This window comes from Salvia miltiorrhiza, unplaced genomic scaffold (genome assembly GCF_028751815.1).
Source record: "Salvia miltiorrhiza cultivar Shanhuang (shh) unplaced genomic scaffold, IMPLAD_Smil_shh original_scaffold_386, whole genome shotgun sequence".
NCBI classification, from domain to species: Eukaryota; Viridiplantae; Streptophyta; class Magnoliopsida; order Lamiales; family Lamiaceae; genus Salvia; species Salvia miltiorrhiza.
Window position 1 is genome coordinate 622,276 of NW_026651539.1, and position 71,030 is coordinate 693,305.

General features: G+C 37.7%; 7 protein-coding genes across 13 annotated transcripts in view; 4 read left to right on the plus strand and 3 right to left on the minus strand.

Moving 5' to 3' along the window:
* Positions 1-9,886: 9,886 nt before the first annotated feature.
* On the plus strand, positions 9,887-14,242 carry LOC131004355 (uncharacterized). Of its 2 annotated transcripts, XM_057931026.1 has the most exons (7): positions 9,887-10,277; positions 10,551-10,721; positions 11,628-11,792; positions 11,864-12,028; positions 13,242-13,376; positions 13,466-13,563; positions 13,641-14,242. In XM_057931026.1, the coding sequence occupies exons 1-7, from the start codon at positions 10,098-10,100 to the stop codon at positions 13,828-13,830; spliced, it is 1,104 nt and encodes a 367-aa protein (XP_057787009.1). In that variant the 5' UTR covers positions 9,887-10,097; the 3' UTR covers positions 13,831-14,242. The 2 variants fall into 2 exon arrangements, with proteins under 2 accessions (XP_057787009.1, XP_057787010.1); XM_057931027.1 differs by lacking the exon at positions 10,551-10,721 and having other exon boundaries at positions 9,898-10,277.
* A 4,051-nt stretch (positions 14,243-18,293) lies between these two features.
* Positions 18,294-34,717, plus strand: LOC131004372 (DNA mismatch repair protein MSH4). 6 transcript variants are annotated; one of them, XM_057931052.1, is made up of 25 exons: positions 18,389-18,524; positions 19,440-19,489; positions 19,600-19,803; positions 19,869-19,904; positions 19,988-20,100; positions 20,678-20,723; positions 21,959-22,005; positions 22,254-22,361; positions 22,991-23,066; positions 23,593-23,665; positions 23,773-23,918; positions 23,988-24,073; positions 24,814-24,953; positions 25,025-25,164; positions 25,252-25,302; positions 27,288-27,351; positions 29,037-29,180; positions 29,264-29,331; positions 29,443-29,501; positions 29,776-29,932; positions 30,236-30,288; positions 30,374-30,472; positions 33,243-33,357; positions 33,431-33,553; positions 34,245-34,717. In XM_057931052.1, exons 3-25 carry the CDS (start codon positions 19,711-19,713, stop codon positions 34,422-34,424), a joined length of 2,217 nt encoding a protein of 738 aa, XP_057787035.1. In that variant the 5' UTR covers positions 18,389-18,524; positions 19,440-19,489; positions 19,600-19,710; the 3' UTR covers positions 34,425-34,717. The 6 variants fall into 6 exon arrangements, with proteins under 6 accessions (XP_057787030.1, XP_057787029.1, XP_057787032.1 ...); XM_057931047.1 differs by lacking the exon at positions 19,440-19,489 and having other exon boundaries at positions 18,294-18,453; positions 22,997-23,066; XM_057931046.1 differs by lacking the exon at positions 19,440-19,489 and having other exon boundaries at positions 18,295-18,453.
* Positions 34,718-42,079: 7,362 nt separating this feature from the next.
* On the minus strand, positions 42,080-50,934 carry LOC131004360 (uncharacterized). The gene is made up of 4 exons (XM_057931034.1): positions 50,652-50,934; positions 47,163-47,527; positions 46,891-47,087; positions 42,080-46,811 (listed from the first exon to the last, which is right to left on the minus strand). The coding sequence occupies exons 1-4, from the start codon at positions 50,932-50,934 to the stop codon at positions 42,095-42,097; spliced, it is 5,562 nt and encodes a 1,853-aa protein (XP_057787017.1). The 3' UTR covers positions 42,080-42,094.
* Positions 50,935-53,240: 2,306 nt separating this feature from the next.
* Positions 53,241-62,154, plus strand: LOC131004356 (E3 ubiquitin ligase PQT3-like). The gene is made up of 15 exons (XM_057931029.1): positions 53,241-54,305; positions 55,290-55,401; positions 55,736-55,817; positions 55,951-56,117; positions 56,265-56,338; positions 56,516-56,581; positions 56,691-56,847; positions 56,924-57,072; positions 57,245-57,409; positions 57,588-57,887; positions 58,874-58,915; positions 59,566-59,815; positions 59,946-60,062; positions 60,567-60,639; positions 61,423-62,154. Exons 1-15 carry the CDS (start codon positions 54,143-54,145, stop codon positions 62,029-62,031), a joined length of 2,526 nt encoding a protein of 841 aa, XP_057787012.1. The 5' UTR covers positions 53,241-54,142; the 3' UTR covers positions 62,032-62,154.
* Positions 62,155-68,989: 6,835 nt separating this feature from the next.
* Positions 68,990-69,382, minus strand: LOC131004361 (uncharacterized). Its single transcript, XM_057931035.1, has one exon. It carries the CDS (start codon positions 69,380-69,382, stop codon positions 68,990-68,992), a length of 393 nt encoding a protein of 130 aa, XP_057787018.1.
* LOC131004354 (uncharacterized) lies at positions 69,140-70,180 on the minus strand. The gene has a single exon (XM_057931025.1). The coding sequence runs from the start codon at positions 70,152-70,154 to the stop codon at positions 69,402-69,404; it is 753 nt and encodes a 250-aa protein (XP_057787008.1). The 5' UTR covers positions 70,155-70,180; the 3' UTR covers positions 69,140-69,401.
* Positions 70,181-70,547: 367 nt separating this feature from the next.
* LOC131004362 (uncharacterized) overlaps positions 70,548-71,030 on the plus strand; it is a 2,856-nt gene continuing 2,373 nt past the window's right edge. Inside the window, exon 1 of the mRNA XM_057931036.1 lies at positions 70,548-71,030. This exon is cut by the window's right edge and continues 1,428 nt beyond it. Coding sequence (XP_057787019.1) covers positions 70,548-71,030 — 483 coding nt within the window.

The following is a 71,030-nucleotide window of genomic DNA, read 5'->3' on the forward strand; positions in this document are numbered from 1 at the left end:
TCTAATGCATCCTATGTACCCATTTTTTCAATTCTTTTGCTCTCTCTTTTCTTTTCTTTTTTCTTTTCTCCACCATTCTTTTTTTTTTTTTCAACAACTTGTAGGGTACTAGGATTTTCAATTTGAAACCACAAAACATAACTCATGATCATTCATCTCCACAAACCAACTATTCCATATTAACAATTTCCAAGCTCTCACCCATAGCTAAATCAAAGAATATGGAAAAATAAGGCTCAAAGGGGTTGAACTAGGATCATATAAAGATATAGGACAAATATGGGATAAATAGGCTAGCAAAGATGGCCTTCTATCATCTCAAAGTTATTAAGCACACTATGTGACCTCGAGGGAGAAACCAAGACAAGTTCTAGTGAGACACAAGCATACTCAAACAATCACTCAAGAATAAGAAATAAGACTGTAAAAATAATTACAGTCAAGGCTCAAAACTCACAGCTTATTTCATTGATTGCAACCACATAGAGACCATGCTTATCATTCATCATTCATGCTCAATCACAACAATATAAACACAAACGCATGCAATTTCACAAGTTTTAAACAGAAATCATCATGAACCAGTTATCCACAAAACTCTACACTACTCACATCATCATCAAGGTAACATCACGAAGAAACCACCAAAGCAAGACTAAGAAAACTCAACGACGACACAAACAAAGACAACCAAAAAAAAAAGTGCACCCACAAACACATCCCCCCAAACTTATTCACCACCAAGGAGAATAAGTTTGAAAAGGATTTGTGGGGCACGAAAACAAACAAACAAACAAACGAAAATGAACAAACTAACCAGAAATTGGGTTGCCTCCCAATAAGCGCTATTTTTAACGTCGTTAGCTCGACCGAACAGCAAACTCATCAAGGAGGCTGGTACAAGCAGTGCTGCGAACAACTTCTCCCTGCTTCATGCTTCTCAACCAACACTCCTCCTTTAAACTTCCGATCACCTGGGTCCTGCCAATAAAAAGGATCCGCATCAAATGTATTAAAAACATCAACACTTACCTTGCCCGGATCTTTTGCTTTCTTTGGCGCTTCATCTTTGTGGATGTGGCATGGTTCATAGACATGGAAAGTTCGGCTCTCATCATGAACTCGCAGTGTGAGCTCTCATTTCTCCACATCAATCAAAGCTCTTCCCGTTGCCAGGAACGGGCGCCCCAAAATCAGCGGAATTTTGTTCTCATCCTCAATGTCTAGAACCACAAAATCTGCAGGGAAAATAAAATCCCCCACCTTCACGAGTACGTTCTCCACAATTCTACGAGGGTAGGTGACCGACCTGTCCGCCATCTGCAGCCTCATTGATGTCTGCTTCAACTCTCCAATTTCCAGCTGCTGAAAAACAGATAGAGGCATAAGATTTATGCTCGCCCCCAGGTCGCAGAGTGACCTTCCGAAATGCTGGCCTCCAATAATGCAGGAAAGTGTGAAGCTGCCCGGATCTTTGACCTTTGCCGGCAGCTTCCTCTGCAAGATTGCGCTGCATTCTTCATTGAGATTCACCGTCTCAAACTCTTCCAGCCTCCTCTTCCTCGAGATAATCTCCTTCAGGAATCTAACATACTGCGGCATCTCCTGCAGTGCTTCCACCAATGGAATATTAATGTGCACTTTCCTGAAGATCTCTAAGAACTTGGAGAACTGCTCCTTCACCCTCTCTTTCTTATGGCGCTTAGGGAGAGGAATGGCCACAGTTGCTGGCGAAGTAGCTTTTTGCTTTTCATCCTTCTTTCTGCCAGAAACCTCAACAGTGACCTCCTCAGCTTTTTTCCTCAATCAGCCGTGCGCTCTCCTCTTTTGCCGTCATGGCCCCTTCCTGTGTAGTCCCGCTCGGCAGATCAACCATCTTAAAGTGACGCTGGGGAAACGGCAACCACCCAGGAGGACGCAGATGAGGTGGAAGTCGTCGGCCTTCCTCCCAGACTTTCCACGAGAGCTCTTCTTTCTCCATCTCATGAGATCCATGGTTGCCTTCTGAGGGGGCTTCATTCTTCAATCCAATGGCCATGCATTGCTCCTTTGGGTTCACCTTGGCATTGTTTAAGAGGTTACCCGACTGTTGGAGTTTGTTGACGGCGGTGGCTACTTGACCCAATTGGGTCTCGAACATCTTCATTTGAGTCCCCACAGCAACGACATTGGACTCTAGCTTTTCCATCCTCTCATCTGCCTTGGAGATGAACTTCATCATCAGCTCCTCTATATTTGGCTTCTTCTCTTCATTAATGATTCCATTCGTAACAGAGAAGCCTGGTGGAGGTTGGATTGCATTGTTGGGATTCCCATAAGCCAAATTGGGATGTGGACGCCCTCCATGATGAAACTGCTGTCCACTATTGTATCCACCCTGTTGCCTATGCTGAAAGTTCCCATAGCTTTTGCCATTGATGTAGTTGACGTCTTCTACGCCTGTCGGGATCTCTACAGCTGGCTTAGAATTGCCAACAGTCATAGCATTGATTTTTGAGTTCATCTCTGCCAGCTGAGTCAAAATCAATGCCACGGGATCTGAAATGGAGGTAGCAACAACTTTCTTCAAGTGAACTCTCTCGGATGGCCATTGATAGCTCGTGGTGGCCATGCTTTCAATGATCTCCATGGCTTCAGAACTCCCCTTCTTGAGCAATGAGCCCCCTGCAGCTGTATCCATGAACATCCTGGTGCGCTCTCCACAAGCGTTATAGAACATGACCACCAGAGTCCCCTCATCGAAGCCATGGGACGGGCACTTCCTCAACTTCTCCTGGTATCTCTCCCATGTCTCTGCTAGTGTCTCTCCATCGAACTGTTGGAATTGGAGAATCTCCATCTTTAACTTCAATGTGAGCCCGGGAGGATGGAACTTCCGCAGGAAAAGATCAGCCAAATCCCCCCATACAGGATTAGCTCCCAGCTGCAAAGTATGATACCATGACTTTGCCTTATCCCGGAGTGAGAATGGGAAAAGGCGGAGTCGTATGATGTCATCTGGGACTCCGTTCATCTTGACAGTGCTGCACAACTCCAAGAATTGCGCCAGATGCGCATTTGGGTCCTCCACGGCTTTACCTCCATATTGGTTTTGCTGCACCATGGTAATCAGCCCAGTCCTTAGCTCGAAGTTATTCGCGTTGACTCTGGGCGGCTCTTGGTAATGGTACAGTGGAGTAAATGCCTCATCAATAGGCGGCTGTTTCTGCTCAGCAGCATTTTTCTAAGCATCCAACACCGCCTGCAACTGCTCTCTCAACGCACGGACTTCTTCCGCAGTGGCCATAGAATCCAAATTATCTTGCTTTGCTTGGTTGTTCTTGCGGCGGAGCGTAGCTTCAATCTCAGGATCAAAATCTTCAAGAGGAAGCTTCTGAGATCGCGTGTTCATGCACTACCTAGAAAACTCCAACGCAAGAATCAGAACCGCAGGAAAAATAAAGAACAGAAAAATAAATAACAGAAATAAAAAAAATCCAGAGTAGTATCAAACAATTAACAGAATAGTACTGATAAAAATCAGTCCCCGGCAACGGCGCCAAAAACTTGTTCGCTATTTTATTTACACGCCGCAAGTGTACGGGTGCAATTGTGTATAGCAGTGACAAGGTCGAATCCACAGGGACTAATTGTTATCAATGCCTATTCTTAATTACTTTACTCTATCTGGAAAACCGAATTGTAAAGGTTTGATTTTTGGAAAACAATTTCAAAATTAAAATAAAGAAACACTGAAAAGAAATCAAGCTGTGAAAATGCGAAATAACAGAAGAAAGAGAATTTCCCAAGGCAAAGGTTTCAACAGATTCTCCTAACTAACATGATTGATTCAATTAATGAGATAATTCCTAAGGCAATCTCAAAGTTAATTCATACCCACTCTCGTGGCATACAAATCGTTGATTACATGCAAGGTTACCATCCCTGGATCACACTTCTAACATGTAACTCCCAAAAGTTCCTAGGATTAAAGCCTTCACAATTATTAATTCCCTTTAGAATTAAAATAAATGTGTTCTATGTTCTTAGTTCAGGTATTAATTATCATCTCCCGATCTCAAATTAAAACCTATGATAATGCTAAATTGGTGATCAATGATCAAGCAATAAAGCAAGCAGTTATAACAAGAACAAAGAAAGGAATATAAATCTCAATAAATTAAATCAACAGTCAGAAATTTGAATCATGTTTACTCCCTAAACCATGGGAAAAAGGGATTTAGCCACACATAGATATATGACTAACAATCACAATCTCAATAAAACTAATGAACATTAAACAATGAAAAATCGTAGAGAAGTCGAGATTCTTCAGTCTTACTCTTGCTCCGTGTCTCACAGCTCTCAGGAAAAGTCAGAATATGATATAAAGTGATAAAAGGTGCGGAGAATAAGTTCTTGGGGAGTATTTATATGCCCTAGGTCTTGTAGCTCTCAAAAATACCCAAAATCGCTAAAAAAACGAATTTTGGGCGGAAATACGGCGACTCGCGCGGCCGCATGGCTAGCCCGCGTGACGAAACAGAACTTCTGACAGCTTTGCACAGCGATTTTGTTTTGGCTCGTTCTCTCTCATCCGAACTCCGATTTATGATCCGTTTGCGCTCACGAACTCCTCTTGAGACGAACTACAACTTGTATTTCAGCCAATTCTTCCAAATTATGCTTCATTATTTCTGAAAATTCGTTCAAACACAAGCAAGTAACAAGTTCTTGACCATAAACGAATATAAGCTCAAATAGACCATCAAACACACAAAATCCTCATAACTAAACATAAAAAATGACACACCAAGAGGTAAAAATGCATGTTTATCATTTTGCCGCGTCCAACACATCATCATCGCCTTGTCCGCTCGCTCGATTGCTCCAAAAATTGTTATAGATACATGCCTACTTATTAAGATCTAAATTTAGTCTATAATAATGATTTTTCATTTACGAGTAACATCGCGCAACAGTGCCCTCTGGCTTTCACTCGTTATAGTAGGCAACAATTTTCTCCCAAAAATCCTTTCTCTTTTGTTGATTGCCAATAATGGAGTCGGTGCTGGTGTTGTACCAAGCTTTTATAAGAATGATGTCTTCATCAGGACTCCAAATCGCCTTTGTCTCCTTTACCTTTGCAGTGGATTTTCCAACTTCCTCGACATCATTGTCATCAACAACAACTGGAATTTGTGAAGAATGCTGAGGAAACTGGTAGTTATTTTATTGAAAATGGTTTGGTGGAGGCATGTAATAGGTAGAAGGAAAATTGTATGAAAATTTATGGATGAAAACTTGATCTAGTAAGACTGTAGGAGAGTTAAATGGAAATTGTTGAGGAATATTCGCTATGCCAGGAGAGTTGAATGAAAATTGTTGAGGAAAATTCGAACACATTTGGTAGTTGTATGAAAATTGTTATTGAGGGTAGGACATGTGATGGTATTGTGAACTTAGAAAATAGGAACATTGAATATTTTGGGAGCTTGAATGACTAGAATCGAAATTTTAGGAGCTTGAATCCACTATTTTACTTATGAGTAAGAAAAGAATAAAATGGAAGTATTGGAGAGTTGTATGAAAATGAAAGAATGGAGTGAGTATTTATAGAAATTTGTTAAAAATTAGCCGTTATGTACAAAAATTTATCCGTTAAAATTTATCAGAAATAGTCGTTCATATTTATCTGTATCTGAAATGATGATTGCAAAAGATAGAAATTAAACTATCCCAAATCAATATTTCTTTAGATTAAAACATGAAATAGAAATAGGAAAAAAAAAGAAAATGAGTAAAGAAAAATGGAAAGAAAAAAAGGCAAAAGAAATGAATTGGCAAAGAAAACTCGGCTGCCTAGAAAAAAAGTGAATTAAACAAATGGGCCCCAATATGTCAGTCGAAAACTAGTTTCTAGTTCCAACTAGTTTCTCAAATTTTCTTTTAAAACCAGTTTCTCTTTTCTCCAATACTAGTTTCTAAATTTGGAATCTAGGTTTTTCACTTGTTGGAGGCACCCTAAGAGCACCCACACCGGTCGACTCACCAGGGGAGCTCAAGTCGTTTTCCCGATGTAGGTCGACGGCGACTCCGGCTCAGCTCATCCGCGAAAATGTGGACGTGCGTACCACACACGCCAGAATTTTTTTTAAAGAAAACTTTTGAATGCAACGGTCGAAAAACGACTATTTAAAAAAAAAAATTATTCCTTTTTTTCTTCTATTTAAACACTTCTTCATTCTTTTATCCAATTCATTCATCCAAATTCACTCTTTCCCTTCATTTATTCTTTATTTTCTTTTTCTCTATCACAAAATGGCTTCGTGGTTCGATGATACTTCTTCTTTTTCGTCCAATGGGGAGACGAAAAAAAATCATGGGTATCATCCTCCAATCTCGAGAAGAAATGTTGGCTCAATGTGTCACTCCCCAAACCCAACGACGAGTTATCTCGTCTAGAGCCTTCGTTTATCGTGATCGTGAGGCTGCCCATCAACGACTTCTTCAAGATGACTTCAACGACAACTCCATGTACGGCCCAACATTTTTCCGACGTTGTTTTCGGATGTAGAAGGAACTGTTCTTGCGCATCGTCGATGGTGTGCAAGGTGTAGATGGTTACTTCCAGGTGAGCCATGATGCTGCGGGCCGGGACTCCCTCACGACGCTGTAGAAATGCACGGTGGCTATTTGACAACTAGCCACATGTGTTTTTGCGGATACTTTTGATAAGTATTTGAAGATTGCTGACACGACGGAGCGGCTATGCCCAAAGAAGTTTTGCAAAGAGATTATTTAGGCATACGGTGTCGAGTATCTTCGGCATCCTACACCGACGGATGTCCAACAGCTGCTTCAGATACACGAGGCGTGGCATGAATTTTTCGGAATGCTCGGGAGTCTTGACTGTATGCATTGAGCATGGAAGAATTTCCCAAAGGCGTGGCATGACGCATTTACACGCGGTGATCAAGGATAGCCCACCTTGTGGATTTGGAGGCTGTTGCATCCCATGATTTGTGGATTTGGCATGCCTTCTTCGGTATCATCAGCTCGAACAATGACATCAACGTTATGAGCCGATTGCCTCTGTTCGTCGACGTCTTGGGAGGAACGTCATCGTTGGTGACGTTTGTAGTCAACCGGCACTACTATCAATTTAATTTTACCCACGAGCTTTGTCCAAAAATTCATTTTTCCCACGAGCTTTAAAAAATCTATTTTTTATCACAAACTTTGACATTTGTTCAAAATTTCCACAGTTTTTATTTTCGGTGACCGTAAAATTGACATGGCAGTGATGTGAATTTAATTTTACACATAACACTGATGTGTAATATATATGAATTTAGAATTAAACATATAATATTAAATAATCATAAAAAATCCTTAAATAATCATCTAAAATCTCCAAATTTACACTGACGTCGTTGATCTAATTCGTTTTCTTCCTTCTGTCTCTAGGTGATTTCAACTTCGTTCAGCCCTAATTTGTTGAATCTCAATCAATAAATCTCATTCCCCAATCTCGACGCCGCCAATTGCTGGCACTGGTGGCAGCGCTCTGATGATTGATTTCAACTTCTCAGCCCTAGGTGGGCAACGCTTTGCTGGTGCCGGTGGGCAGCTCCATCGCTACTGCAACGAGAGGCGGGTGGATTGCTGGCGATGTAACATAAGGACAGATTTAGGTAGGTTAATTAAAATCTAAGGTTAGTTTCTGATACAATCGGGATTTGAACCAAAAAGAGAAGGAAGAATAAGACATCCATAGGCTGAGGAATGAGAAGAAAGAAGGAGAAAATGGTGTAGAACACGAGGAGGGAAGAAATGAGGAAGAATGAGAAATGAAGAAAGGCTGATTCAAACCAAGCTAAGTTTAACTCATGAAGGAGGGGTACGGAAATTTAGGGTTTTAATGTAAAATTCTACATATTTAATCGCAATAATGAAACGTTGCGTTTAACTCACCGGAAGGCAACAAGTATGACGTATGCCGACGAGCCACAGCAGTGCCACGTCGATTCCGATTTGAGGAAAAATAAAACCGTGAGAAAATTGAACAAATATCAAACTTTGCGATAAAAAAATAAAGGGATAAAGTGCAGATTAGCCCCTGAACTAGACCCCTCTAGAGCGTTTACCCCCCCAGATTCGGTCAAGGCGCGTTGACCTTCCTGAACTCCCGAAACAAGGGTGCAAATAAACCCCTCCGTTTTCTTTAAAAAAAATTATTTTTTATTTTTATTTCTAGTGGGCCCCACTCCTCTCTCATCCCAACAGCCGGCTTCTGCATCTGCGCTGCACAGAGCGGCCGCGCCACCTCCTGTTGCTGCGCCTCCGCCGCCACCGCTCTCAACCACCTCACGCGCCTACCTCCAGTCCGCCGTCGACCTCTCCACAAATCTAGACCGCGCCGTTCACGGCCGGCTGATTGGCGTCGGAAAAGAAATCTGGTGGCTGCTGCTCGGCGTTCGGAAGAAGGTGGCTGCCTGAATCGAGCAGGGACCGGCGGTGATAGGTGTTGTGTGTGGGCGGAACCAAAATTTCTGTGGTGCAGAGACGAAGGCCGCGCTGCACTCGGTTGGCTGGAGAAGAAGGTCGCGCCTTGTACGACCAGCTGATGCACTCAGAGGCTGGATCTGTGGAGAGGTCGACGGGTTTGGATCCAGTGTGAGCACTGGTCGCGACTGTTGAGTCGCGCAGGGGTCGACGACGGACTAGAGGTAGGCGATGTGAGGTGGTTGAGAGCGGTGGAGGCGGAGGCGCAGCAGCAGGAGGTGGCGCGACCGCTCTGTGCAGTGCAGATGCAGGGAACCGGCGACTTTTGGTGGTGAGGAGGAATGACGGCGAGTGGCAGCCGGCGGCTGGAGAACGACGGTGAGGGTGTGGGTGGCTGGGATGAGAGAGGAGTGGGGCCCACTAGAAAAAAAAATAATAATAAAGTAAACGGCGTTTGGACTCCGTTTAACGGAGGGGTTTATTTGCACCCTTGTTTCGGGAGTTCAGGGAGGTCAACGCGCCTTGACCGAGTCTGGGGGGTAAACGCTCTAGGGGGTCTAGTTCAACGGCTAATCTGCACCTTAACCCAAAAATAAAATTTTTAAAGCTCATGAGCAAAATGAATTTCGGGCAAAATTCGTGATATTACATGCATTTAACCCTTTAATATTAGTAGATTTTCTAGTTTGGTAACGACATGCCATGAAAATTAATTAAACTGTTGGATTTAGCAATAAGTAACTTTTCAATTTCAACAAAAGATAGATTTTTTAATTGGTTATCTATCAACTGTAAATCTATTGAAACAGAAATCTTTACATCAATATATGCTTATAAGTTAGGGCTGTCGATCGGTTCGGGTTCGGTTACCCGAACCCGAAATTCCATATTTTACTAACCGTTCCCGAACCGTTTTAGGTGTTCGGTTATCCAATAACCGCTTCGGTTACCCGATTCGGTTATTTGGGTATCCAAAATACCCATTTAAAAAATTAAAATTCAAAATAATTTGCTAGATAGAGGATTTGAACCTTAGTCTCTAAAAAATACACAAAGCAACTTATCCACTAGACTAAAGCTTATTCTTAAACTTTAAACATATCATAATTTTATTTTAGCTAAGACTCGATTTTTAAATAAAAAATAAATAAATTAATGAATTAATAATTAAAATATATATATTAAATAATTTTCGGTTATTTCGGTTAACCCGTTTCGGTTATTGGGTTAACCGATATCCGAAATTTTTTTAAAAATGATACCCGAAACCGAACCGATACCCAAAAAATTCGGTTATTGGATACACAAACCCGAAAATTTCGATTCGGTTAACGGATTATCTAAAACCCGATAATCAATTAGACAGCCCCACTTATAACTAACAAATAGATAACAAATTTGTTATAGAACGAGGTAGATAAGATTGCATTCTAGCCATATATTTCATAAATCAATTGTAAATGGAAATTTCTGAGTGATAATCAGAAACAATTGGTCCTACCAGAATCAGTCTATGTAGAAGACACAAATCATTTCAGCTTCCGTTTCTGAAAGGAGCTGCCCCTCGAATTCCTCATACTTAGTACTGAGAAAATCGGAAATCAACGTTAATGGCTTTTGAAACAGTAAAATATGGGATAATTGGAGTTGGAATGATGGGAAGAGAACACCTTATCAATCTCTACCACCTCAAGAATGAAAATGTTGCTGTAGTTGCTGTTGCTGATCCTCACTTGCCTTCCCAGCAGCAAGCCCTCAAACTTGCACACTCTTTCAACTGGCCAATTCAGGTACTAACTCATCTCTAATAACTAGTATAGCAGGGATTAATCGCATATGAACTTGAATGTCCATTTTTCTTTTCACTCTACAAATTTGACTGTTTGGTGGCAATTTCTTGTTCGATTTGATTGAGTGATGAAATGTGAGTAATTTACTTTTTGAGGTTCATTTTTGATAAAACAAAGAGGATTCTGTATATTTGTTGCTAGATTGTTTTGATCGAGTGATTTTAATGTGTAACTGGTCGTTGCCTGTGTGTTTGGGGATGTGAAATTTTGAAGGTATTTTGTAATCACAAGGAGCTGTTGGATAGTGGAGTGTGTGATGTAGTGGTTGTATCTACTCCAAACATGACTCACTATGAAATCTTGATGGATATTCTCAGCCACCCCAAACCCCATCATGTTTTGGTGGAGAAGCCTCTCTGCACAACTGTAGCACATTGCAGACAGGTAGCTTATACATCTTACTATCTACCTCTTGCTACAGTACTATTTTGTCATAGTCGTGTTGGTGCCTTGAGTTAACGGGATAACTGAAAATCGAAGGATATTTGAGTGAGAGGAGTTATGTTCAATCTATGAAGTTCTATTTATACAGCTTGCTTTAGATAAGTATCAGTGGTTTTCTGTGAATAGGGTGTAGATTCTGTAGAATCAGGAGCCTGATAATGCTATAACCTGTTGATTATGAATTGATCCACTCATTCCCTTGGCGTTGAGAGGCCACGAAGATTTTTTACATTGTTGTCTAATGTCTATTGAATAAAATAAGATACCTACTTTGATGTCACTCAAGAATTGGTTTGATGCAGCCAGTATTGTTTACATCAAATGTTACCTTTAATTCATGTCAAATGAGATGAATAGATTGATTTATATCGTCACCATTTTTTCTATGAGCTGATAACTAGACTGGTATTACTGAATTCACTCACTTCTCCATATACATATGTTTTAAAATTTTGTAACTGTTTTCAAGTGACTGATTGTGATTTTCTGAGAGTTTGATCCTGATTGATGGCAGCAACACACATCTATTGTCCAATATCTTTTGTGCTCTATTATGCTAACAGCTATAAGTAAATGAATATGAGAACATTATGTGGCGAGACAAGTTTTTGATTATTTGGCGGATCTCCTCTGTTCTTAATGGATACGCGTATTTATTAAATAACTGTATAAATAACATGCCTCAGAAAAAAGTATGGAAGTAGCAGGTGTCCATATGAAACTTATAGTGCATGATGTATCATCTTTTACTTTATGCTGAACTCTTGTTGTTATCTATATGGCTTCGTCTGCACAAGTTGTCGCATTATGTGATCAACTATCTGGAAGTTCAGCATAATTTTTCAGGTCATAGAAGCTGCTAAACGCAGAGCAGATTTGCTAGTACAGGTTGGATTAGAATATAGATACATGCCACCTGTTGCCAAACTGATTGATGTGGTTAAGGGTGGAGCTCTGGGACAAATCAAAATGGTTGCTATCCGTGAACACCGCTTCCCGTTTCTAATCAAGGTATTTGGTGCTCTGTAGCCTGTACATGTCTGGCTTTCACCAGGCAAGAATCTTGACCCATTGTGTCGTAGGTTAACAATTGGAACCGATTCAACTGTAACTCCGGAGGTACTCTGGTAGAGAAATGCTGCCACTTCTTTGATCTCATGACGCTGTTTGCTGGTGCTAATCCTGTCCGTGTCATGGCTTCTGGAGCTATTGATGTCAATCATAAAGATGAAATCTATGATGGGAAGGTAATTTTCACATTTGTAGCATGTAAAGTTTTATATATATGATTGATTGCACTGTTAAAAGGTTTCTACCTATGGTATTTAGCATGGTTTGAATTCATTTTCCCTCTCCTCGGAACAAATGCATTACTCTTTAGTAGTTTTTTAGTATAAGGGAACCTCGTGTACTTGGATAAAGGGAAAAAGTGATCTTACTTGGGCACGTAACTTGTTAATACATAATTTTGGGGGTTTACTCTCTGTATATTGCCCTGCACCCGTCCGGTTTTGATTTTGAGTTTGCCATGCACAAGCCCAAATATCCAAACTAAGCATCAAAGCTCATGTATTTCATTGTGTTGGCAAATGTTGGAGATAAATAAACTTGTTGAGAAAGTGATCAGAAAAGGGCTTATAAGCTCCAACAACTTATAAGATGTGATGTTTCAACAGCTTATAAGTTGTCAAAGTATTTGGGTAATTGAGCTTATAAGCTAGAGAGAGAATTGTGAGTTAGAGAGAGAAAATTGAAGAGAGATGAAATTGGAAGGATATATGATGGAAATAACAAACCACATGAGGGTTATTTTTGTAAAATGATAGTTGCTTATAAGATTATGAAACAATAAGTTGAGGCAGAGGAACTTATATTCCCGGAGCTTATAAGTTGTTTAATAGCTTATTTTGTCATACACTTCTCAAGAGCTTATAAACTTTTAAACAACTTATAAACTATTTTAAAGAGCTTGTAAGCTCAGCCAAACACCCTCTTAATCACATGTTTATTGCACAGAAGTCTCGATTCATGACTGACTCTAAAATGTAGGTCATAGTGTATTTTGAGAACCTTTTCTCTTACATTCTCATACTGTGCTAAAACTAAATTATACATGTAAAAGGTCTTACATTAGAAAAATATATTACTCTTTAGTTTTGTTTACTATGCTCAAAACTAAGCAATAATTGAAAAGTGAAGACATTAGATAGTTATGATTCACGTAGCTTACGTATGGTTGTGATCTCCTGAAAGTTAAAACTAAAAAGCTCGGTACATCCATCGAGATTTGAGGTTGGAGTAAAGAAGGCAGCGGATAGAGGTTAGCAGACACACTCGTTTGAGTGGAAGTCGAGAACAGAAAAGAGCATAAATCACAAAAACAGAACCCTTTTCTATTAGCATTTTATCATCTTGTGTGCCTAATGGTAACATGACACAGTCAGTTTCTTGATACTGCAGGTGCCAGATATAATCGATAATGCATATGTGATTGTTGAATTCGAAAACGGTTCACGCGGCATGCTTGATCTCTGTATGTTTGCCGAAGGCAGTAAAAATGAGCAAGAGATATCTGTTGTTGGTCACATCGGAAAGGTAGATCCTTCATTCATCTCCACGTACAGTATATATGCACATTTGGAGCCTTTGATGCTCAGTTTTAGAACATATGGGAAATACTATAGGGTGAGGCATTTGTGCCAGAAAACATAGTCTGTTGGGGCACTCGTGCAGAGGGAAGAAGCGGCGTGAAGACGTTAAAAGCTGAGGATGATCGTATCAAGTAAGTTGCTCTTCAATACAACTAGTCAAAGTTGAAGCATCACAAATTTATATCATTATGTATTCACTGCGTGCTAGGTATGATGGGCTACATCATGGTTCTAGCTATCTGGAACATCTTCACTTTTTGTCGGCAGTACGAGCGAAAGGTACGCAAGCTCCCGCTGTAGGCCTGCACGACGGATTGCTCTCTGTGGCCATAGGAGTTGCAGCTCAACTCTCCATTGAGAAAGGCCGCTTCATAACTATCGAGGAGGTCATGGAATAACCATTCTACATTCTCCGGTTGAGGTTCGTTCTCAGCTTCCAGACATACAACTTGTCGAGGGAAATGTTTACGTTGGGTGATAGCTTATATATATGTCAAAGAAATATGCTAATTTGCCACAAATCTTGATGGATTGGAACAATTTTGAGCTTCTTTCATGTAATCCTTGAAAGATTCAATTCTATGTATAGTCAATCCAATCTACTGATCACCCAAAGTAGACGCTCCCTAATCTTATAGCGTCTCCATGAAGTTTAGCTGAATAACTGATTTGAAAAGAGAAAGGCAACTCTGTGAGGGATGATATATCGATGTAATGAGGTAGTAGCTAACTATCATAAAATATCAAATTAAGGTATCAATTATGTATTTTATCAATTATAAAAAGTAAAGGCCCTCAGATTTGATTAAAGTTTCTGCTTAGATCCGATTCTATATTTGTTAGTATTAGCAGCAAAAATGTTGGACTATATTACTGTGATTGAAATGCTTTGACTCGGGCATCTAATCCGTATAATTCTGAGGTGATTGTTTTGTATACCATAATCTCAAAATTGCACTTAAATATTATGACGAATGCAGGAAAAACAAGGAATGTGATTTTGATACATTCCATTATATTATTATTGTTGCTATTATTATTATTTCCTTAGCTTTTGGTTCGTTAAATATATCTCGCTGCTGCGTCCATAATATGGTTTTTTCGCAACTCTTGATGGCCTCTATTTGAATTCTACAATCGTTAAATGAACTTGAGATTTATTTTATTGGCTATATATGAAACACAAAAAATTGGGTACAATCGAATGTACCGTACAACCGGGTTGACCCGCATTCAGATCCTGACCCGCATTCTGATCCGAACTCGCATCCTGACCACCCAAATCGTGTAAATGTATTATTCGGTTATACAAATGACACAATCTATAATTGACAATATTCGGTTATATAAATGACATTGTAACATTTTAAAATGTTATAGTGTCATAAAAAATATTATAGTGTTATTTATACGCAGTGTCAATTATATTTCTGAATAATGTCAATTATACATAGTGTCATTTACAATGTTATAATGTCATTTATACACAGTGTCATTTGTATAACCGAAAAGTATCATTTACACGATTTCGGTATAGAGTTAATTACAAGCAGTGTCATTTGTATAACCGAATAATGTCATTTACACGATTTAGATCAGGATGTGGGACAAGGTCTGAGTGCGGATCAATCTATTGTGCCCAAGATATTTAAGTTCCTAACTTCGAATGATTTTTTATTTAAAAAGCATATACTCCATATATCAGCGTAGAGACTATTGACCAATAAAAGATGGGGGTACATACAAAAAAGGGGTTATTGCCATAAAATACATATACTTTGTCAATTTTATGCTTTATATCGTGACCTTATAATTTGGCCAGAAAATACATCAATTTTCAATTTAATTGCAATTACAACATGACTTTATAGTTTGGCCAGAAAATACACCAAGTTTCAATTTATTCTCAATTATAACATGACCTTGTAATTAATTTAGTATAATAATACCAAGTTTAATACATTAAATATTTTTAATTTTCTTTTCATCTCACAATATACTATATATAAATACATATATATTTGATAAATATACATCTATATGTAAATAATATATAATATTATTTACTTTTTAACATAGTTTCTATTATATACGTACGTAATTTTTTATTGGTCCTAATATTTTATAATTTCATAATTTAAATAAATAAATACTTATTATATATATAATATATTAATAGAATATTAAAATCAAATATATATATATATATATATATATATATTTGTGTGTTGAAAATGTATATATATATATATATATATATATATATATATATATATATATAACAAGATATTATATTGATGGCTTAAAAATACATACATATATATATATATTATGAAATAATTATTATGAAATAATTAATCATCTAACTTAATTTTTATAAAAATTAATCAATCAATTAAAAATATTTTATACATAACAATTTAATATAAATACAATAAATATTAATACATCTATGATGAAAATAAATCTAAATAAGGTCATGTTATAATTGAGAATAAATTGAAACTTGGTGTATTTTCTGGCCATACTATAAAGTCATGTTATAATTGCAATTAAATTGAAAATTGATGTATTTTCTGGCCAAATTATAAGGTCATGATATAAACCAGAAAATTGACAAAGTATATGTATTTTCTGGCAATAACCCCTACAAAAAAATGCATTCTATAATTACATAGAGAAACACTAATTCACCAAACACAACCGTTGAATGATTTTTATTTAACAAGCATATATGTATCAATGGGTGGGGGAACAAATACAGTATACTACTATTAAACACAATCACACATAAATGACAATAATATATCATGCACAAAATCATGTGAATAATGAAACGAAGTGAAAAAGCAACATTGAAATGCTAAAGCCGGATCTAATATTGTTCGAGCCTATTGAAACTGAATATGCTTAAATCCAAATCTAAAATGTGGCATACCTTTTTGCTCAATCCCTATCAGAGAGGAAGCAAGGAAAATTGTTGTGAGCTGGATGAAAACAACAAAACAAGATAATTAGATCTGACGAATTAAAATGATACAAAATGCGAGAATTTTAAGCAAAAACATGCACACTGACACACGAATATCTTTATTTGTTTCAATATAATAAATTAAAAGTCATTAAGATAATTTCTTAAACGAATGTATTGAACACTAAATTAATCTGTACATATTGAAGCTAGGCCCTGTCCGTATGGTAATGAAAATTCCTAGTATTTGATTACAACTTATTTCGAGAAAACAGAAATTGATCATTGTTCCTATTCACATCATGTGATCACTGAACGAAATAAATCTTCGAAAAATATCAAACGAAGTCTGGAAATTCCAAAATAATTCCGACACTCATAATAGGTAAACATGCTCTTCAACCAAATAAATTCTGAAAAATTACTAAACACGCTCCAAAAAATCTCAAAAAAATTCCTGGATGTTCTAGACACATAATATTATGGTTATTCTTCGACTTGAAAATTAAAATCATAACTATATTCACACTAATATCAAGAGACAAATATACCTTCAACTTGAAAATTAAAATCGAAGAAACACAAGATGTCCCTAGGGGTGGTAAACCGGTCGGTTTTACCGGTTAACTGAATAACCGGTCCGGTTAATTTGGTAATTTTGATTTTTGCCCAGAATTAATCGGTTAATTCGGTTAACCGGTTCCCAAAAAATTCGAAATTAATGAATTTGTAGGAAGTGAGATTCGAACCTTGGCCTTTCAAAGAAAGAATGAAGTCCTATCCACTCCACCAACTAATGTTTTATGTTTATTTAGAACAAAAAACTATTTTATAAATACTTGTAAAGTTATATTTTAAAAAAAAAAGAACAATTCTAATTCTAATAAATAAAAATGTTGAAATTTGTTGATAACAACAACTATTCTCATTGAATGTAAAACTGTAGTTACATCTCATTATCATGATATCTAACTACCATTCACAGTCTTGGCAATTCAAAGAGAATCGTGCTCTTCATTATCATCACTCATCAATCATCATTATCATCATCTCAATTTATATAATCAAACAGACCATAGCAATACGATTTAAAGACCATAATCAAAATGGTGGTTATCACTCATCATTATCATCAAAAAACACCATAGCAGTACGATGCCAAATTCAAAAAACATCAAAATGGTGGTCATCACTCTCAATAATCCAAACATACAGTAAATGTAAATAACACCAAGTCACCACCAATCACCATCTCCAAAATCCAAATAAAACAATGCCTGAAAAAGGAATAAAATAAAAGATTAACACTACCTGAATCTGAATGGGAGAAAAGAAAGGTGCCGTGCTGCTGCTGCCTGCGCCTGAACAGGAAAGCAGAAATCGCCGCAGCCCGCAGACGACAAGAAACAAAGGAAGGGGAAAATCGCCTGCTGGTTCGTTAGGATTTCAGGGTCCAGTGGCAGCGCCGGTGACCGGTAGGAAGAGGCGCCGGTCGCCGGAGGGAGGCAAGGCCGACGGGAAGAGGTGTGGAGGCGCAATGGATGGTGTAGAGGAGGCTGGAGGCGTGGAATTTTGGCTGAAAAATGCCCTAGCTGGCAGCTGCTAATGTAATACAAATTGAAAAATACAACTTTATTAATTAATCTAATATTTAAACCAGTTAATCGGTTTAACCGGATAACTGACCGGTTAAACCGATTAACCGATTAACTGCCAAACTACTAACCGAAAACCGAATCGAACCGAAAAAAACCGGTTATCGGTTAACCGATAACCGATTTTTTCGGTTCGGTTACGATTTTAACCGAAACCGGTTTACCAGCCCTAGATGTCCCTAGCTAGTGGCATTTATCTCTCTAGTAGTTTTCCCCCACAAATATTATGGCGCGGTAGCACTACTGCGTTAACACTTAACAGTATAAATACGACGGTGCCGCGCGCATTTCGTATCAAATTAGTGCGGGTTTTTGAACTATCCAGAAAGATGGAAGGCGACACGGGAGAGAAATCCAGCTTCATCGTCGGCCTTATCGAGAACCGTGCTAAAGAGGTCTCTCTCTGTTCGTATACACACAAAAACACATACTGTTGCGTGTCTATGGGGATTCTGATCGATTCATTGTATGTGCAAGAGCTTCTGACATTACATGTTACAGCCACAATTTTGGTTTTCTTACTGAGCCTTTTATTTTGCTGATGCTTAATTTCCGTGATTGTGATCAGTGATCTACAATTTAATGTTCGGTTTGGCATGCTTGATTACTAATTATGCGCTTGAGTTGTTATTTATATGAATCGTTATATAAAGGAACTTATGATTTTCGAACTCAATGAAGCATTGTTTTTTTATTTTTATGTGGAAATTCATGGAAAAATTGTTTGATTGGCTTTATCGATCTTACGACTATGTCTCCATGGTCACATGCAGTTCCATTGAGTCGATTTCATTTATTTTAGTGCTATTCATTTGTTTCAAGTTGGTTCTGCGAATGCTGTTCAGCTGCATAAATTCATTCTGTTAGATGCATGTGTTTATTGTAAAGCTACACGAATGAGATTAGGGAGTGGTAAACAAAAGATAATTCAAACGTGTTTGCTAAATTCCACCTTATTTTTTATTATTAAATATAATTCGAGACATCAGACACTTGCCAAAATCCACTGATAAGAAAGCTTCCATGGATTCAAAGTATGGCATAAGACCCTAAGTAAGAGGATCTAAGTTCCTGGATAATTAAATCTTGCAATTATGGAGCTGTTCTTACAATTGGATGTTTCGATTTTTGCTAATGCATGGACATTAATTTTTGAACAGTTTCTATTTGATTGTAAGTGGCATGTGTTAGTTATGTCGAAGGCGCTCTGGCTAAATTTCCTCAAATATATTAACATCTCCTTACTTTTGATCATAAAATCTAGTGACTTCAAATGGTTTTTACCGTTTTACGAATATGTCTTCTAAAGATGTTGAACTTGTTCATATGTTTAAACCACATATTTGGTTCCATAATGATTATCATACTATAAACTTTTCAGGTAAGGGTTGCTGCATTGGACTTGAGATCAGCTTCATTTGATCTTTCTCTGTACATTGAGACCAGCAGCTCATATGTGTCTTCTAAAGATGTTGAACTTGTTCATATGTTCAAACCACATATTTGGTTCCATAATGATTATCATACTATAAACTTTTCAGGTAGGGGTTGCTGCATTTGACTTGAGATCAGCTTCATTTGATCTTTCTCAGTACATTGAGACCAGCAGCTCATACCAGAACACAAAAACTCTACTGAATTTTTATGATCCCATGGTAACTATTGTTACACCTACTAAGCTAGCTCCAGACGGCATGGTTGGAGTCTCAGAACTGGTCGATAGATTTTGCTCTTCAACCACAAAGGTATTCTGCTTTGTATCCTTTGATTCTTAGTGCTTCATAAAGTAATCTTCTCACTACATCTGCAGGTTATAATGGCTCGTGGTTGCTTTGATGACACAAGGGTAGCCATATCTCAATGAGTTTATTCCTTCCTATCTGTATTTTAAGTTCATACATAACATCCATTATAACATTTTTCCTAAAGGGGGCTGCGCTAATGAAAAACTTGGCAGCTAAGGAACCATCTGCTCTTGGTCTGGATACTTATTCCAAACAATATTATCTCTGCTTGGCTGCAGCTGCTGCTACTGTCAAGTGGTATTTCTTTACTATAGATTTAGTTTGAAGTATGTTTTCTTCACATAATCTAGAGAAAAGAATGTTGTAAGCGAAGAAAATTAGTAAGCTTTCTCTACGGTGTAAACTATCACGTGATATTGTGATGCAGAATAAACTATTATTTTCTTTGGTTCTTTTCCCCATTCCCTATCTGGACGGTCTTTTTTTTTTCCCCCTAACCTGGTTGTGCCTCAAATACACAGTTTCTGGTTTGTTTTAAACTTTTCAGACTTACTATGTAGGCATCTTGTGAGTTTTCATGTGAAAACATTCTGAGTAGATTGTATAATTGAATATAGCATTTTAACAAGTGGTTTGTGGAGCACAGTTGTGTGTTATATTTTCTAGACTACCCTCCATAAAGCCTTTTTCCTCATTATCAGTTGATCTGGTTGAAGCTAAGAATAGTATTCTTTCTATCACTCTGTTAGTGGCTTTTTAAAAAAATAAAAAATTAAATTATTATTATTATTATTATTATATAGTAGAAATTTTCAGGGTTCTCATAACTGTCTAGCGAGATTATTGAAATAAATTTCTACTGCATTGTGCACAGGATAGAGGCGGAGAAAGGGTTGATCATCACGAACCACTCACTGTCTGTAAGTTTTTGTCCTCCAGATTTATTGCTTTGGCAACTCTTGACAAATAGAAGTAATTGAAGTTCTTCTTCAAGTTACAATTCCAGAATATGCACAGACTGTTAAAGTCATTTATATATGGAATTCAATGAAAGCCAAACTATTTGTTATCTTTTTTGATCGAATAGAACATTATAAGAAAATGAACACAGGCATAAAGTGATTCGGCGTTTGAGCTATATCCATGAATAAAATTTTCAAAGTGCTACTAACATATTTATATAAGTGTTGTACACATGATAAATAAGAAACATGAATCAATCCAATTTTTTATGAATTATTTTATACTCCTTCTGTCCCTGAAAAATAGCCAATTTTTGCCATTTTGGTATGTCCACTAAAAAAAGTCCCTTTCCATTTATAGACATACCCCACAATATATTACCCTCAATATATCAACTTATTTACCTTTCTACCACATGGCGTGCCCCTTTCTCCACTCACAAAACATTACCTTTTAGGTGGGACCCTTTCCCCACTCACAATACACTCAACCATTTTTATTAAAACCAGAGCCGCCCCCTTCTAGGACTATTTTCTACGGACAGAGGAAGTAATATTTAATTAAAGATATACAATCTTGAAATTATTTCAAAAACTAAAGTGTTGATTTGTAACATTCTGTATCAGATTGAACATGCAAAGATCATGATTGCAGTAATGAACTTGGATACAAATTAAAGTTTCAAGGAAATCTTAAAGCACCATAATTCTTGGAGTTATGATGCAAAATCATATCATACTCATCTTTTCATAAAGACATGCCAATCTCTAAGTATGGAGATCCCCAAAAACATTAACCATGCATATGAGGTTGAAACTATGAAGCTTCATTTATTCACATTGAGTAGCAAAAATTCAGTCCCTTCTGGAGAACTAAAATTTCACAACAATGGACTTTGAGAAAGTGAAAAACCATTTTAGGAAGTGATATATTTCTAGATGGCTTAAAGGGGAATAGGGGTATGCCATTGTTCATGCATACAGTAGTTATTGTCGAAGATGGTTAGGCAACCCTCTCTTTTAATATCCTCTTAATTCTCAGTAGAACGGTTGCTCTTTGTAGTATCATAAAATTGGTCTTGTGTGATACTGTAAATTGCTTACTTGAATTTGTTTCATGCTGGACTTCACTGAATTGGTGACTTACCTCAAGTTCTGCTCATTCCAAACAAAATTGTCTTTTGTCATGACAGGTTACATTTAATGGATCATTCGACCACATGAATATAGACGCTACTAGGTATCTTCTATTTTAAAAAAAAAATCCTCCCTGCATTAACTTTTTACTGCTTGTTGTTAGCGGCGTGAAATTCTAGCTTTATGGAAAAGAGATACTCTCTAACCTCTAGAACAACGTGCTTATCCTCATCTTTCTATTTTATCATGTTTCTAGGCATTTTATTCTCTTGAAAAGAAGGGCATTGCATATATTCTGTTGCGCTCATCTCACTATGTTTCCAGTAAAGTTGTAATGTAGTCTTATGGCAGTGTCCAAAACTTGGAAATTATTGAGCCGATGCACTCTAGTCTTTGGGGCTCTAACAACAAGAAGAGAAGTTTATTTCACATGCTCAAAACAACAAGGACAGTGGGAGGGTATGCATTTAGCTTTCATGAATCGTTTTACATTTCGTCATTTCGTCATTTTTTAATTGACACATCAATATGTTTCACTGCAAGTAGCAGCTATGACTCTGACCAACTATTGGTTGAAAAAGACTGACATGATTGCACTTATATTCTAGGAAAGGCATCTTAGTGCTAGATACTTTCTATTTACTGTAAGGATTTAATTTGGGATGAATTTGCTCGGCTGAAATTTCTTTTAAGCTGTGAGGTTCAGCTTATTTTTCAAATATTTGTTTAAAATGCTATAGTGAAAGAAATAAAAACATGTATTCTGAGGAAACATGTCATTTATTTCAAGCACAGGTTCTAGGATACTGCTACTGGAATAGCATTTGATGTCTAGAAAAATATGTAGATCAATGCAATTTGAGAACATGAAGGTAGTAAAACGTAAGTCCCACATATACAGCTAATGATGTAAGACAGTAAAACTACACTCTCAACATGCTGAAAGGATTGCTCGAGCACTGGCTTTAGAAAGGCATCTTCTCCTTGAAGGAAATATTAATCTCTGCAGTCCTAAAATATGATAGATCTGCAGAATTTTATGCCATGTTTCCCATACATAGAAATCTTATATTTCTATCTTTATGCAGCACCAGACTTTTGCGAGCCAATCTTTTGCAGCCTCTGAAAGACATCGAGACTATCAATGCCCGCCTTGATTGTCTTGTAAGTATTAGTATGATTCCCTCAAAAACATAAAAAAAGAACTGTAGATATCTTGTTTCATTCATATTTACAAGATTGAACTAATTGACTATCCATTATTTTGGCGTTTACTTTGACTGATAGGATAGATTGATTAAACATAGGATTGAGTATGTGAAGGATAAGATGGTCAAACAAGTTCAACATTAATCAATCCATCAAAGTATGTAAATAGTAGATTAGCCTGTATTATTTCTATCCATCCTATCACTCAAAGTAAATGCCCCCTAAGTAAACCACTAAAAGGAATAGACTACTCTTTAAAGAGTTAAGTGCCTATCTATTCTCATTTACAACCCTATCTCATAAAAGATAAATTGCATCCCTTGTCTGGAAACCAAATTATTTTGGAAGCCTGCGGATAGGATTTGTTTATTAGTTGGTGGCTGCAAGGCGAGACTCAATACTAGTCCTTTTTGTTTTTATCTTGTAAAACAAAAAATATGAGTGGCTCTAAATATGCTATAAAACTGATTCATTCTTTCAGGATGAGCTAATGAGCAATGAACAACTATTTTTTGGCCTCTCTCAGGCTCTCCGCAAGTTTCCAAAAGAAACTGGTAAGTATTGAAAAAAGATGACTGGACAGGATTATTTCATATTTTGCTGCTATGAGTCTATGACATAGTATTTTGGCACAAGTATGATGATTTTGTGCTGCATCCAGATAAGGTCCTCTGTCATTTCTGCTTTAAGCAAAAGAAAGTTACCAATGAAGTCTTGACCAGTGACAATTCCAGAAAGAGCCAAATCTTGATATCAAGCATTGTTCTTCTTAAAACAGCTCTTGATTCCTTACCACTACTCTCCAAGGTACATTAACCTCTGTGTGTATGCTTTTTACTTTTGGAGAAATAAATTTATAATCTGCGATCATTATAGGTTCTTAAGGATGCCAGTTGTTACCTACTCAAAAATATATACAAGTCCATATGCGAGAATGAAAAGTTTGCTACTATGAGAAGAAGGTATAACTGATAGCTATGATTTATAATAGTAGGAGTTCATTTGTTTCTTCATGCTCAACATCAGTCAATTCTGCTCCTCTGGTGGAAGAACATAGAACATACTTTCTTAAAAATTACAATTTCTAAACCCTCACGTCTTACTTTGCCCCCAAAAATCCACAAACCTACCCAGCTTCTCTGTTAAAACCAGATGAAGAGAAGCTTTGCAGTTTGCTGGGGATGAAAAGCTTTCTTTATTACTAGAAATTCCGTGACATGCAATCAAAGTTAACAGTGCATTTTCTTTCTTGTTCATGCTCTACTTTTGCTTCCTTGAAAAATGTCAAATTTCCATTGATGCTACTTGTGAACCCATTTTTCTTTTTCTAATAGATCTCTGGTTCTCTGCTTTTGTTTTTGTTTCTACATGAAGTTTTTTGTTAACTACTATGATCACTACCAGCAAAGTGTTTTACCATTAAAATTTATGTTAAATCTATGTTTTCATCCTAATGCTATTTGTGTACTTGTGTAATGTTTATGTGGAAATTAATTTGGATATAAAGTACATTGAGTCAAGCAAATTTTCAGATATAGAAAGAACGAAATGTTTCTATATATAGTATATCATCATCATCATCATTTATTATTTTAATCATTTATATCTTTAGAAAGCAAGTTCTCCATAACTTCGTCAGTCAGTGAATTTCTTGGGTCAATGAATACTATGCAAAAATGATAATGATGCATATTTTATTTAGGATCGGTGAGGTCATTGATGACGATGTTCTTCATGCACGTGTTCCTTTTGTTGCTCAAACCCAACAATGTTTTGCTGTCAAGGCAGGAATTGATGGACTTCTTGATATTGCCCGGAGATCTTTCTGTGATACTAGTGAAGGTATTCTTGATTAAGGGTGGGTTTTGCCATTAAGTATTCCAATTTTCAGCATACTAATTAATAGGTTTCAGCAATATACAACTTGGCAAACAAGTACAGGGAGGACTTTAAGCTGCCAAATTTGAAAATCCCATATAATAGCAGACGAGGTTTTTACTTTAACATACCTCAGAAGGACATACAAGGAAAACTTCCCAACAAGTTTATCCAGGTGAGAGTAATGTACTCATTATCATTAAATACGTGCTTGGCAGTTTTCTGTGACATATAACCTTCTTATGAAATGAATCATTATCAGGTCATTAGACATGGAAACAACATACATTGCTCTTCTTTGGAATTGGCCTCTGTGAGTACTGAGTAGTTTATCTACTTGTCATGTTAATCCATTCTCACATAAGTTAATATTTGAAAAAGTAAAACTAAATACATATCTCAGTATAAACAAGAAAAATAAAAGTAATTTGGTTTCTATGCTTGTTTATATACTTTATAGCTTTTAATTTATCCTAGTACATTTTGGTGTATGTGATTTGTAATTGTAACATTTACCTCATGGTTATATAATGTTCGGAGTTCTTTTACTAGTTCTTGATTGAGAGATTCTATTTTAATGTGATTATTTTCAAGTCCGTTTGTTTTATCTCCCAAACAATGTTTTTGTTGTATTATTAAAAAGTTAAAATGATATTCCTCTCTACTTTGTTTAAGCTTTTAGATTATTTCATCTTAACATGGTACCAAAGTGAAACCACATGAAAAGGTTCTGTTTTCAAATCTCTCTGTTCCCATTTATTGATAAATTTAAACACGCAATGTTTTAATAGAAAAAGTAACCAGCCTACATGTGAAGCAGTTTTGGTGATTTTAAATTAATAAAATTTGATAATCCTCTCTACCAGTTTAGGCTCTTAGATTACGTGCTCCTTTAATAGTTTCCATTCACTGCATCAGTTTAAAGTATTGCAAAACTTACTTCATTTCTTATTATTTACTTAAAAGTTTATTTTTCTGATACTCGTGCATAATATGTAGATCATGTGAATCTATCTATTTGTATCATTATATGTGCATGTTATTTTATTCAGGAGAAAGATAAAAAAAGAAGATGCAATAAATCTTATATATTTCATACTATAGAACCTTGTCCTTTTGCTTGAAAATCTAATACTACTGTTTTTGGTTAGGCTTCTCCGTTTTTCCATGACCTGGTCTTAATTTAATATATCAATGACTGTTATAACCAATAAAATGAGAATTTATCATTAAGATGGAATGTTATTAAGTAAACCTTGTTTATCTAAAAAACAAAGTCCAGTTAACTGATTTCATATTGGGAAATGCAAATAAGCTGCTTTATGGTATAAAAACTGTAAATATAATTTTAAAGTTTAATGATATCTCATTTGTATTGAAAGGACGAATGTATGAATAAATATGAAGATAAAATCATTTTCTTGTTTGGAGAGGGGAGATATATAGTTTCACAGTTTGAGGGGGCAAAGTTGTTTACAGTTCAGAGACGTAAACCTTTTAAAATTATTTTTTAAACGTGTTAAATCAATTTTTTCTTGTTAACTGAGACAGGAATACTCAATCTAGCTAGAAATAAAAGTTGCATCATGTAGCTAAAAGGTTTTCATCATTGAAGAATTGGCTCATCATTTTTTTATGCTAAGGAAACCTGCATGGTTTTCATCCCACAAAAAAAAAACACTTTTAGAAACAGTGATTTTCTGTTTAAATTATTAGGTTTGTACATTTAAAGGATCTATATTCAAACATTCATACATATAAAAAAAACACTTCTAGAAACAATGAATTTCAGAAACATTTTTGAAACTCTTATGCAAACCATATCCATGACATGATTTTGTTATGTTTGCACCATATTTTTTTATTTGGGTGATTCATGTTGGCTCATCAGAATGGAAGAGCAAACAGTATCAATCATTATATCTTCTGAAATTCTTTAATGATTTGTTTAAACTAAGTCCATTCCACGTAATAGGCACAGGAACTTTGAAGAGTTAATCAATTTGAAAAAAAATATTGAAGTCGAAGATTAAAGAGAATGAATAGTATTATAATATGAATTTTGTAATCTTTATCTGCTGTAAGCAATACAAAATAGATAATCTTGGTTGCGCTAAGACAAAGAGTTGAAGAATTATTATTATGCTCTGAAATTTATATATTAATACTGTAAATTAATTAGGACTGCAAGATTAATAGATTCAGAATATGCATAAATCTGCCCATATATTAGACCATATATTTGTTCCCTAGATCCAAATCCAAGCTTGCTTGCCTTTGCTCCCTTTCTGATTGCAGTTGAATGTGAGAAACAAGTCTGCAGCTAAAGAATGCTACATCCGGACAGAGTTTTGCCTGGAGGGTTTGTCAACTTAACTGATTGCATCTTTACGGTCATGTTTCTATATCCTACTTAAACTACTAATCTTTTAATATCTACAAGTTTGGTGTGGTGAGCTGATGCATTTTTTCTCGAGATCTTGACTGCATTTGATTTGAATTTGCAAAAGTCTCATGCCCGCACGGAGCTTATTTACTTCTATAATTTAGTGCACAAAGACTAAGTGGTGCTTCAGAATATTTTTCACCATTATGACGGAAGTTTGCAAGTGCAAAGCACTTTATCTTTGGTTAAAATTAATTGTACATTTCATCATGGAAGAACTGGAACATCACCTCATTGTGTCATTTCATCTTGTACATAATACAATTGCTTTTAATTGGAGTCCACTTATATGGAATGATAATGAGACCAGCTTATATGGTTGATCAGCTCTTTGCAGTTAATTTTCTGTTTTCCATACTTATCTTGAGTTTGAAAAAGTAGTGTGGTAGACCATTTTTATGTTATCATAGTGCGTGGTGATTGATCATGCTTTAGAATTTTGTTTTCCAAGTAGGATTGGAGATGGAAAGCACCTGATGCTTTATTCTTCGAATCAAAATTTTTGTACATTGTAGAGTGCAAGAACGAACACAATAAACTTAAGTTGAACTTTCAAACAATGATCTCTGCATTTTGTGGAGTTTCTAGACTAAAAGATGTGAAACTTCACCCCAGTAAGTCCGTGAGATCTGAAAACTACTTTAATTATTTACTTTGTTATAAGGAAGCATAGTACGAAGAAAAAAGAAAGCATGAACCAAGGGAGAAAACACAGTACGTTGATTTTATTGATGGCACTGTTCTGTTTTCATAGTTATCACTATCATATGCCATCATCAAATTATTCATAGCTCAACTATCTCAACACTTTGAGAAGAAAAGAACATAGTTACGAAGTATTTCAGTAGCTCTAGAAACAAAAGGTAAGGAGAAAAGATGATTTTCTCAAAAATTTTATTTGCTGAGAATAGATCTTGTTGTATATGCATTTTCTTTAGTTAGTAGATGATGAACATGTCTTTGCTACAATGAAATGGTCACTAAAGCTATCCAAACATGGCATACTCATAGAGTCCCAATGATGCTCGAAAACCAAACTTAGAGAGTTAATAAAATCTTTATGTGAGAGAACTCGATAATTTAGACAAAGAAATGTTTACACACTTTAAAATTTCATCCTTATGAAAGAGACTTTAGATAAAATTCAATTAGTCCTATCTACCTATTCATCTATAAGGATAATGCTCCAAATAATTCGTGATAAGCAAGCTTCATGCTTTCTTGTTGCTTCTGAAATGTTTCCTGGTGATCTAGCTAAGCTGGGGGTACTTCTTTCTCTTTATTAAGTGTACATTTTGTTTTGGCCACATCACAGCATTGCCCTGTACCCTAAATTGTAACCTCACATTTGATAAATGGATTCCTTATGAAAGTACATGTATTGGGCCATCTATACCTGGAATGAAGTTGCTTGCCTTTTCGACTTGTTCAGACATACAGTCTTCTCCCACATATGTTCAATTAGAGATTTCTCTTGATTCCGGTGTATATCTGTGATCAGATTTCTAAGTTTCATATCAAGATCAAGTCTTAAACGTTTTTCCAGTCCTTGTTGGATCCAAGAACTATTTAACACCTGCTATACATGCATTAACATGCAGCACTGATGGAAGACATACGGAAGGATGTCTTTGTTCTCACTCTTCTTTCTGAGGTCTTATGCCTTCTGGATATGATGGTCAATTCATTTGCTCATACAATATCGACGAAGCCAGTTGACAAATATACCAGACCTAAATTTACATGTTTGTGTTACCTTGACTGGTATAAGTTCATTTTTTATCAGATGTTTATAATGAAGACTGCATAACAATTAGATATGTTGTAGATGATGGTCCATTGGCAATTGATTCAGGAAGACACCCCATCCTTGAAAACATACACAATGAGTTTGTGGTAAGTTTATATTCTGACAACAGAAACCACTATATTCTGTCTAGAAAACCTTGCGGAGTTCATTATAGAACACAAAGTAATCATTTGAAATAAGAAAATTTACTTGTCCAGGCCAACAACATTTTTCTTTCTGAAGCATCAAATATGGTAGTTGTAACGGGCCCAAACATGTAAGAAAATTTACTCCTGAAACTTTTTCTCTGTGCAAGGTTTCGGAAAGTTTTTAATTGTAAATTTTCTTTCCATGTTTCTATCGAGGATCTTCCCCTGTCTCCATAGGAGTACCACAGGGTGGCAAAGCCCAGGCCATATGCCTCTTTTTTCTGACTAACCATATATATATAATGTTCTCTCGATATATATATATATATATATATATATATAATATGATACTGCATAACAATATTTTTTGTTTATTTATTATTTTTTGTTTTTTACGTATAGGAGTGGGAAGAGTACTTATCTTCAGCAAGTTTGCCTGGTAGTCATCCTCGCTCAAATTGGGTGTTATGTTCCTGCTCAGTTTGCAACTTTGAGAGTAGTTGATCGCATATTTACTAGGATGGGAACTATGGACAATGTCGAATCAAATTCTAGCACGGTACATGTTTTGATCCTGTAGCTTAATTTTTTAAATTTATCTTCCCCATTTTATATTGATCTGGTGAAGACAGATCTTGCCAAACTCATTTGGTTGAAATGAAGAAAGTAAATAAGACTACAAGGAGAAGCAATAAAAAGAGAGAAAAAAAAAAAGAGAGAGAAAAAAAGAAGAGAAAAAAGGGGGGAAAAAAGAAAGAGTGTTCTCACGATTCAAAGTAATCTATTCCACTGAACCACGAATGCTTCTAAATAAACATCATGCGACTAGTGTCACTATTACTGAAAGTTTTTCATTTCGCAGTTTATGACAGAGATGAAAGAGACTGCTTTTATCCTGCAAAATGCTTCTCATAGGTATATTAGTGATTTTTTTCTAGCTCTTAATTTGTGTATTGGTTTCATCAATGATATCCCATGGAGCTTCATGTGCTGTCTGCAGAAGTCTGATTGTTGTGGATGAATTAGGGAGAGCAACATCTTCCTCTGATGGGTTTGCAATTGCGTGGAGCTGTTGTGAACATCTACTGGCTTTAAGAGCGTAACTTTCTTTAACCTTCTTTCTCTATTTTCAATTCACAAAATACTTTTAAGTATGTGAGCTAAGAAAATCTAATAGTATTCACCAGTGAAATTGAAGTTAATCTCAGTTTATGGTAACCCAGAATTTGATGATCTTGATTGTGGGGGGTGAATCCAACAATTACGGAAGTGACGTCAGTAACGTCTGGATCGATGGGCACTAGCAACCTGAAACCACAAGCAACGTTAGAGCCCTCCGAAGAGCACCGGTGGGGGTGTCGATGGAAGGGCCTCCGACGCTCAAGTCAGTGAATTGATATGAATAATAACGTAAGTAACGTAATGACAATAATTAAACGATGGAGAGAAGATAGAAAAAGGATAGTAATGAGGGAGTTCTCCGACTGATCCGGTTGATCCAGTAGTCAGAGGTAGAGCTAATGAGCGATATGGATCAGGGGGCGACGGACGTCGGGGCTAGCGGGGCCAGCCGGACGATCGGAACCCTAGAAAGTTGTGAGCGTGGAGGCGGAACGGAAGAGCGGGGAGAGCGGGAGATAACCAGAGTAAGAGATCGTGTGCTAGTGCAAGGGTGGATACGAGTGATTGTCGATGTCCTTTTTCATTAGTGAGTTGGTAGATATACATGTTCCGGACGTGCAGGGAGGCGGCTAGGGTTAGGGTTTTGCTAGAATACCCGTTACAACCCTAGCAGTTCCGACTTCTTAGGAAACGTTCTCCCGCGACTCTCGTCTGACTTAGTCGTCAAGTAACTGCCACCTTTAGGGTTTTCTTGGGCGAATTTATGTATCTCCCGCATATAGGCTTGACTTTGGGCTTCGTGCTATGAGTGTCGTATGGACCGTTTTATCGGACTAGCCCGTTGGGCCGCATAGTTATTGTTTATTAGGCTTATACGAATTTTGGCCATTACATTGATCACACCACAAATTTGCTTAAACCTGATCTGATAGGTAATACTAACAATTGTATTAGTCAAAGGAACTTTGGTTCCTTTCAAATTTTATATCCCAATTAGAGGGTGTTTGGCTAAGCTTATTTTAAAGCGCTTATAAGCTCCAACAACTTATAAGATGTTTCAAGAGCTTATAAGTTGTAATTGCTAAAGTGCTTATAAGTGTTTTTGGATAATTGAGCTTATAAGCTAGAGAGAGAAAATATTTGTTAGAGAGAGAAAAATGGAAAGAGGTGAACTAAATTGATATATAATGATTATAATAAATTATAGTTGAATAATATTTGTAAAATGATTGTTACATATAAAACTATGAAAAAATAAAAGAAACTTATTTTTTAGGGAGCTTATAAGCTCTTGGAGCTTATTTATAGAGCTTATAAGCTTTAGCCAAACACCCTCTTAATGTTCAACAGCTGATCTTGATTGACTGGTTTGTGTCAGCAGTCAATTTTGTTTCTCATCTAAGGTTTTGTAGGTCAAAGTTATAAATGTTTCTGAGTCGTCACTTGTTTTGCTGTGGGCCTACGGCTCCCCAACAATCAATTTCATTTCTAACTATCTCCAACACTAGTTCTATAGAATATTATAACTACCTCACTTTCAAGTTGGAGGGATTGTATGCCTACTTTTGATTTGTAATTTCGTATCTGGTTAGATACTTTTGCTAACAGCTTATGATTTACCAACTCATGATTTAATTAGTCATCTCTCTTAAAGATGGCTTCAATGATTTCTTTAATTTGTTGTGTTATATCAGTTTATTAGGAAATGATTACGTTGGTGAGTAGATAACAAATAACAACACGAACTTGTCAGTCGGTTCATATATTAAATGACAAAATTTTGTATTTAGTAAAACATAATATTTTGTTAGCTAATATATATAAGTTGTCATTGTTGTGATGTTTAGCTACATTTATTTGATAATATAAGGTCCTGAATCTCATATAATACTACAAGGATTTTGTTCAGATAAAAATTAAGATATTAGGGTGTGCTGATTTCACTGTTAATAGACATACCATAGGTAACTCTTTTTCACATTACTTTAGTGTCTAGTGACTACTATTATCTTTAATTGTAATGGGAAGTCATTCAATAAAGATTTTCAAATATCAGATAGGAAAACATCTAGAGTACACCTTGTGACCAACTATGACCTTAGCCTTCGTATTTTGGTGGGATACTCATGATGTATTATGATTTTTACAATTCTTTCCTGAAGAATCATCAGTCATCCTTTAGTTGGACATTTACATCTAATAACAGAGATGATGCCTCATAAAATACACCTTTAAGCTGAATACTCCTGAACTCTTCAAGCACAAAAACAACTTTGCCTTCAGAATCATCTGGAGCTGGTAGCAACCAGGTATTTACCATAACTACATAATGAAGACATGGAATTAATTATGTACATGACGTTCCTCTGTCTCCATTTCTGTTCATTGCTTAACTTGCTTATCTCCATATGCTTTACTGCTAGCTGAAATATGTTGGGATATGTATGTAGTTCGCTAGAGTCCTAGACACAACCTGACATATATATGTTCTTTACTTAGTGTAAGATATTTCTGAAAGTGATGCACCACTATCTTATATTCATCCTGTCTAATCTGGAGAGATAAAAATACTAACATGTTAGCTTTATATTGAAAAAGTTGGGGCACATTTTATCAGTTAGTTGGTTTCTCTCAGCTGTTTCTTGTCCATAAGTCCTATACATATGAACCGAACAACTCAGCCTCTGGGAAATGAAAATGGGAAGCATTACATAGTACTGCATAGACTGATAGTGTTTTGATTTTAGGTACACCATATTTGCTACTCATATGGAGAACTTATCCGAGTTGGCCACAACATATCCAAATGTGAAAATTGTTCACTTTGATGTCGAGATCAAGAATAAGCACATGGATTTCAAGGTAATATTATGTTATCTGGGTGAAACGGTTGTCTGATACACTACATCTTCTTATGTTGGCTGTGTTGAACCAGTTTCAACTGAAAGATGGCCCACGAACTGTAGCACACTATGGCCTTATGCTAGCAGGCGTAGCTGGATTACCAAGTCCAGTGATAGAGTTAGCTAAAAGCATCACATCAAAGATTACGCAGAAGGTAAATTTCCAGAACCAGCATGTCTCATTCTGTCTGATGCTTACCATAAAAATAAGCCAGTTGGTTTATCATCAGTATCTTTCACCTATTCATGATCATATGCCTGTTTTAGGCTAGTCACCAACATTCTTTGTTCGACATATCCAATTTGACTGAAACTCTTTAAATGCTAATCTCTCTAATTTCTATTCCCAGATATTATAACTTGTTGTTTCCTCACCTTTAAATTCAATCACTATCCATTTTTATTTTCTTGAGCTGATGAGACCCTATTCAGAGGGTGTTTGGCTAAGCTTAATGCTCGTTAGAGTTGTTTAAGAGCTTATAAGCTCTTGAGAAGTGTTTGATAAAATAAACTCCTAAACAACTTATAATTTGTAAAATAACGCTTTAACAACTTATAAGCTATCTAAAAATAAGCTCCTCAACTTCAACTTATTTTTTCACAACACTACTATGGTTTGTTATTTCCATTATATACACATCCAATTTCATCTCTCTTCAATTTTCTCTCTCTAACTTGGATTTTATTTTTCTAACTTACAATTATCTCTCTAGCTTGTAAGTTCAATTATCCAAACACTTTGACAACTTATAAACTCTTGAAAGTTAAGATGTTGGAGCCTATAAGCTCTGGTTTGGGGTTGAGCTAATATGTTTACTAATTTTGTTAACATGTATCTGTGCGTAGGAAGTGGAGAGAATACAGATCAGCTTCCGCCAGCATCATGATATTCAAATGGCATACCGTGTTGCTCAACGACTTATATGCCTGAAATACTCTAACCAAGACGAAGACTCTATTCGAGCAGCACTGCAGAATCTCAAGGAAGCTGTACTCAGGGAGGCCTCAAAAAAGTCTCTTATTTAACTGCTAATAATTCAGTCAACTGGGATCACATATATGATTTCTTTTCCTCATAAAGCAAAAAAAAAAAAAAAAAGATGGAATCGAATAACACTTTACTCTGGTGTAAATAAAATCTGGATACAAGGACTTATCATTTGTGTTCTCGATTTTCATTTGGTTGGCCTAGAATGTTGATGTCCTTATCCATGTAGCGAACTGTATCTTGGTTCCTCACCATGAATTTTGGTTAATTCGATTTAGCTCTGAACTGACTTCTATCTTATGAGGAAATCAGTATCTAATGTTTTGGCAAATTCATTCTTAGCACTATACAACCGAGGACAACATAGTTACGAAACATGAAATATGCTATTTTAAATCATGTTTTTCCTCTTCAGCTTTTTGATTACTGGCAGATTTTGGCGTGAATTTTATCATCATCAGTACATACTTATCATGTTATTGTTTCGTAGCAGGAGATGAATTGGGGGGATAAATATTTGAAGAAATGTTATGCGTGTATATGAGTAGTTTATTTTTTTTTTTTTTTTTTTTTTTTTTTTTGATCGGGCAAAGTCATGTTAGATGTTAGTAGTTAGTTCCTCATCCACTCCAAGAACCACCTTATCTCTCCATTCACCAAATCCACCTTATATCTCCAATCTCCAATTCGCTCCCAAGAGGGATCGAACCCGGGTCACTTCACTTAAGTGAGGACCTGGTGGCCAGTGGATTATTTTGAATTTGAACTACTACAAAAATACGATATTTACACGAATAAATTTATTTTTTAACATAGTACTATTAGACGAATGACGACAAATATGTACACATTTCTCTTACACACACACACATCTTTAATTGAGAAGCACAAATGTGTTGAGAAATGAGAAGCAATCTAAATAGGTGTGAACAAGTTAGTATATTTTGATGAACCTGTCAATTAATTTTTATGAACGCGCGTTTGGTCTGGGGTTCAAAATCTGGCGGTGGCGTGTTTTTTTAACAAATTTGATAGATTCGTATGTTCATCAGTTATAATGGCATGTTCAATGAATTTATTGATATGTTCATTAATCTCATTTCCAACTTCTCAATAGAACCTATATATATATAGGATTAGGTTCATGTGCGAACCATGAGCAAATATATAAAATACATGAACAACAACACATGAACAACGATGTTCATGGTTTATTGTCTTTTGTTCATGTATTTTATGTATTTGTTCATAAATAAATAAACATGTGAACAAAGATGTTCATGTATTAAGTCATGAATATCGTTGTTTATGTGTTTTTGTTTATGAATTTTATGTAATTGTTCATAAATAAAAGGGAAAATTGCATGTAAATACACAAACTTTGTCGAAAATTCATATTTGACGCGAAGTTAGAATTTTACATTTTAATACACCAATTTAATAAGTTGTTCGATTTTGACACATTTTCAATTTCCGGTAATCGAAAAATCTGACGTGGCTATTACATGTCAATCACTTATCCAGCTGGAAGGGAAACGATAATGTATTGCATCAGCTGGAAGGAAAATCTGACGTGGCTATTTCATGTCAATCACTCAGGCTTCATCGGCGACGTACCCCTTATCTGCAAGAATTCAGAAACGACGGCATCAACGATTCGTGATAGGGAGTAACTCTGAAGGCAGCGGCTAAGCTTCCGCCAAATTGCAAAATGACACTAGCGTCGAAGGGACGCGCGGACAGGGCCCAGCGGCCGCAGACGATTGCAAGCGACACTGATTTCTATTGGAGACAAAGAAATTAGGGCTCGTTGCGATTTTAGAAATTAAGGCTTGATATGGGTATTCAGAATTTAACGAGGGAGGGAGAGAAGAAAAGGAGGCGCCGGAGGCGGCTCGTCAGGCTCAGTGAGGCGGTCGGTGGTGGAGGTGCCGAATCCCTCGCCGGGAAGAAAATTGAGATAGGAAGATGCGAGTTTTTCTGGTCGTAAGGATCCCGACCATTGATTTTTGAGGTATGGAACTCAAATCTGTTGTGGATGGCACGCGGAGGAGGTCCGATTGATTGTGGCGGAATGGATTCAGAGATTTTCAGCGAATTTTTTACGGAGATGGTAATAGATTCATGAGAGAGAGATAGAGAGGCGATCGAGAACTTCAAAGCTATGATTTCAGATTACCCAGATTTTTCCAGATTGGTGGAAGATTCCCGTCGATTTGGAGAGAGTGGCCGTCGATTTTAAAAGCTTTTAGATCAAAATCCCGACGGCTGATTTTTTGTGCTGAGCTTATCAGAATTTCGGTGTTCTTGGGTACTGTGAAATTGCCGGCTCCTTTTTTCGATGAACAGTAGTTGAAGAAGAACAAACTCACCGGTGAACGGAGTGGCGCGTGCCGGCGAGACACGTAGGCGCCACATCATATTTTAATTTGGGGGGAATGAATAATGTGTCAAAATTGAACAACTTCTTAAATTGGTGTATTAAAATGTAAAATCCTAACTTCGCGTCAAATATGAATTTTTGACAAAGTTCGTGTATTTTGGTGCAATTTTCCCTAAATAAAAAACATGAACAACTTTGTTCATGTGTTTTTGTTCAACAGCCATTGGATCTGCCCAAATCAACAATTGTGGTTGATTCCCCATTCTCACAAAAAGACGTGGTTTTCAGTTGATCATTTCCCTATATATATATAGGGTGTGGTTTTAGAGAGAACTACATTATTTGTGAGAACGTGAGAACTATCACATCTAATGCATCCACTGTAAAAATTAATGCATTCGTTGTTAAAATTAATGCACTCGAAAAATAAAAATAAAAATTGCTCCCTTCATGATTCGAACCCGGGATCTGCATTCATCTAACAAGATGATGCATCCACCGTAGATCTTGATGATCGAATGGCTGAAAATGGTTCTCCGTTCTTCTTTTATTTAGTGGTTCTTTCTTGAACCTCTCCCTATATATATATATATATATATATATATATATATATATAGGGGAGGGCTACAGTGAAAACACTTCTTAAAATATAAATATAAACGTTTTTTAATGTACGAATTTTATCCAATAGGGTTACGAATTCATCCAACATGATTACGAATTGTGAAAAATAAATTTTTGCTACCTTTGGGATTCGAACCCAGGACCACGAATTCATCCAATAATGTTACGAATCAACCGTAGATCTTGATGATCTAAGGGCTGAAAATTGTTTATATTTTATATTTTAAGAAGTGTTTTTATTTTAGCCCTCCCCTATATATATATATATATATATATATATATATATATATATATATATATATATATATATATATATATATAGGAGAGGGCTACGGTAAAAACACTTCTTAAAATATAAATATAAACGTTTTTTAGTATACGAATTTTATCCAACAGGGTTACGAATTCATCAAACATGGTTACGAATTGTGAAAAATAATTTTTTGTTTCCTTTGGGATTCGAACCCAGGACCACGAATTCATCCAACAGGGTTACGAATCAACCGTAGATCTTGATGATCTAAGGGCTGAAAATCATTTATATTTTACACACTTAAGAGTGTTTTTATTCTAGCCCTCCCCTGAATGGGCAAAGTGAAACTGTTTGCTCTATTTTTTAGCTCATACTGATCAAATTTTTGCTTAAATGCTCATATTTTCACTCATGCAGTTGAAAGAAAGACCTATACACGTCAGATACTCAGATTTTCGCTCACACACTTGTTATAATAAAATGTCAAATATTTCTGGGTTCGAGTCCTCTGTCGCGCGATCTTTAGAACTTCTTTATTTACTAATGTAATAAATATATATTTATAAAAGACCAAATATAACAGCAGAATGTCAAAGCATACCATCATATATACATTCTTAGAATCGCATATAAGCAATTCAATTTTTTGTCTAGCCTATAATAAATTAGAAACATGCTTTAGGCCTTTCTGAAAAATTAAACTAATGAATAAATGGTTTATTAAAAAATATTTGACATGTGTGAGCAAAAATTTGAGCGAAAAAATTGGACATTTTTTTGTCCAGTCATTTTTTTTAAAACTACATGTCATCGTTTTGTGACAGAAAACATAACTCGAATATATTTGAAACAAACTTGATAGTTCAGATATTTGATTAATATTATCAATAATTTTAAAAATATTTGTAATTTAACCCATAGTTTAAGCTTTTGATTAATAGTATTATGAATAGTTTGGAACATATTTGTAACTCAACACACAATTTAGACCCATAATTGATATTTAACCTTAAATTTATTGTTTAATTATTAATTTTTTAAGGATTAATTGCACCAAATATCACTAACTTTGCCTGAATTCCATTTTTTCCATAATTTTTAAAAATTTCATTTTTTTATCACAGATTGAATTAGTTGTTCATTTTTTCCACGATTTCCCCCCCTCGAATCAGAATTGGCGTGGCGCTGATGTGGCTCGCCGGCTGGTGCGTCGTTTTACACCAAAAATATCCGACAGTCAGCCGGTATGCCCACACTGCGCAGATAGCAGTAAGCAAAATCGTCTCCCAAGGGACTGGCGAGAATTTCTCTAATTAAAGTCTGCAAAGTAACCATGAAATTTTGAGAAGAAAATATAGAAAATACTAAACTTAAAATTAAATAAATAAAATCCGAATAAACCAATTTTTCCAATTAACTAAAAGATGAATAAAAATTCCAACAATTAATAAAAGAATTCCAGCAATCAATTAAGTCCACCCTAGCTCAATTATTCCGATCATCGATGCAAAAATAACTTTAAATTATGCAAACAAACCAGTTATAACCACCGAAGACGCTTCTGACGTGATCTTATTTCTCCTTAATTATTCGGTAACCAGGAAGACGCTTCACTAATTACTACCCTAATCGACTGACAACCGTAAGAGACGCTCTATAGGTTTAATGAGCCGATAGCATTAATATCTAGAGAAACCCGATTCAAAACCAATAAACTCTGACGCAGGATTATTGAATTAAGACTGCTTTTCCCTTGACCCTGATGTGTCAATTTACCACTAATCAAACCTAAACCACAATTACGGATGGCCGGTTCAATTGGCTAAATAATTAATTCTAACCCAATAAATATTTGCAACTATCTAATGGATTAAAACAATTAATATCATTAAACATGGAGAATCGCAGATGCAAGCATAAAATAAAGTATAAGAACAATTAGATCTCACAGAATAATTTCGCTAGTGCTTCCTTAATCGTTGCCGGAATAAACGAATTTAGCTAGAAAACATAATTAAATAACACAAGAAATAAATAAATAAATTGCAAGGGATGATGAAAGAAAATAAAAAGAACTTGAATTGCTCCAAAACTTGCGTCCAATCTGCTCTCTCAAGATTGGAGTGAATTATGATATGTCATGTCTGATATGAAAAACAAACTCACTCCTAATATATATATAGCTAAGAAAGTAAACCTAATAAGACTAAAATGGCGTGGGCCTTAACTAATTAAACAAAACTAAACACCTAAACTAATAAGAAAAACTAATCTAAACATAACTAAAGTTGGCGGACCAAACTAACAAAATAAAGTAACCAAAAGTGGCGCATGAAAGTCCACAAAATACCATCAAAATATGGCAGCCTTCATTGATTCATTTTAGTCAAACATGGCAGCCCATAATTCAAAATTCATCCGCCCCTCTTCTAGACAAAATTTGTCTTCAATAGTTGCAATTCAAACAGCAATTCAGGTTCTATTCTCCACAGCCTCAAGCTTCAAAATTCTTCTCAAAATCAAATCTTTTTCTCCAAAACCTATCAAATACCATCAAAATACATATAAGATCATAATCATATCCTAAAGATGATATTTAATACAAATTAAACACGGAAAACATAGAAAAATCCCCCAAATAAATGCGTATAAATACGCCCAATCAAATCCCCCCACACTTAAACAAAGCTCGCCCTCGAGCACCAAAAAGAACAAAACGACAGGGAAGGAACAAAAGAAGACTCAAAACAGCAAAAACAAAGCTTTGGCAACAATATGATAGATAATACTCAAAGTCTTGATCAAGATACAATCATCCATAAACCACTAACTATGCTCTTGCTCAGAAAATTATGCCATGTTCTTCATTCAAGTCAAAATTGTGCAAATTCAATCCTGCCTCACCAAGTTCACTCAATTTCTCTCAAAAGACAAATATGGACAGAATAGATTCACACAATTCACAACTTCATGCCTTCAAACACAACTTGCCCTTATGTCACTATCTCCACCAAAATATGGAACCAATGCACAAATCAAAAGGTCTTGCATTTTGGTTGTAATGGGGCTTGGGTACGTATAGGTGGGATAAACAAGGAAAAGGGATCAAAAAGGCTCAATATATGACTGAAAACATGCAACACACCAGACCTTCCATCAATAAAACTCTAGAGTAGCTCCTCAACATATCCACAATCCTCAAAAAGTATGCATTTTATTATAGAACTCTATTTTTCTTTCTTTTTTTTTTTTTTTTTTTTTTAACAGCATATATATCCCATAGAATCAATGAACTATCTCTCAACACACTAAAATTATAGGAGTATTCATCTTCTCATCTCGTCATAATCTAGTGCATTCACATGTTTTCAAGGGACAAAAGCAGGCTGAAATAGGCTTAGGCTCAATATATGTGAGGTTTTAATCAAACAAAAGAGGAGCAATTGAGGCACAAATAGCTCACTAAGGGAATAGTGAAGGTTCGGATAATATGTTCAGGCCAAACAATGGTTATTCCTAAATGCCTTAATCATTTTCATGCATTAAATTCTCAAACTCAGTTTTGATTATGGCAACAGGGCAAACCAGAAATTCAGCATAGAAGTTCGAATCAATCACTCATCAAAGAAACAATTGGAGCTATCCATGTGTGCTCATTAAGGCTCAATCCTCACAATTAAGTAGGCTTCAAGTAATTTTGATCAAATTTTGCACGTTTTTCTCATACAAGAACACCTACAAACATATGCATAATTCCATCACAAGAGCAACAGCCTATCATACCAAATCCAATATCCTAATTTCAACTCTTCACATCATCCATCATAACATTGCCAAAGGACTCGAAACTGACTCGAAGACCAAACCAACAGACCAACAGAACAAAAAGGCAAAAACAAACAAAACAAAGAACAAAGACACCCCCCCACACTTGGACAAAACAATGTCCTCATTGTGTGAGAGTATGACAGACCAAAACAGAAACAACAGAAGACAACTAAAAGAAATAGAAGCTTCAAAAATGAAAAGCAAAAAAAAAAGAGAAACTTCCCTGAACGGTAATCAAGAAGGTGGAGGAGGGTGCTAAAGCTTCCGGCAATGAAGAATGGGCCACCGGAGATGAAGGAGATGTGGCAGAATTGCGGTTTCCGGTGGTCGGTGTTTGGCACTGCTGTGGTGGAGCGACTCCGGTGGAGGGGGGGTGGTGTTTGGGGGAAACCAAATTGAGGGAATTTTGACTTTAGTCAAAAACCCTAGTTCCAGAATTTGCACCTTGGCCCCCAAACCTGCGAAATTGACCAAAACACACCCCAAGTTTTTTTTTTTTTTTTTAAATAAAGAAAAACGAAAATAAACAAAAAAAAACAAGGGAAAGAAAAATCGGGTTGCCTCCCGATTAGCGCCTTTATTTAACGTCCTTGGCTGGACAGAAAAGAAGTTCAAAATCCTTAGACGATGGTTGGAGACGTCAGGCTGAGAGCATTGAACGACTCCATCTCGACTCCAGCATAGTATGGCTTGAGTAATTGTCCATTAACCTTAAAACACTTTCGTGTTTCGAGGCTTTGTATTTCCACAGTTCCATGAGGACTCACACTAACAACTTCAAACGGGCCCAACCAACGAGATTTCAATTTTCCTGGCATAATCCTTAAGCGTGCGTTAAACAAGAGAACCTTCTGCCCAACTTCAAAGGATTTCCTTCGAATGTATTTGTCATGTAGAAATTTGGTTCGTTCCTTGTAACGACTTGCATGATCATACGCCTCCAATCGAATCTCCTCTAATTCTTGCAGTTGAAATTTTCGCTCTTTGCCAACAACTTTCTCATCTAAACAGAATTCCTTCACGGCCCAAAAAGCTTTATGCTCCATCTCAACAGGTAGATGACATTGCTTCCCAAAAATCAGCCTGTACGGAGACATACCTATCGGTGACTTGAATGCAGTGCGGTATGCCCATACCGCATCGTCCAGTCTCAAACTCCAATCCTTTCGTCTCGGGTTGACTGTTTTCTCAAGGATGCTCTTGATTTCTCGGTTAGAAACTTCAGCCTGACCGTTGGATTGGGGATGATATGCCGTGGCAACTCGATGGTGGACTCCATATTTCTTGAAAAGTGCTTCCAAAGTGCGGTTGCAAAAATGGGTTCCTTGATCGCTGATGATGGCACGGGGCACTCCAAATCTGTTAAAAATATTAGCCTTAAGGAACCCTGCAACAACTTTAGAGTCATTAGTGCGGGTGGCCTTCACTTCTACCCACTTCGAAACATAATCAACAGCCAAAAGAATGTAAGAATTTCCAAAAGAACTAGGAAACGGCCCCATAAAATCCATTCCCCAAACGTCAAAGATTTCACAAACCAAAATAGGGACTTGAGGCATTTCATTGCGAGAAGAGATATTACCTGTTCTTTGGCACTTGTCACAATTTTTGCAGAAATTGTAAGAATCCTTAAAAATAGTTTCCCAATAAAAACCACAATCAAGAATCTTACGTGCTGTTCGTTTGGGACCAAAGTGACCTCCACAAGCATGAGCATGGCAAAAATTCAAAATTGAATAAATCTCCTCATCAGGGATGCAACGTCGTATCACTTGATCCGCACAGGTCTTCCACAAATAAGGATCATCCCATATGAAGTATTTTGCTTGGCTCCTCAACTTATTCTTACGGGCTGTCTCCATTCCCTTAGGAAAAACTCCAGTAGTTAGAAAATTAACCAAATCAGCATACCAAGGAGTGTTACCGTCGATGTGCAGCAGCTGTTCGTCTGGAAAATCGTCTGGTATGGGCATACCGTCCGACACAGTCTGCAGTCTGCTCAAATGGTCAGCTACCAAGTTCTCGGCTCCCTTTTTATCTTTAATCTCCAAGTCAAATTCCTGCAAAAGCAGAATCCAACGGATCAAGCGAGGCTTAGATTCTTTTTTAGAGAGCAAATACTTAAGAGCTGCATGGTCAGAATAAACAACAACTTTAGAGCCAATCAAATAAGATCTAAATTTTTCACAAGCAAAAACGATGGCTAAAAGCTCCTTCTCCGTGGTTGTGTAATTGCATTGAGCCGGGTTGAGAGTTTTGGAAGCATAGTAAATCACATGGCTCTCTTTCCCAACTTTCTGCCCTAGCACTGCTCCAACGGCATAGTCGCTTGCATCGCACATGATTTCAAAAGGCTCTCCCCAAATTGGTGGCTGAATGATGGGGGCAGAAGTGAGTCTACTCTTCAACAAATCAAAGGCCTCCTTGCACTTGTCATCGAACACAAAAGACACATCTTGATGAAGCAACCTAGTGAGAGGTTGAGCAGTCTTTGCGAAGTCCTTGATGAAGCGCCTATAAAAACCTGCATGGCCTAAGAAAGCACGAATCTCTTTCACATTAGAAGGATAAGGTAACTTAACAATCAAATCAATTTTCGCCTTATCAACTTCTACTCCTCTTGCAGAAATCACATGCCCAAGAACAATCCCCTCTCTCACCATGAAATGACATTTCTCAAAGTTCAACACCAAATTAGTGTCGACACATCTCTGCAAAACTTGTTCAAGATTAGTCAAACAATGGTCAAAAGAGTCTCCATGCACAGTAAAATCATCCATGAAAATTTCTATGCAACTCTCAATCATGTCAGAAAATAGACTCATCATACAACGCTGAAAAGTACCAGGAGCATTACATAATCCAAACGGCATACGACGCCATGCAAAAGTGCCAAAAGGACAAGTAAAAGTGGTTTTCTCTTGATCTTCCTGAGCTACAAAAATTTGAAAATATCCAGAGTAGCCATCAAGAAAACAAAAGAATTCCTTACCAGCCAATCGCTCAAGCATCTCATCAATGAAAGGTAATGGAAAATGATCTTTCCTAGTAGCATTATTCAACTTTCTAAAATCAATGCACATACGCCAACCAGTTTGCAACCTCATGGGAATCAACTCATTATTCTCATTCTTGACCAATTGAAAACCAGACTTCTTAGGAACCACATGAACAGGACTGACCCATGTACTATCAGAAATCGGATAAATAATCCCTAAATCAAGCAATTTAAGAATTTCTTTAAGCACAACTTCTTTCATGACAGGGTTCAATTTTCTTTGATGATCCCTAGACGGCTTACTATTAGGCTCAAGTAAGATTCTATGCATGCAAGTAGAGGGACTAATACCTTTGATATCGGCTATAGTCCATCCAATGGCAGATTTATGCATCTTAAGAAGACTTACCAACCTTACCTCTTGTTCTGTACTGAGTTCATTGCTGATGATCACTGGCAGCGTGTCATCCTCTCCTAAAAATACATATTTCAGATGTTGGGGCAGTACCTTCAAGTCTAGCTTCGGTGGCTTCACAACAGAGGGCAAAATCGGTTCTGTGCTGGTCGGTATGGGCATCCTGCTCGACAGGTGCCGAACTGGAATTTCCTCCGTTGAGTACAGCTGCATGATAATCTCTCTAATGGCTTCATTCTCCTCAGTTTTGGAGTTCTCTTCAGTTAGGGAACTGAAAATAACATGCTCAAGCTCATCCTCCCTGAAATTCTCAACAAATTCCTCAACCAAATGGTCAATAACATCAATCATGAACACAGATTCAGGATCCTCAACATGCTTCATAGCCTCAAAAATATTAAATGTGACAACATCTCCATCAAATTCAAGGCTAAGCATTCCACTATCCACATCAATTTTTGCCTTAGCAGTTTTCATGAATGGTCTCCCTAAAAGAATCAAGGATTGCTTAGCAGAGGCAGAATCATCCATATCAACAATATAAAAATCCACAGGAAAAATCAAATCATTGACCTTGACAAGGACATCCTCAACAACACCTTCGGGATATGCAGTAGACCTATCAGCTAACTGAATGATTACACGAGTGTCTTTCAAAGGTCCTAATTGCAAATCCTTATACACAGAATAAGGCATGACATTTATGGATGCTCCTAAATCTAGCATGGCTCTCTCAACAGTCTTATTACCTATAATGCATGGAATGGTGAACATACCAGGATCTCGACACTTTTGGGGCAATTTTCTTTGAAGAACAGCAGAAACATTCTCACTCACTCGAATTCTCGCATCATTCCCAAACTTCATTTTCTTAGAGCATAACTCTTTTAAAAACTTTGCGTACCTGGGAACTTGCTTAATTGCATCAAGCAAGGGCAAGTTTATTTCTACCTTCTTGAAGATTTCTAGAATATCCTTCTCTTCTTCAATTCTCTTGTTCTGAGCCAACCTAGAAGGAAAAGGTGGTGCAATCAGTGATTGAGGAATTGAAACCTTAGGTTTTCCACTTACCTTAGAAGAGCTAGGCTCGGTGGATTCTGGTGACTTCTCACTAATTGCATCGTCCTTGGCTTCATCGGGCTTTTCTTCTTTGTCCTGCTGCTTAGGTTGTGGCTCAGCTAGAATTCTCCCACTTCTTGTAGTTACAGCACTTGCATTTTCCTTGGGATTCATCTCCGTGACAGAAGGAAGTCGGCCTTGATTCGCCTGCAGCTTGTTCACCTGAGTGGCTAACTGCGTGATCTGTGTGCCCATATTACTCAACGCTGCCTGAGTTTCATGCTGGAACGCCTGCTGACTTTGCACCAAATTCTTCACAATTTCACTGCTCTGGGCGAGGCTCTTCATGATATCGTTCATATTGGGTGCAGAACTCGGTGCAGGACGTGCGGTATGAGCATACTGTCCAGCCTGCGGCGGATTCGGCGCGTACATCCCTGGTTCTTGCTGTCTCCACCTAAAATTTGGGTGATTTCTCCACCCTGGATTGTAGGTGTTGGAAAAAGGGTCGTTTCGCCTTTGCCTTTGTGCGTTCATCTCTTGCTCATCAGCGGATCCCATGCACGCTTGCTCAGTATTATTATCCTGCAGAGATGGACATGCATCAGTATGATGATTATTTTCAAAGCAAATTCCACATTGAACGTGTTGAGTTTTAGAGACAGCAAGTCCTCTAACTAAAGAGGTGAGAGCATCAATTCTCTCGTTCATGTTGGAATCTTCTACTTTCTGCACTGGCCTATAACGATCATCATCATCATCCTCATATTGTTGGCCATTTGAAACCATGTCAACGATGAGTTGCTTTGCTTCGTCCAAAGTTTTATTGGTCAAGCTTCCACCACAAGCAGCGTCAACAATTTTCCTATCAAAAGAAGACATACCATGCACGATAAAAATAGTTAGTAAGCAATTGGTAGTCAGAAAATCCATGATCAGGACACTTGCGACACAGCTGTTGGAATCTCTCCCAATAATCGGCTAGACTCTCCGCCTTCTTCTGTTTAATGCTGCTAATGGCCATTCTCAAATTTGCAGCTCTGGACTCAGGAAAGAATTTTCGCAAGAATTGTTCTTCTAAATCTCCCCAAGTTCTAATCGAACCAGGAGGAAGATCAAAAAGCCAATCTCTCGCTCTACCCTGCAAAGTATGAGAAAAAGTTAATAGCCTCAAATTATTTTCAGTAAAACCATGAGGGCGTAGAGTTGAGCAAACTAGATCAAATTCAGCCAGATGCTTGTGTGCACTCTCTCCAGGTAAATCACCGAATTTGGGTAGCACTTGAATGAAACCAGGCCGTATTTCAGCGTTGCCATTAATGGCAGGAAGGACAATGCACAAAGGGCGATTGCTTCTAAGACGGCCTAACTCTCTGATCAATTGAGGTGGTTCCTGTCGAGGATCAACGATCTCTCTATCGTTCTCCTCATCCCTATTGTTACGGTCACCCATTTGATCTTCAATTTCTTCTTGATCCTCAAGACTCGGTGGAGCAGAATTAGATTTCTTTTTCCACTCCTTAGCTTGCTTCTTCAACTTTCGTGCGGTCTTCTCGATTTCTGGATAAAAAACTAATGCGCCTGTACGAGAAGAACGGGGCATAAACTAAAAATAAAATAACTAAAAATAAAAGACAGACTGAAATCAGTAAAATCCTGCTTAAAACCAATCCCCGGCAACGACGCCAAAATTTGGTGCGTCGTTTTACACCAAAAATATCCGACAGTCAGCCGGTATGCCCACACTGCGCAGATAGCAGTAAGCAAAATCGTCTCCCAAGGGACTGGCGAGAATTTCTCTAATTAAAGTCTGCAAAGTAACCATGAAATTTTGAGAAGAAAATATAGAAAATACTAAACTTAAAATTAAATAAATAAAATCCAAATAAACCAATTTTTCCAATTAACTAAAAGATGAATAAAAATTCCAACAATTAATAAAAGAATTCCAGCAATCAATTAAGTCCACCCTAGCTCAATTATTCCGATCATCGATGCAAAAATAACTTTAAATTATGCAAACAAACCAGTTATAACCACCGAAGACGCTTCTGACGTGATCTTATTTCTTCTTAATTATTCGGTAACCAGGAAGACGCTTCACGAATTACTACCCTAATCGACTGACAACCATAAGAGACGCTCTATAGGTTTAATGAGCCGATAGCATTAATATCTAGAGAAACCCGATTCAAAACCAATAAACTCTGACGCAGGATTATTGAATTAAGACTGCTTTTCCCTTGACCCTGATGTGTCAATTTACCACTAATCAAACCTAAACCACAATTACGGATGGCCGGTTCAATTGGCTAAATAATTAATTCTAACCCAATAAATATTTGCAACTATCTAATGGATTAAAACAATTAATATCATTAAACATGGAGAATCGCAGATGCAAGCATAAAATAAAGTATAAGAATAATTAGATCTCACAGAATAATTTCGCTAGTGCTTCCTTAATCGTTGCCGGAATAAACGAATTTAGCTAGAAAACATAATTAAATAACACAAGAAATAAATAAATAAATTGCAAGGGATGATGAAAGAAAATAAAAAGAACTTGAATTGCTCCAAAACTTGCGTCCAATCTGCTCTCTCAAGATTGGAGTGAATTATGATATGTCATGTCTGATATGAAAAACAAACTCACTCCTAATATATATATAGCTAAGAAAGTAAACCTAATAAGACTAAAATGGCGTGGGCCTTAACTAATTAAACAAAACTAAACACCTAAACTAATAAGAAAAACTAATCTAAACATAACTAAAGTTGGCGGACCAAACTAACAAAATAAAGTAACCAAAAGTGGCGCATGAAAGTCCACAAAATACCATCAAAATATGGCAGCCTTCATTGATTCATTTTAGTCAAACATGGCAGCCCATAATTCAAAATTCATCCGCCCCTCTTCTAGACAAAATTTGTCTTCAATAGTTGCAATTCAAACAGCAATTCAGGTTCTATTCTCCACAGCCTCAAGCTTCAAAATTCTTCTCAAAATCAAATCTTTTTCTCCAAAACCTATCAAATACCATCAAAATACATATAAGATCATAATCATATCCTAAAGATGATATTTAATACAAATTAAACACGGAAAACATAGAAAAATCCCCCAAATAAATGCGTATAAATACGCCCAATCACCGGCACACGCCATACGCATTCCACTCCGACAATTGAAAAAGTTGCGTTTTTTTATTACACTAAATATCATGAACTTTGCCTGAATTCCATATTTCCCATAATTTTTCATTCTCCACCCACGCTACCAGGAGCTTTGGTGATTTGAATGGTGGCTTGCGATGATTTGTGGGGACAATCCGGTTCTGTATTTTCAAGCATGGGGTGGAGGACGGCGGAGCTTCGGCGATTTCAACCGATGGAAGACACATAGGGATGGCAACGGGCCGGATCTGGACCGGGTCTGGCCAATACCAGATCCATATCCGTTTTCATATACCAGATCCAGATCCGCGGATCTGAAAATTTTGGATCCAGATCCAGATCCGTCAGATCCGCGGATCCGCGGGTCCAGATCCATGGATCTACTATTTTCAAATTAAATTCAAAAATAAATTCACAAAATGGAGATATGAATCCACTCAAAACAAACCTAACATCATGAACAAATGTAAAGCAACAGTAGACTTAAAACTCAAAGCACACATAAATCATACTTTATACGATTAGATTTGACTTATACTCAAAGCACACATAAATCATTTCCCCATTCACAGAGATTCGAAAACAGTATGGAACAGAGAGAAACTTGCAGGATACAAGTAGAAGAAAAATAAAATAAAAAGGATTCTGCCGAACTGGAGAAGGCGGTGGAGTCTGGCGGCGACCGGACGCAGGCGGCGGCCGGAGATGGAGATGGGCAGCACGTAGAGTCGACCGGCGAACTGGAGAAGGTCTAAAGGTGGCGGATGAATCGGAGAAGGTCCCCGCCTTCGCCGGCTGCGGGCGGGCGAACTGGTGAGGCGATGGGCGGCGAACTGGTAAGGCGGCGGGCGAACTGGTGAGGCGGTGGGCGGCGGGCGGCGGCCGGGCGAGGGATTGAGGGAGAGTGACTGAAGCGGCGGGTGAGGGAGATTGGGAGAGGAACCGAGAGAGGTTAGAGTGAGAATTAGAATTGGAAACTAGGGTTTTAATTTTTAAAGTTATTCTAATTTCTCTATTATTTTTAATATTTAATATATACTCCCTCCGTCCCATTAAAGTTGGCCACATTTCCTTTTTGGGCGTCCCACTAAAGTTGGCTACTTTCCTTTTTGGGTAAAAATTACACCAAATTAAACTCTATAATTAATCAACTAATCTACACCTAATTAAACCTATCTTCTACACTCAATTAAAATTTTCTAATTAAATCTAAATCACCTTTATTTAAAAACACACACACAAAACACACACTAACACACGCACACAGCCACCCCACCTCCCCCAGCGCCCCACCCCCTTCTCTCTTCTTCTCCGGCAGGTGCCACCCCCATGGTCGCCGCCGCCTCCTCTCGCCCCTCCGGCCGCCGTCGTCGTGGTCTTCGCCGCGACCATCGCCGACCCTTTCCCTCTCCCTGGCCTCTGCTCTCTCCCTCTCGCCCCACCTCTGACCTCCATGTCACCGGAAATAGGAAGAGCCGCGACTCCCTCCGGCGAGGCAGCCGTCGACCGGCCTCCATCTCCCAGACACTTCCGCCTTCTGTCTTCTTCTCCGGCGGCACGCCGCCCCCATGGCCGCCGCCTCTCTGGCCTGCGCCGCGACCGCCGCCGCTTCTGTCTTCTTTCTCTCTCTCTGTAATTCCGGAGTCGCAAGCCCTAAGCCTCTTCCGAATTCCACCTGGTCTCTGTAATTCCAGAGTCGCGAGCCCTAGCCCTCTTCTGGGATCTGGTTTTACGATTTGAGATGCCCGGTGGTCGCGAGCCCTAGCCCTCTTCCGGGACCTGGTCTCTGTAATTCTTGAAGTTTTTTGCATGTTTTTGAGATGCCCGATGGTGGGATCTGGTTTGTGATTTGAGAAGGGGGCGAGGGGCGCCGGCAACGGTGGTGGTGGTGGGATCTGGTTTGTGATTTGAGAAGGGGGCGAGGGGCGCCGGCAACGGTGGTGGTGGTGGGATCTGGTTTGTGATTTGAGAAGGGGGCGAGGGGCGCCGGCAACGGTGGTGGTGGTTGTTTTCAGATTTGAGGGTGGTGCTCTTGAATCTGAGGGTGGTCGGTGGTGGTGGTGCTCCGGTCTCCGGTCGCCGGTCGCCGGCGACGGCGACGGCAAGTTGCTGGCAGATTTACTAATTAAGCAAATAAACAAAAGTCATTTAAACATATGAAACCATTTAATTAACTCATAACAATATATTTCTTAATCTCCGTGCCGAAAAGAACGTGGCCAACTTTCTTGGGACGGAGGGAGTATAATATTATTAATAAAATAAATATAAAAAATAAATAATATATTTTAAATAAAATCGGGTCCACGGGTCGGATCTGGGTCGGATCCGGATCTCAAATTTCAAGATCCAGATCCAGATCCGTTTTATAAAATGAGATCCAGATCCACGGATCCAAAAAATTGAGATCCAGATCCGTAAAATCGGATCTGGACCGGGTCCAGGATCCACTGCCATCCTCAAAGACACAGGATTGATGGGTGGCGGCCGGCGAGATGGATGGCGGCGCGATGGAAGACAGGCAGAGCTTCGGCTGGCTGGCACGACGGAGCTTTGGCTGGCGGCACGATGGAAAACACAGGACTGGAGGCGCGATGGAAGACAGGCGGTGATGGGTGCCAACGGTCCACAACGCCCCGACGGCGAGATAGGTGGCGGCCGACGAGATGGATGGCAACAAGATTGAGATGGAGGAGAAGAAGGCAACTGATTTTTGTTGAAGAAGAAGACAATCGATTCTTAGGGATTTTTGAAACAATATGGCTGAATGACCCTATTGAGCATGCAAAATCAAAATTTAGCCCTAAATCTAAAAACATCGAAATTTAGCCATTAATTAGGTGGAATGCCTAATTTGCCCTTTCTACCCATCACATTGCAGTTCTTCGATTTGGCCCAATCGCTCTGGCGCTCCTCGATTTGTTCCGGCGTAGTTTCGCAGACGTAGACGGAGGGCTCTCATATAGAGCGGTCGTGGCTGCTAGCGCGGTGGAGAAAGCGAGCTGCGCCGCGGAGGCCGAGGAAGCTGGAGCGATTGCTGGGGCTTTGGTCGCCAAGCAAAAGCATAGTGTCGACGGTGGCTGCCGCCGTGGGCGACGATGGGCTCTCGTTGTTCGACGACATCGTTTCGATTGGGGGAATTTCGAGTTTCTGATTTTTTCTAATTTTTTTGGGCGTGTCTGGGATGATTTTTTGGATCTGATCTGATGAGGCGGCGGCGGTGGATCTGATCTGATCGTTGCGCTGCCTCCTCCATCGACAGATTTGATCTCCGCCTCCTTCGATTTCAGCCATCGACAGATCTGATCTGATCTGATCTGTGCTGCACGTATGGCACTTATGGCACTAATAGTGCCATAAGTGCCATAAGTGCACACTTCCCCATAGGGTTTAGATATTCCATTTAGTGTTTAGATTATCCATTTGGGGTTTAGATGTTCCATTTAGGGTTTAAATGATGTTGTTGTTTCTGTATTTGTGCTGCACGTATGACACTATTAGTGCCATAAGTGCCCAAATGACCATTTTACTTCGTTTTATTTTGAATTTCCGTTGGCACTTTTGGCACTATTAGTGCCATAAGTGCCAACGGAAATCCAAAATAAAACCAAAGTAAAATCTTGGCACTTATGGCACTAATAGTGCCATAAGTGCCTAACCCGACCCGGCACGCGACCCGCGTGCCTGATCCTACCCGGTCAACCTCATTAAGGGTAAAAACGTCCAAATCAATAAAAATTGCCAAATTTTGTGTTTTTTCAATGTGTGACCATAAATTGTGTTTTATGCTTCATTTTGGCTACTTCAAAATTTTACTCATTTTTTTTCTAGTTCAAGTGATATTAGGGCTTTTTTATGTGATTTTGTTATTTGAGTAATTTTAAATTAATATATATTCCACATCAATGTTATACTATGTAAATTTAAATTTACATCAGCGTCACGTCAATTTTTCGGTCATCGGAACTAAAAATTGTGAAAAAAATGAATAATTAATTTAATTTGTGATAAATAATATTTTTTTAAAAAATTATAAGAAAAATAAAATTCAAACAAAATTTGTGATATTTGGTGCAATTAATCCATTTTTATAAAAAACACACGCAATAAGTGGAGGGTGATGTGTACACCGTTCACTTAATTAAATTATTTAAAATAATTTATGGGAGCAGCCTAAAACTTTATCAGAACAGGGGTGTAGGATTTCCGCTAACGACATCGTATTCCGCCTTAACAAAACTTCCCACATACAATACTTTATCGTCTCAGCGGTATAGAGATTTGCGATTTTCATTTGTGCCGCATTCTTCCAGCCCTAATTCCTGACTCTCGCGGATTTCTTTGAACAAATCAATTTCGTTATCGGTTGATAGATTCCTCTCCGATAAGAAACCGGATTTAATTCGGTCGATTTTCATCGATGGTGGAGTAATTTGGTTAAGGCGGCTCAACCCTAACTGCTTTCCGCGCTGTTGATTCCGCGTGCTTTCTTCTTCAATTCGGCGATCGAATTGGACAATTGGCGGAGCATATGCGGAGCTAGAAATCGTTCGCGAACATCAATTGGAAGATTTGCTCAGAAGTTCACGGTTCGAGGCAGCGGCAACTCAGCGATTCCCCTCGGCGTCTTCTGGAGGGAAAGAGATTTTTGGTGTCTTTCCCCGATCTGTCCGATTTCCGGTCGTTTGGTGGTGTTTTGGATTGAGATCCAGATCAGTTGTCTATCGATCCAAGTGTAAAGACGTCGAGCTGACTTTGGATGTTTTTGAGTGCCTGAAGGATTAGAAGGCCATCAATTAGTCGGTTTGATTAATATTTCCTGAGTAATTGCAGAGAAGAAGGAAAAAAAAGAACTTATTGAGTTTCCGTTGTACTGTTATTGTTTCCTTTTTCAAATTTTGAAGTTGAATGCCAGGGCTTTCATTTTGTATTTTTTGACGGCCTCTATTTCTGTTTGTGTTGTTTCTCTCTGAAATAGAGGGTGAACATATACAAAGAAAGGCGAAACCATAACGAAATATGGCTGTTTACTATAAATTTAAAAGTGCAAAAGATTATGATTCAGTTCCGATGGACGGCCACTTTATTTCGGTGGGACACTTGAAAGAAAAAATATTTGAATTAAAGCATTTGGGTGGTACTGATTTTGACCTCATAGTCACCAACGCCCAGACCAATGAAGGTTGGTTTTGATTCTTTGCAGAATGTTGTTCAAATAAATCTTTTAAATAAAACATAGGTTTATGGTCATTTTTGCAATCTTTTCTGTATGTAGAGCACATATTTGAGCTTTTTACTTTGTGTAATACGTTGTTGGTCAATGTAAATGAATACATATTTCAGTGCTATCTTCTCTGGAGACATAGGGCCTGGGTCTTAGGTTGTTGCGAAGCTTAGTTTTTCTGGGTTTAGACTGACGATGCTTGTGTTCAATCAATCATGGAAAGCTAATAATAGTTGATAATTGAATAAATCATGGTATGCTGATAAACTCAGCTGTTGTGAATCTGGGTGGTGGAGTTTCGATTGTGTTCTAGTTTATATGAGATTGGTGCTTTGGAGAAAGTTGACTCATATTGAGTGTTATTATTGCTGTTTGTTTGGTAGTCTTGCACACACACTGATTTGTTCATTTGAAATTGTTGGAACTTACGGAATTGGTTCTTTAAAATATGAAATATCTCGAGATCTTTAATAATTATCTTGATGTTCAGTTAGATATTAAATGAATTAGTATTGAATTGGCATGTTGGAGATTGTTGCAGTATAAAACAGGTGTTAGTAGTTGTGAGTTTTAGTAGAAGCTTGACAGTATGTGTATATATATATATATGTATATATTGTGGAGGCTGAAGCTTGACTGTTTTACTTGAACGATGCCCAAATATAAAAACCTGCAAGGAAATTGGGATTAGAGCATTTTAATGCTGAACGCACTAAATAATTAAGCTTGTAATAGTTATCGTACATTGAGAACTTCCAGTTTTGTAGGGTTAATTTGTGAAGATCAGGACTGTGATTGGGATGGTGACATATTATGGGTTGATTGGGACTATGGCAGTGATGGGATCACTTTCGATGGTGTTAACTATAGTTTTACTCTTTGGCTGCGTTTATGTGGTGGTTTTGTGGGGTTTATACACATCTCATTGTTTTGTAATTTCAGAGTACCTCGATGAAGGAATGTTAATTCCCAAAAATACTTCAGTTTTAATACGCCGAGTTCCTGGAAGGCCTCGCAAGCCCATAGTTACTGCACCTGTTAGCGAGCAAGAAGAGTATTGCCTCATTCCTTTTAAGCTTTGTCAATTTTTTTACTTGTGAGATCAAAGATTTGTGTAACCACCAAAAGTTAAACATCAATTTGAGCTGCTTGTTGATGTTTTCTAAAACGTATGGCCAGCTTTAGTTTGTTTTTGCACATTTGTCAAAAATTCACTAATTCAGGTGGTTTGTTTGGAACCTTTTGATTTCTCTGTTTGACTTAAAGGATATCCATTCAGAGATGGAAGGATTCACACTCACACACACAAAACAAATAGTAGGCTTACACACTTCAGCATTTGCAGAATTTCTTAGTGCTTAGTTTGCGTATTTGAATGTGTCCTGTAGGTTGAATGTTGACCATAATTCTGAAGATGTTCAAGCTGTAAAGGGTAGCTTTGCTGTGGCAGATCAGTCTTATGTGAAATATGTAAGGTTTTATTCATTAATACTGGAATAGTCTTACCGCCTTATTACATGTAACTGGGAAACTGGACATGGAAGCATTTCCGTGTCAGTTTTTTAGTGTTGCAAGTGTATGAATACTTCCTTGCTTATTGTAGGGTGAAGATTTAGAATGGGATGAATTTGGAAATGATCTATATGCTATGCCTGAATCTACCCCTGTCCCATCCAGCATCCCAATTCAAGATGCTACTCCTGTTAGCAAAGAGGATGAGGAGAGCAAGATCAAAGCTTTAATTGACACACCAGCATTAGATTGGCAGCGGTGAGAATCTGTTCTGGCTTATCATTGATGTTCTGGGTGATAACTATTTTGGAGCCAGTTTGTCCTCAATTTCTGGCTATTGGAGCCAGTTTGTCCTCAATTTCTGGCTATTGGAGCTTAATTTTTTTAACTTCCATCTTTTGGCAGACAACCTTCGGATGGTTTCAATGGTAGGGGTTTTGCACGAGGTGGCAGAATGCCGGGTGGACGTGGTGGTTTTGGTGATTCTCTTGTCCCTTAATGTCTAACTGGAACATATCTGTTGTTTAAAAATCAACCATGACATCATCCATTTTTCTTTTAATATCGGCAGAAATTATTGTATTGATGCTTTACTGTCTTCCTATGTCTTTGTTGTCTATGACTACTTCTCTGAAATTTAATGATCTCGTTTCCAGTTCGAGGTGGATTTGAGAAGAAAACACCACCACAAGGCTACATATGTCATAGGTGCAAGGTGCCTGGTATGTTCTTTTTGTAGGAAGGTGGATTGACTTCATTATTAGACTTGGCCATGGACATATATATAAATATTGAAAAAAGTATTTTATAGTTATGGATTCTTTCATGCAGGGCACTTTATCCAGCATTGCCCTACAAACGGAGATCCCAATTTTGACATCAGAAGGGTCAAACCTGCTACTGGAATTCCAAAATCAATGTTGGTGGCCACCCCAGATGGCTCTTATGCAATGGCGAGCGGGCTTGCAGCAACTTTAAAGCCAAATGAGTAAGCTCTCTTCATTAGTTCAATTTATATGTGTGTTTTGCAGGGGCCATATTTTCCCATCGGTGATTCTTTGTAGGGCCGCTTTTGAGAAAGAAATTGAGGGAATGCCATCTACGCGATCAATTGGTGATCTTCCAAGAGAGCTGCGGTGCCCTTTGTGTCAAGAAGTAATGAAAGATGCTGTCCTAGCGAGCAAGTGTTGTTTGAAGAGCTTCTGTGATAAATGTAAGAATGTGCTTTATTGTCCTCAGCATATAAATGCTAGTGGCTCTTTTACTTTTCACTTTGCACGATTTTACATGTGGAATGAGGTTTTCTCGTCAGGTGTTTGAAAGGATACCATGCTTCTCAAATTTGTTAAAAGTCCCCACTTTTCTTGTTTCTTACTTCTCCGTAGGCATACGTGATCACATTATGTCGAGATCAATGTGTGAATGTGGGGCGACAAGTATTCTTGCAGATGATCTTTTGCCCAACAAGACCTTAAGAGATACCATTAATCGGATTTTGGAATCCAATAACAACAGTGGTGAAAATGGTGGGAGTGCTTTTCAAGCCCAAGGTTTGTGCATTATTTAGTCTCTATTCATTTGTTCTTTGCTCCCTCTCTCTCTTGCGCATACACTATGCACACTCACAAATGCATGTGTGAGCATCTTTTAGTTTTGATATGGAGTGTGCTATCAATGTGGTTTACTTGCAACCATCCTCCTAACCGTTCTTTTTCTTTTTTGGTTCAGACATGGAGTCACGAAATCCACAAGCTAAGGTTCCATCCCCCACACAGTCTGCTGCCTCAAAAGGACAGCAAGTGCCTGCACCACCACCTCAGCTGCAGGAAGTTCCAACAGTTGTGGAGACTGTTGAAGAAAATAAGCCTGCTATCATACCCCTGAAGTCAGAGAAAGGGATAGCTTTAAAAGTGCCCGATGCTTCAGAAGCAACACATGACTCAAGAACAGTTAAGGAAGCAGCATCACAAGGAAGTGCTCCTTTGGCTGATGAAGAGGTGCAGCAGAAACCATTGTCTGGAGAAGCAGGTAAATAAGGTTCACATAACTCGCTATATGTAGTTGTGACCAAGGTTTTAAAAGGCATTCTATGCCTCAAGGCATTTTCTGATGGCCCCATGAGGCGTAGGCCTTGAGGTGGAGTGAGGCATAAATCATAAAAATACATGAAAATCACAACTAAAATAATAAAACACATAAAAATATAGCAAATATATGAAAACACATAGAATTCATATGTTCATAACTAGTTATAAGTCTTTAAAATCCCAAATTAAAGTCTAATAATTAAATAGGGGAGAGAGAGAGAGAGAGAGGAGCAGTCTTCAGAAGAATCAGAACATAGGGTTTCTTTGGATTTCAATTTATTCACTTTTTCTTTCTTCTTTAATCTTTCTAATTAGGACTGTTTTTACACGGCCCACTTCAAATTGATCTTTAAACATGAAAGCCCATTCAATTTCGAGCGTAAGCCCAAAAAATTGGAAAAAAAGGAACTTCAAACCTAAACGTGAGGCTATCACCTCGGTGTGCCTCAACTGGGCCGAGGCATGCGCCCCATTCACATCAGGTAAGGTGCAGCCTCAGATCTGATTTCCGGGCGCCTTGCGCCAAGGTGCACCTGAAAAAAGCTTTTTTAAACCATGGTTCAGGCCGAAGTGCCTGATGCTGGACCGAAGTTTCTAGAAGTGATTGTTAGGTCCTCTACTTTCTTCATGTTCATTGTCGTTGCTAGTGCATTTTCCTGCATTACTTCCTAAAATTATTTCTAGTTTCTCATATATGGCTTTGATTAACGTGGCATGATTTGTTCTATGTTTTGTGTAAAAAAAAAAAACTGAATCTACGTGTTACTGCTCTGCCTTAATGAGTATCCTGCCGAGGGTGAGGGCTTATTTCCATAGGTCCTATAAGCTCTAGATTCAAGATTTGGTTATGGACTGTCATGCTGCAATTTGTTTGTTCCTTAAATTAGGAGCTGAATTGTGACATGATTTTTCTTTGTGGTTTCACAGGCCGGAAGAAGAAAAAGAAGAAAATTCGCATGGCTCCTGGTGGTATGTTCTTATCAAAATTTGCTTGTTCCTGTATTTTGCTCATACTAATATGTACCTTGATGAATTAATTTGTAAAAGTTTGGTTGCTGATCCGAGGTTTCGCTGATATTTGATATATAAAGGCATATTTGATCAAGCATGAGGAAATGGCTATAATATTTGATAAATGGTGGTGTATTTGGCCAACCAAGAGGAAATGAACTTAATGTTTGGCTGCTAGTCTGCTTCTTTATTGTATTGAACCTTTCTTCTCTGTGATTGACTAGTTTGCTCTATTGATTCTGGGCTTTTCCTGGAAATAATTAATTACAGCCAGATCCATCAATGTATGGCATTTTCATGCTTTTCTTCTAGGAATATTGTGTTTAAGGCTCTGTTGTACTCTTTGGAACATTTTGTGATAGCCTTTTAGGATGTCAATGAAGTAATGTTGTTTAATATACGAATGATTTTCTACTCTGCTTCATATTAACTTATTTGTAAGATCTTGCTTAGTTTGTTATAAGCCAAGCTTGGTCGGCACAAAATGCATCTTCTTTTGCACTCTTGTGCCTTGACATGAAATACAGCATGAATACTCAGGATCATCTGTGTGGTTTAATCTGATTTAGTTGTTTAATATCAATTTGAATTTTTGGAATGCCCTGCAGCTGCAGAGATGCAGTGGCGGACTGGCCCAGACCTTGCTCCTGAGAATTACATGATGACTATGGGCCCTTCTGCTTTTAATCCTGGCTGGAATGGCATGCAACCTGGATTTGATGGGTTTATGCCGTATGGTGGTGGTCCTATGCCCTATGGGGGTTATGGAGTTAATCATATGGACGTTCAATTTGGGGGCTTTTTACCATATGATCCATTTGCAGGACATGGTGGTATTCTTTCATACGGCCCTCAGAGGTATGGTTGAGCTTATGACTCCAGAATATAGTGTTTGACGTATTCGGTATTTCTAAGTGACTGATCGGTTATAGTTACTTCTTGGTTCTTGATTATTGGGTTTGTGATTCATTTGTTTTATGGGTTCCAGGGACCTTTCTGAGTTAGTGGGATACAATGCTCCCCCACCTGTCATGAGTAGAGAGGAATTTGAAGCTCGCAAAGCTGATTTGAAGAGAAAGCGTGAAATGGAGAGACGTGAGGAAAGGTAAGCACTCTCTCTCTCTCTCTCTCTCTCTCTCTCTCTCTCTCTCTCTCTCTCTCTCTCTTAATTATATACACATACACATGTCATTCTACAACATTTTACTCTTGAGCTACTATTATTAAGGTTCATTATTATGTCTGGATCATTGAGCTGAGATTTGAACTTCTGATTAGATATGGGTTCTTGTTAATTGAGCTTTCATCAGTTATCAACTTGAGACAGTTTTGTAACCATTGAGTTATCTAGTCGTTTTGTTGCCATTTGCATTGTTGTACTCGGCAACATTTGATTAATCTTGTAACTTGCCACTGACAATTGTAGCATATGTATACTTTGGAAATTAATTAAGCATGATGAGCAATGGCAAACATACAATTGTATAAAAACTGAGTGAAATTGTCTGGTTTGATAATCTCTCTTAAGTAAGTTATGCTACCGAAGCAAGTTTTATATATGCCGAAATAGTCAATCTTAGTTAAGCTTGTTTTTTTGCCTTTGATATAGGGACTTTTCCAAAGATAGGGAATATGGAAGAGAAGGGAGCAGTACAGTCAATGTCTCTTCGAGATCCAAATCTGTATGTATTTTTATCGTTGGGCTATTCTTATTTTATTATACTTGTCTCGTGATGCAGGCCGAGTTTATGGTCGTTGAGATGGGTATTTCTAAAACCTGCTCCAGCAGGACAGGGCGTAATTCGTGGAAAAAAGTTTTTTTTTTTTTTTTCCATTTTCATGTTTCCCATTTATCTTGAATGTGGTTTGCTGCTTAGAATAATAGGTGGTGGTCATTTTTTTAATTTTTTTTTTCATCTCTCATCGCTTCATGATTATTTTGATTGCTGAAAGAATGTGGAGTTAGATATATAAGGTATCGCCAATATCGGTACCCGCTTTTCCCTCGCCGAGGAACACTAGAGAGAATAAACCGTGAAAAAAGAAACATCTCTCACAACACTATTTTACTTGCATTTTTCACATCACCTCCCACAAATGCTTTGGTGGAAATCCTTGGCGCAAATTCTTGTTTTCCAAGTGTATGCTTAGAGAGAGAAAAAGTAGAGTATTTTGATTTATCCAAATCGTTTTCATCAAATATAAGCAAGTTTTTTAGTGCCCTTGGATGCTAAGCAAATTCAAATAAATAATTTGAACAAGTAGGGAAGTTATTAATCGAAAAGTGGATTTATTCTGGTTTGAAACAATTATGCCCAAAATGGTACCCACGTAAAGTCCAGAGTATGGCCCATATAGCCCTGTGGGCCCAATGGGTACTTTTTACTAGAAACGTGGGCCTTTATACCTTATGGAGCCCATCATATTTTCTTCCTCGTCTAACTATGTGCGTTTTCTCTGTTCAGAGATTGACCCCTCCACCGTCTGCCGCCGACCACCGCCTTCCAAGCCGCAACCGTCACTCGCCGGAGCGGCGCTCCCGGGACCCAGAGCTTCCCCGGCCATCTTCCAAAAAGAAGTCCGACTATGAGCATGACGATCACCACCACCAGCAGCGCCGTCGTGAGTATCACGAAGAAACCAACCGCGACAAGGATCACCACCGCAGCAGCAGCAGCAGCCACCTTCGCCGCTCGCAGTCGCCCACAGAAGCAGCTGCTGCGGCGGAGAAGAAGCAAAAGGCGAGCGTCTTCTCCCGCATCAGCTTCCCAGCTGGTGGCGAATCAGCTACCAAGAAAAGAAAGGCCTCTTCAACTGATGTGGCTGCCGCGAGCCACCGATCGTCGAATGGGCAGCATGAAGAGCACAAGGCAGCTACTGGATCAAGAAAAGGTGGCAGTGCTGCCGTTTCTGTAGATCACGACAGCAGCGATGACGAGAGGCATTTCAAGAGGCGGCCGTCGAGGTACACCTCGTCGCCTCCGCCGGCTGCCTCGGCGGAGGAGGAGCACCGCCACTCTAGACGGGAGAGAGATCGCGGGGTGTATAGCAGCAGCAGCAGCAAGCGTAGATAATTGTCAGTGATTGGACACCTATGTTTTAAAGGAGCTTTGTCTCCCAGCTTGCTTTGATAATGTAATAATGAATGATTTACGACTGGGTTGCCATTTAATGAAGATGAGCATGTTTCCTAATCATTTTTATCCCCCTCCTGCCTGCTTCTGCTTGCTATCTTCTTTATAACCCCAATCATTATTTATTAATGAAATGCTTATTTTTGCTATTTACGTTGTTGATCATCATTTCAGTTATAAAAGTAAAAATTCGCAATTTATATTTTAAAAAGTAAAGTGTTGGTTGAGAAGTCTTATTATTGGCGTTGCACACTGTAAACACAAATTTTTGTATTTCAATTTGATAAAATACAAAATGCGTTACAAAGATAATTTGATAGATTTGAGAATAGATTTATGCGGATTGCAATCTCTAGTTAATCCTCTGATTCTTCTCTTCCATTTGATTCTTGAACAAGCTCGAAGGTTCTTGAAATACTTGTTTTGATGACGCCAATCCAAAGGACTTAAGTCATGATTTTGGATTGAACGTTGAACTTGATTTGATTTGAGAAGAACGTCCTTAGAATTTTGTAAGAACGCCTTGAAGCTTTCGAACTTGGTTTGATTTGATTTGAAGAACGTCCTTAGAATTTGTAAGAACGCCTTGAAGCTTTGGGACTTGGTTGATTTGATTTGAAGAAGATCGTTCTTGGAATTTGTAAGAACGCCTTGATCACTTGAAGATTTGAAGGTTTGATCACTTGAAGATACTTGAAGAATACTTGAAGACTTGATAGAATTCTTGAAGACACTTGAAGATTTGAACGCTCAAATACTTGAAGATTCGAAGGATACTTGAAGATTTGAATGCTCAAATACTTGAATATTCGAAGGATACTTGAATGTTGCCTTGAAGATCTTGAAGATTTGAAGGATACTTGATGAATACTTGATACTTGATAGAATTCTTTGAACTCCTCAATCTTCCACTTCAACTTGTGATACTAGAGAGAATTCTTTATGCTCTTCGATCTTTCGCTCCTTCGAGTTGTTCTAATGAGCACCCCAACACCTCTATTTATAGATTTTGGAGATGGGCTTCGTGGGCTTTATGGGCTTTGGGCCTTCATGCATGGGCCTTAGGGCTTTAGGTGTCCATAAGCCCATTAATTCATTTATGTTAAATATTAATTATATATCTATTTAATTTAGGAATAAAATCCCATTTAATAAAATAGAAAATATAATTGAATATTTAATTCATGAATTTACACGTGACACGATTTAATTCGACGACAAATTTAATTGTCTACAAATTGCCCCATCGAGACTTGTTTATGGACGAAATGCCTTTGGTAATAGACGAGTCTCGAAATTTATTTTTTGATAATTTAAACTCTTATCGAGGAGTTCTTGACTTGAATTTGAATTTATAAATAGTTTATACTCATATTTAGGAGTTCTTGAATTTCTTTGGATTTATAAATAGTTTATACTCGTATTTAGGAGTTCTTGAATTTCTTTGGATTTATAAATAGTTTATACTCGTATTTAGGAGTTCTTCATTTGATTTTGGAATTTTAAATAGTTTATACTCGTATTTAGGAGTTCTTGAATTTCTTTGGATTTATAAATAGTTTATACTCGTATTTAGGAGTTCTTGAATTTCTTTGAATTTCGTAAATAGTTTATACTCATATTTAGGAGTTCTTCAATTTCTTTGGATTTATAAATAGTTTATACTCGTATTTAGGAGTTCTTGAATTTCTTTTGAATTTATAAATAGTTTATACTCGTATTTAGGAGTTCTTAAATTTCTTTTGAATTTATAAATAGTTTATACTCGTATTTGGGAGTTCTTCAATTTCTTTGGATTTATAAATAGTTTATACTCGTATTTAGGAGTTCTTGAATTTCTTTTGAATTTATAAATAGTTTATACTCGTATTTAGGAGTTCTTGAATTTCTTTTGAATTTATAAATAGTTTATACTCGTATTTAGGAGTTCTTCAATTTCTTTGGATTTATAAATAGTTTATACTCGTATTTAGGAGTTCTTGAATTTCTTGAACTTTGTAAATAGTTTATACTCGTATTTAGGAGTGCTTCATTTGATTTTGAAATTTTAAATAGTTTATACTCGTATTTAGGAGTTCTTGATTTTGAAATTTTAAATAGTTTATACTCGTATTTAGGAGTTCTTGAATTTCTTGAATTTTGTAAATAGTTTATACTCGTATTTAGGAGTTCTTGAATTTTTTTGATTTTTGTAAATAGTTTATACTCGTATTTAGGAGTTCTTGAATTTTTTTGATTTTTGTAAATAGTTTATACTCGTATTTAGGAGTTCTTCATTTGATTTTGGAATTTTAAATAGTTTATACTCGTATTTAGGAGTTCTTGATTTGAATTTTGTAAATTTTAAATAGTTTATACTCGTATTTAGGAGTGCTTGAATTTTTTTGATTTTTGTAAATAGTTTATACTCGTATTTAGGAGTTCTTGAATTTTTTTGATTTTTGTAAATAGTTTATACTCGTATTTAGGAGTTCTTGAATTTCTTTGAATTTTTGTAAATAGTTTATACTCGTATTTAGGAGTTCTTCAATTTGAATTTGAATTTGATTTTTTTTTTTTTTTTTTTTTTTTTTTTTTTTTTTGCAACATTGATACGAGGCCGATCCTACTCATAGAATTTAAGTGGGCCAACAAATTGGGCTTTTAGACATCAGGCCCATTTTCTTTATTGGTTTAGAGAAATAAAATTTCTCTTAATCAACCTCTCAACTAGTAGACAAAAGTTCCGTCCAACCAAATTGTAGGATTTGCCGTTTTTTTTTTTTTTTTTTTTTTTTTTTAAATAACAATATAAGAACTTGCCACAGCATGTTCATGTTGGCAACAGCCAACAACACATCTTAAACCAAGCCATGCATGCCCACTTCTATTTCTTTCCAAGCTTACTGATACCATTCACAAAACTAATCAAACCCTCTTTACACGTGGCGCCACCACAAGAAGGATCAAGCCATACTTATTCTACTAACCATATGCCTTCTTAATTTGATAAATGCAACTTGAGCCCCATAGTATCCGACATTTTGAGTCTCTTTTTCTGCATGCATGTACCATGGAGTTTATTAAATGGAATCAGAAAAGCTCCTCAGCAATTTGCCTACTCGACTCCTTTCATTTAATGCTTTGCTTTCTATTTCACGCCATTTCTTGTACCACCATTTTTCTTTGCAACAACTTTGCCTCTTTAGGCATATCAAAGTCTGCGAAAATAGGGCCATGGAGCCTCTGCAGAAAACTATAGAAACAGCTGGGGTGCTTTACTCTTTGATACAGCTGGAGTTTTGTTTTTTTTTTCTTCGTGTACAGCTGGAACTCCACCATTTTTGTACCACCATTTTTCTTTGCAACAACTTTTAATTCATGCGCACAAATGTACCATGCTCAGCTATTGCCAGCTATCATTTGCACCACTGCTAGCTATGTGAGAACTTTCCCTTGCCTATAAATAGGAGTGCTTCTGTGATCAGTTTCATTCACACAATCATCATGGTTTTCTTCTCTTAGAATATAACAGCCACTCTCCTTGTTCTTTCTTTTCTTACATTAGCTTCTTTCTTGAGCTACCACCACCTGCCATTACTTCAATTTCCTCATCTTGGAACTCAAATGCCATCCAAAAACGGCAGCCATGGTAGCAATAGCAGTTCATGTAGCAATAGCAGTAGCGAGGCAGAAAGAGTGGGGTTATAGGGACGCTGTTGTCCCAGCTTTCGTTCTTACGATTTCTGCAACTGGGCACCGGCGACAATGTGTGCTGTCCCATAGTTCCGGCGAAAAGGAGAGATCGAGCTTTGCAGTAGAGGCTTCGAAGTAAAATTCTCTTGCAACCTCTGATCCTCCTTTCAACTTTAGATCATGCATGACATGCTCCCTTTTAACTTTGTGTATAGTATGCTTCTACTGTATTTGTGAGCTTTTCATTCATCAAAATTTGATATTTTACTATCCAAGTATCGGCAAGAAACCTTCATTGTATGCTTATTGCTGCTGCGTTTTGCCAAGTCTTAAAACTTCATCCCATGCTTGTTATCGCTGCTGTATTTCATCAAATAATATCATGACCGCGGCTTTGGCTTCTTCTGCTGGATTGGTTTTGGTTAGGCGGAGAAGCATCGAGCATCGTCGTGAGTGTGCCGGGACAAGTTGCGACAACGGAGATGTAAACACAAATTTTTGTATTTCAATTTGATAAAATACAAAATGCGTTACAAAGATAATTTGATAGATTTGAAGATAGATTTATGCGGGTTGCAATATCTAGTTAATCCTCTGATTCTTCTCTTCCATTTGATTCTTGAACAAGCTCGAAGGTTATTGAAATACTTGATTTGATGACGCCAATCCAAGGGACTTAAGTCGTGATTTTGGATTGAACGTTGAACTTGATTTGATTTAAGAAGAACGTCCTTAGAATTTGTAAGAACGCCTTGAAGCTTTGGGACTTGGTTGATTTGATTTGAGGAAGATCGTTCTTGGAATTTGTAAGAACGCCTTGATCACTTGAAGATTTGAAGGTTTGATCACTTGAAGATACTTGAAGAATACTTGAAGATTTGAATACTCAAATACTTGAAGATTCGAAGAAGACTTGAACGCTAGATAGAATTCTTCAAGATACTTGAATACTTGGAAGAATACTTGAACTCTCCAATTCTTCGTCTCTTCTACTTGTGATACTAGAGAGAATTCTTATGCTCTTCAATCTTCCGTTCCTTCACGTTGTTGGTTATGAGCTCCCAACACCTCTATTTATAGATTTTAGAGATGGGCTTCGTGGGCTTTATGGGTTTTGGGCCTCCATGTATGGGCCTTAGGGCTTTAGGTGACCAATAAGCCCATTAATTCATTATATTAAATATTAATCATATATATCTATTTAATTAGGAATAAAATCCCATTTAATAAAATAGAAAATATAATTGAATATTTAATTCATGAATTTACATGTGGCACGATTTAATTCGACGACAATTTAATTGTCTACAAATTGCCCCATCGAGACTTGTTTATGGACGAAATGTCTTTGGTAATAGACGAGTCTCGAAATATATCTTGATAGTTTAAACTCTTATCGCGGAGTTCTTGATTTTGAATTTTGTAAATAGTTTATACTCGTATTTAGGAGTTCTTGAGTTTCTTTTGAATTTATAAATAGTTTATACTCGTATTTAGGAGTTCTTCATTTGATTTTGGAATTTTAAATAGTTTATACTCGTATTTAGGAGTTCTTGAATTTCTTTGGATTTATAAATAGTTTATACTCGTATTTAGGAGTTCTTCATTTGATTTTGGAATTTTAAATAGTTTATACTCGTATTTAGGAGTTCTTCATTTGATTTTGGGATTTTAAATAGTTTATACTCGTATTTAGGAGTTCTTGATTTTGAATTTTGTAAATAGTTTATACTCGTATTTAGGAGTGCTTTGCTTGAATTTCCAAGGAATTGAATTTCAACAATTAAATCAATTTAATTGTTGATCTTTGAAACGAGAAACAAGATGTTTTAATTTCAACAATTTAAATGGTTTAGTTGCTAGTCTTATTTAATAAAGACCATTTGACGAAAATGAATATAATCATCAATTAGAGTTCCAACTATCACACCAATTTCGAGCCCAAACACCCATATTTCTTAGGCCCATTTTCGAAAACTTTACATGACAGCTTCCATTTCAAATTTGTTTGATCACTTTTGTCTTCCAATCTCAGCCGTCCACTTTTATGGTTAGTGATTCTCTACAGCAACTTTAATTTGTTGGCCACTGCAAGGTTGAGTTCTACTTTTGGCCAACTTTAAATGTAGTCCCTTTTAAGCTTTGACAGCTTGTTTTGAAGGGCCTCTCATAGCTGGAAAAATAGCTGGAACTCCACTCTTCGGTGGCTAAGTTCAGGGGTTTGGTAGCTATCTCTGCCTATAAATAAAGCCTTCTTCTGTCATTAGTTTCATTCCATCTGAACTTGGGCAGCGTGCATTCTCTTGTATTTCATAGCCAGAGCAGTCCCTTTTTATCATCTTCTTACACAGCCTGCTCTAAGAGTTCTCCTTCGATAGCCATAGTAGCCATAGTTATAGTTCTCAAAACAAAGCTAGGCTTACTTCTAGTTCTCGTGGAGTGCCGCCGAAGGGTCGAAGGTGATCGAAGGACGAGAACTTAGCTTGTTGCTGTTTTCGTAAGGCGCCGGCGAAAGGAGAGATCGGGCTTTGACACTAGAGGCGGCGTCGAAGTAAAATTTTCCTCCAACTTTTAACTCTCCTTTCAACTTTAACTCATGCAAGGCACGCTCTCGTTTCTTGTTTATTCGATCAAAGCAACTGCTGACTTTGTTGTAATTTCCCTTTTGTCGAACATATGCATGAAATAAACTTTCCAAGCTTCATCCCATGCTTATTACCGCTGCTGCATTTCATCGAGTGATATCATGATCATGGCTTTAGCTTCTTCGTTTTGGTTTTGGCTAGGCGAAGAAGCGGTCGAGCATCGTCGGCGAAACAATCGGCGACTTGGTTCATCTTTTGCGGCATTAGATGACAGCAGCAGTCGGGACGATATTGGCAGTGAGTAGCAGCTATGGTGAGCATTGCTGGTCGTGAGTGTGTCGAAGGCAAGAGACGATAGCGGAGACTCCAGGCTACTTACTCGCCGGTCTTTGGCAGCCGCGAACGGCAACGAACCGCATGGTGTCGAAGGCGAGAGACGACTGTGGAGCCTTGCGGCAGCTACTGAAACGGGCTTGGAGCGCGGTGGTGGTATTTGGCTTCGGCTTTGTGTCGAGCGGTGAACAGCTATAACAGAGACTCCGTACAGCTTGGAGACGGACGCCGGTGTTCGGTCCGAGGGACGGTGGTCGGTGACTTTATTTTCGGCAGCTAGAGGTACCACCATGAACTACCCTTTGCTAGTTCTTGATCTGCGTTTTTTTTTTTTTTAAAAGATGAGAGAAGCGGCAGTGAGAGGGGGAGACCATGGGGTTGCGCATGTAGGAGGCGGCGGTGTCGCGGCTGGCCTGCAGCTGGGCGCGCTTGAGCTGCTGCCGCTCCTGAGCAACAAACAATGATTTTATCCCCAATTTATCAAGAAAAGTGTTAGCTATATCAGGAGTTGGTGATCTTGAGGCAATTGCAATCTTAACACCTTTATCCTTGAGGGCGTAGAGAATGCCCTTGGCATGAGGATACACTCTCGGCATATCCCGTTTCGACCGACATTCGCAGTAGAAAGGCCAGAGAGTATAATCGAGATCGAAGACGACGAGGCGAGGCAGCAACTGAAACAGACCCATAATCTCCATTGCCTCGTTCTTCACCCTTTCATCTCCCATCCTCTCTCTCTCTCTTTACTTGTGTTTCTCTCTCTAGATTTTCTTTTTGTAGGGCTTCTTCCAACTGAGCTTCTGCTTGAGAAATGCGAGCTTCAGCTGCAGAATGAAGTTCAGAGACCCTAGAGTGCTGCTCAGTCAGTTCCGTGATGCTGCTCAAGTGAGAAGCGAGCTGCTGTGAAGAGATTTCCCTCTCAGAAACTGTAACGTTTAGCTTTTCTTCAAGATCTTGAACCTTCTCACTGAGCTGCATATTCTTTTCAGATAAGAGCGCGTTCTCTGAGGCGTAAGAGTCAGCTTTTCCTTCAACCTCGAGGATCTTCGTTTTCAGGCCTTCACTGATGTCTTCAGAAGAAGCAAGCTTCAATAAAATCTGATCGAGCTCTTTACTTGCAGTTTCATGTTTCTCTGTTGCTTCTGCAAGCTGCACTTGATAGCTTTTCACTTGATTTTCAAGATCCTGCACCTTTTCATGCAACGATTTCGCCTCAGTATCTCTGTTGGAGAAATTATCAATTGCCTCCTGCATTTTGAGGTCTGCATCTCTTGATAGAGTTTCATGCGACGTCTCAAGTTCTGCACTCCTTGCAGTCACCGTCTCCAACACTTTGCTTTGTTGCTCTAGCTGCTCCTCGGCCAGCTTGAGCTTCTCGATAACTTCAGCTTCCTTCGATTCAGTTGCTTTTAGATCATTCTCTATGCTTTCCAGCTTCTGCTGTGAGATACTGAGCTCTTCCTTCAACATGCTAAGTAGATTGTCAGCCTCGGATAGCTTCTATGAGAGATGGGCTTTCATTTTTAATGAGAGATAGTGGGAGATGGGCTAAGGGTAATTGGTTTGAGATGGGCCGATTTTTTTTTTTTTTTTTTTACCTCTTTTTTTTTTTTTATGATTGAATTTCTATATATATATATATATATATATATATAATTCAAGGAGTGGTGGCCTTTTTTTTTTTTTTAATGATTAAATTTCTCCTTTTTATTATATATATATATATATTTATATATATATATATAATTCAATCGTGCCTCCTTTTGCTTGCCTCCTTTTATCTTGACTAGAATTTAATTCACATTTTATTTAAATGCAAATAAATTTCTAAGTCTGGATGTGTTGCTTCCTTGCAGTGTCACGATGGTGGTCTTCAAAGATATTGTGGTCAAGGGTCAAGACTATTTGCTGATTTTGAGTGATGATGAGCAAGAGACGGAAATGGGCATGCATCTAAGAGTATTTCCGGCATTGATAGGCCACTATGTGAAACCTTGGCCCAAACTTTTGAATTCTCTATATCAGTCGGAATGGACCAGCGAGATCAGTTTGAACAAAGCGTCGAAGGCTCATACATTGCATCCGGCCCGTCCTTGGCAAAGCAAGGAATCCAATTTTCTATTGACTTTGAGGCGAAGGATCATCGATAAAGATGCCAAATGGGGAAGGGTTACAAGCTTTCGTGGGGAATTTCATTTCTTTGAAGGCTATTGGGAGTGGACTGAAGATATCCTTAGCCGCTGCGGGAATGAACTCCGAGTTGTTGGTATCTATGATGCAGTTTATGCCTCTCTTTTCACTTATGATTGCCAGCCCGAGATGGTTAAAGCGTTCTGTGAAGCTTGG

Bases quoted from the DNA above. Each gene is read 5' to 3' on its own strand.
- LOC131004361 (XM_057931035.1), bottom strand. From the start codon at position 69,382: ATGGAGATTATGGGTCTGTTTCAGTTGCTGCCTCGCCTCGTCGTCTTC.
- LOC131004356 (XM_057931029.1), top strand. From the start codon at position 54,143: ATGGCTGTTTACTATAAATTTAAAAGTGCAAAAGATTATGATTCAGTT. The intron at 56,339-56,515 runs GTGATTCTCTTG...TCTCGTTTCCAG, and splicing joins GGGTGGACGTGGTGGTTTTG to TTCGAGGTGGATTTGAGAAG. The intron at 60,063-60,566 runs GTAAGCACTCTC...CCTTTGATATAG, and splicing joins ATGGAGAGACGTGAGGAAAG to GGACTTTTCCAAAGATAGGG.
- LOC131004372 (XM_057931046.1), top strand. From the start codon at position 18,388: ATGGAAGGCGACACGGGAGAGAAATCCAGCTTCATCGTCGGCCTTATC. The intron at 18,454-19,599 runs GTCTCTCTCTGT...TAAACTTTTCAG, and splicing joins TCGAGAACCGTGCTAAAGAG to GTAGGGGTTGCTGCATTTGA. The intron at 20,724-21,958 runs GTAAGTTTTTGT...TTGTCATGACAG, and splicing joins TCACGAACCACTCACTGTCT to GTTACATTTAATGGATCATT.
- LOC131004354 (XM_057931025.1), bottom strand. From the start codon at position 70,154: ATGTTGAAGGAAGAGCTCAGTATCTCACAGCAGAAGCTGGAAAGCATA.
- LOC131004355 (XM_057931026.1), top strand. From the start codon at position 10,098: ATGGCTTTTGAAACAGTAAAATATGGGATAATTGGAGTTGGAATGATG. The intron at 10,722-11,627 runs GTAGCTTATACA...ATAATTTTTCAG, and splicing joins CTGTAGCACATTGCAGACAG to GTCATAGAAGCTGCTAAACG. The intron at 13,564-13,640 runs GTAAGTTGCTCT...ACTGCGTGCTAG, and splicing joins GCTGAGGATGATCGTATCAA to GTATGATGGGCTACATCATG.
- LOC131004360 (XM_057931034.1), bottom strand. From the start codon at position 50,934: ATGCAAAAAACTTCAAGAATTACAGAGACCAGGTCCCGGAAGAGGGCT. The intron at 47,088-47,162 runs GTTTGCTCAACT...CATACTTTGCAG, and splicing joins ATCTGGCTGAATTTGATCTA to GGTAGAGCGAGAGATTGGCT. The intron at 46,812-46,890 runs GTGTCCTGATCA...TTCTTTTGATAG, and splicing joins TTCCAACAGCTGTGTCGCAA to GAAAATTGTTGACGCTGCTT.